The following is a 72089-nucleotide window of genomic DNA, read 5'->3' as shown; positions in this document are numbered from 1 at the left end:
CTCTAATTGAAATGTCATTAATTAGCTCATTTGTATCAAGTTGAGATTTTGAAACTTGATCATGAAATTCAACTCCTTGTTCTTCATCCCACTCATCATTTTCCATGAAATGAACATCTCTGCTTATTAAAATTTTCCTAGTGTTTGGTTGAAAAGTTCTATAAGCTTTAGAGTTTGAGCTATACCCGACAAAAATCCCAGCTTTTGCTTTTTTGTCTAACTTATCTCGTTTTATCTGTGGAATATAAACAAAACACAAGCAACCAAATACTTTGAGATTTTTCAGAGAGGGTTTAAAACCATACCAGGCTTCATATGGAGTTTTCTTTATGACAACTTTTGTGGGAAGCCTGTTAAGAAGGAAGACTACAGTGTGTGTAACTTCATCCCAATACTCTTTTGGCAAATGTTTCTCAAACATTAAACATCGAGCCATCTCCCTAATGGTGCGGTTCTTTCTTTCACTTATTCCATTTTGTTGTGGAGTATATGGTGCATATGAGTTGGTGTTCAATTCCCGCTTCTTCACAAAAAGAATTAAATTGATTTGAAGTGTACTCCTTGTCATTGTCTGGTCTCAATGCTTGAATTTTATAACCACTTTGTGTTTCAATCCATTGCTTGAATTTCCAAAATATACTCGCAACTTCTGACTTGTATTTAAGAAAATATATCCAACACATTCTGGAGTAGTCATCTATAAAAATCAAAAAATACCTACTGCCATTTAGAGATGGAGTGTTGTGAGATCCTGCCACATTTGTGTGTATCAATTGCGACTTTTCTGTAGCTCTCCAAGTTGACTATTTGAATGGAAGTCTTGATTGCTTTCCTTGTTGACAAGTTCTATAGTCTAGAATTTCATATTCAAGACAAGGGAGATCTTGAACCAATTTCGTTCTTTGCAAATTCACAATAGTTGGATGATTGAAGTGTCCAAGCCTCTTGTGCCAAACTTCAGTGTGGACATTTGTTGCAGAGAATGTTGTTTGCTCCTCCTTCATTGGATCAAGCACAAAGCTTTTTCCTTTCATTTGTATGTTGAATACCTCATTGTCATTTGTATCTTTGATCAAACACTTATCACTTTCAAAGATGAATTTGAAACCTTTCTGAATCAACTGGCCAACACTGAACAAATTTTGACTGATGTTAGGTACAAATAACACATCTTTGTTAAGTTTTGTACCTGAAACACTTTCAATTACTATTATCCCTTTTCCTTTGACTTCAATGTATTCTCCATTTCCAATCTTTACTTTGGAAATCACAGAAGTATCCAATTCCTTAAAAAGATCACGATCAAATGTCATATGATTAGTGCATCCAATGTTAATTAGTCACTTCTCACTTGAATTAGGAATGGCAAGGCAAGTGGCCACGAAAAGTTGCTCTTCTTCTTCATCAGCAACTTGAGCAACATTCTTTTGTAAGACATTCTTTTGTGTGACTATCTTTTGCTGATTGTTGCTTCTACAAATTCTTTGGTGATGTCCCATCTTCAAGCATTTTTCACATTGCTAGTCTGGTTTTCTCCAACACTTTGAAGATGGATGATTTTTTCTTCCACAATGTTTACAAGGATAGAAATCAGAGTTGTCCCTGTAACTTTCAATTTTTTTTTCTTTTCGCCCATAACTCGAGCTAGCCTTCGTAGCCAGTGCTCCTTCAATAGATCCTTCAGACATCATAAGCCTTCTTTGTTCTTGTGCCTGCAATGCATTCAACAATTCTGCCAAACTAATAATGGACAAATTTCTGGAGTTTTCGAGGGAAGTAATGGTAGCTTCAAACCTTTCATGAATAGTTACAAGAATTTTTTGTACTAATCTGGAATCAGGAAATTCAGAACCAAGTAATCTTACTTTGTTTACGATTTTGAGTAATTTTTCAAAGTACTCCTTCACTGTCTCAGATTCATCCATCTTCTAGAATTCAAACTCCTTAATTAGATTTAGAATTTTCATTCCTTTAATCCTTTCATCTCCTTCATACTCCTTTTTTAAGAAATTTCAGACTTCAAAAGCTAATTTTATCGTCATGATTCTGGGAAAGATTTCAGAAGAGACAACAGCAAATAATGAAGCTCGTGCCTTCGATTTTCTTGATTTTCTCTCCTTATGAGTTTTGATATGTGCCATTGTTGGGTTTATGGAGTTGGCTTCTAAACTACTCTCTAAAAGCTCTATCATCCTGTAAATCAACATAGGTGAAATCATTTCATCTAAACCTAGTCTAAGTTTGTTCTCCCTACTTCGATGTTGAGATTTAATGTAGTACCACTAGCGTAGAAAGGGCATTTAACATATGTTATTTTGGCCTTTTAACGTCAGCTCCAGAACCGACGTCTTTGTGGGTGACGTTAATCAAACGTCGGACTCCAACAGGTCCGACGTCTTTATAGACGTCGGTTACTGCATGACCACCGACGTCTAAGGGGCTCCATGGACGTCGGTTAATACAATGTTCAATGTCTGAAGGGCTCCATAGACGTCGGACATTTCATTGTGCGACGTCTATGGAACCCTTTAGAAATCGGACATTGCATTAACCGATGTCTACTGCAGCTCGTGTCTCTAGGTAGCGTAGTAGCACCTTCTTTCTTTGCTAGTTTCGTCAAAGAAAAGGTTGCGTCTTTTGGATCTCTAATGGCATTTCAACCGAAAATCGAATCTGGGTCCTTGCCTAGTTCCATTAAAACCGCCAATGAAAACGAACAGTGACAATAGAACGAGGCAAGGACCGAAGTTTGGTTTTGGGTTGAAATGCTATAAGACATCCAAAAGACGCAAGCTTTTCTTACGAGGAAACTGCACTGAAAACAACAAAAACTCATTTTAAATCGGTTCAAATGAAAGATAATCAAGGAAAGACTAATATAATCGGAATAAAAATACGTTTAAACGGTTCAAAAGAGACAAAAACGCACCTAAAAAAGCAATGTCGCGGAGAGAAAAGGCAAGAAGGAAGATGATAAAGTGGTGCTCGTAACAGCGGGTTTGATGTATGATTTAACAGCAAACTAGACGTCGACTCCCCAAGTGAACCGATGTCTATTCTGGCCTAGACGTCAAGGCCCTCACTAATATGACGTCCAAAAAAACTTTTCATCAGGCCATTTAGACGTCGGATGGCGTGATCGGACGTCTCTAAGGCTGGAAAAAATTACTTTTCACCTACCTGTCAGGCATATACACGTCTGTTAAAGGGGGCCCCGACGTCTATAATATTATAGACGTCGGGGCCCCGCCTACAGACGTCTATATGCCCACTTATTTACAGAAATGCCACCGGTCAATAATTTACGTTGGTTATTTTGTGGTTCGACGTCTACGGGGTGACGTTAAAGCCTAATTTTGTACTAGTGTACAACACTTCAAACTTATTACCATTTTTGGACTTTTCGTCCAAACTACTCTGTAACAGAATTCTCACTTTGTCTATGTACAAAGATGCTGGAATCGTTCCCTCCTTTAAATCTTTCCTAAGTTTCCTATTTTTCCTATTTCTGTAAACCAAATAAATACAGTACATCCCTTCAAGGGTAATAGGATGAATCCCGCCACCAGGATTGAGTGATACATCCTCCAAAGCCTCATAAATGCACAATCTCTGCTTTATCAGGAGAAGTACAATATTTATTAGTGTTGTAAATGATTCAAACTCTTGTATCAACTCCTCCAATGTGTTGCGCAAGAAATGGCTCCAAGTTTCACAGGCAAGGGCAGAGTTCAGCAGACTAGGAGCCAATTCCGTTCAATGTTCTCTGAAATGAAACTCCCCATTGAAAATGGAGCCCCTAAAGACACGATTGAAGAGTCTTTCTTCATTGGAAAAGAGTATCCTCGCGGCTATGTTCATAGCTTTTATCAGCCTCTCAATCTTCTCCGACTTGTTAATGTCCTCCCCATTGAGCTCTTGATCCTGCAACCCTAATGCCTAGAGACTCTCTTTCAGAAACTTCCCCCACCAATTACTGTACACGTGCAAGCATTCCTCCTCAAATCCATCTGACACCACCTTCTGTACACTTTCACGAAGCTTGATGATCATTTCTGACGACAATGAATCCATCACCATGTTGTCCTCGGTACCATAAATGTTTTCGGGAGGGCCACCACCAGAGCCACCCTCTTGAGGTGAAATTAATACAGAAGCACTACGCCTTGTTCCTCTTGAAGGCCAGACCATATCAATGACAGGATGAGGTTGTGAACTAGCCATAATGGTTCGGGTTGAATCCACTTGAGTAACACTATTACTGATTCCTTGTGGTTGTGAATGAGAACCAATTTCAACTACTACATGGTCTTGGTGTTGAAGTCCATGATACCCACTTCTTGGTTGAAGATCCAAATTGGAACGAAGAAGGATGAGGGAATAACTGAAAGCTCCCCCAACAGTGACTAGCCACAGTTTTATTTTCATGAGTTGTACCGTCAGAAGTCCACAAAAAAAATACAGGAGATCAACATCAAATCCTAATTGACTCAGCCTAGACAAGCCTAGAGACATGATAGCAAAAGCAACACAAGAAAGCAAACTATAGGCATCTGCTTTCTATTTCAGATCTTTATCATGGAAAAAGGAGTATACAGAAGTGATAAACAAAACAGAGAATGCTGTGTGAGCTTCCAAACAGCGAGAGTTGGAGTATTCCCATGTCTTTGCAAACAAGGTAGAAAGGGAGATTAAAAAACCGAAAACAATGTAAAGAAGTAACTTCCACCAGGTCCAATTTCCAAGTAAATGATTGAAAGAGGAGCTCAAAGCGTAACAGATAAGGCCAACGATAGATGAAGCAAAACACACAAATCTCCATACCTTTGGCTGATGTAGCCAACTCCAAATTTTGATGAGCATGAGCACTCTGTTTTTAAGCAAGGTTTGCTTTCAGTAAAAAAACCATGGTTGTTTTTTCTTTTGGATGGGGGGTTTAATCCCTTTATTTTATTATATTTTATTGTAGACATTTCAAAGGAAGTAAGTGGGAAAGCTCCATCAATCTTTTACGTGTTGACTTAAAACTGGGTAGTTCTTTTGCAATTAATGCTACTTGAAATAATCCCCTCATGCGATCAGAAAAACAATAAAATCCTGAAAATGTATCAAACACAAAGCCAATTAATTCGAGATATCAATAATCACCTCCGAGAAGAACTGTGAGACCCCATTAAAACACACCCAAAAATCTCAAGTAATGGAATCCATGTGTCAAGAAGGGAGTGAGCGTCTTAGTTAGTGGAAAATAGGTGGCTGCAGGAGAGTGGTTGTTCGTTTTGGGTGACGGCAGTATTTAAGACCAAATTTCAAATAACGTGTCACTTCTCTGCATGCCTTTCTTCTTCTCCAAACTACTGAAACTCTTTTCTCCTCCTTCTCTCTAAAATCTCCTCCTTCTCTCTAAGAAAACCTCACCATTTCTTCTTCCAATCACCTCTCAGGCACCGTCTGAACACTCCCGACGACAAGAGCTTTCGTTTAAACCAATCAGTTTATGATTCTGAGCCGGTGAGTTTCTTCCTCTCTAGTACGTTCGTTTTAGTCTTTTATGCAACCCTCTATTTCTGGTCGCCTGAGTAGATAACATAATGCTGAGTGTTTCTGGTTTCTGTCTGGTTCAGTATTCCTAAAACGTGGCCGCCAGACGTTAAGTCTTTGGTAGTAGGGACCTTTAATTCTGCATAGTTGAGCGTTCGGTTACGTGTCGAGGTAAGGGAAGCTTATATAATTTAATTTAGCTTGTTGTGTTGAATGTTTGTATGCTTGCATGATACGTTGTTTGATTATTTGATGAGTATGAAATATGATTGTACTGCTTGTTTGGATGTGTGGATGGACGTATGATATACGCTGTGAACTGAGTTGGGATAGAGTTTAGTCTTCGAATTGTAGTATTCTAAGCAAAGTTGATAGTATGGTCGAGCGTCATTAGCGAGCGTTCGGTTCTTCTTGGGAATGTATGGTCTTACTTGAATTATCATGCGTTAGGGATAATGTTTAAGAGTCTTTCTGTAGTATTATATAGGAATAGATAAACTGTGACCGAGAGTTGTATTCATCTTTCAGTTTTCATTGAGCGTCCGTTCATATTAAGTTCTTCTTCTAGAAAGGATTTCGTTAATGAAGAGTGTGTTATAATAGTAGATATGTATATATATGAGTGTTTAGCCTAAGTGTAGTTCTTCTTTAGACTTCCTAAACAATTTAGTTAATGTGTTATATACTCCTTAAGGTCGTAGACGTTATTGTTCTTTTTCATTCAGAATAAGTGGTGGCTCAATTGTATAGATTTATATTCATTCGTGTTATATGAGTTTATTAATGATTGGTCTTGAAGCAAGCGTTCAGTCTTAGGAACGCTCATTCCTGCTAAGTACTTGGTTTTGGACCAACGCTCGTTCAATAGTGTTTGGTTTCTACAGGGCTCGGTCTTAAATCAAGCGTTGGGTCTTGTTTTCTATAATATATATATTTTACCGTAAGAGTCTTCATTCAAACTCGATAGCATTCATTACTCATAGTTTCCCATCAGTATTAGTATCGTGCGTCAAACAGTGTTGGTCTTTAAAAGGTGTTTGGCCTAGAGTCTTAGTACTCGGCCTAGGCTTCGTGACGTCCGCTTTGAACTCTTAGTGGTCTGTTTATTTAAGTTAATAAGTAACGCTCAGTTATGTTAGTTTCTAAGAAGTGTTATTTCCAGTCGAATTTATAAGATGATGAGAGAGTGTGATCGTATTTCAGTCGAAGGTATTAATGATTGATTTTAATGGAGTTTGAAATGTGATGTGAATGAAATAGAGTGATTATGAATGAGTATTCCAGGGAGGAATATCTCAGGAAGTGGTTATTGATTGGTAAAGTATGAATGTGGGCAAAGCTTAGCGGGCGTTCATCCTGATATTCCATGATTACTCATTCTCATGTAGAGAGGAGTAAGTAATGTGTGGGAATGACAGGAGGTCCTAGTCCATAAGGTTAATTTGGACGGAACGGATCTACCTCGGGTGGCAGCTGTTGAGGGTATCCCAGTTACTACATTACCCGGGTGCACGAACATCGTAGCTACACAGGATTCATACAGTCCAGACAGTCAGAGTCCAGTGGTCGTTATTTGCATGCATTGATGTATGAATTATGATGTGGTTGTTGTTGGTTTAATTATGAATGTTGTATGTTGTTATTGAATAAGTTAAATTACATAAGCTTACCCTGTTGATCATTATTTTCTATTGCAATGATCATCCGTGTGGATGTGAGCAGAAGCAGAAGAGCTGCTGGAAGAAGTATTGGAAGACGCAACGGAAGTGAAGGCCGAACCGAGAACGTTCGGTCTGAGGTTGGCTCTATCTTTTGTAAAGACCCTGTGGTATTAGTGTATTTTGGTAAATGTTTGGTCTAGTAGTAGCTAGCGTACTTTTTAAATTCCCTGTTATTGTGTAAGGCCGTTCGGCCATAATCGTATCTCGTTCTGTGTAGAACTGATATGTAGTGTTATTAATATGTGATGATTCTCGTATATGATTTTATACTGTATTTTTGGGATGTTACAAGAACTCATTTTGTAATTGCGTTTAAATGTGTCAAATAATTTAGGCTGTGAAAATCTATAAAACATATAAATAAAAATCGAAGAATATAACATGGATGGGGATTTAAGCTATGCAAATCTAAAACAGAGAAATAAAATAATTATATAGTTTTAAGCTTAAATGTACTTGGTAGTCCACAATCTTATTCCACGATATCAAATTTCAGAAAGTCCACAATCTTATTCCACGAGCTTCTAGAGTAGGAGGTTTTGCTGGAATTTTGTTGTGATTTTACGTAGGCAATCATGACTAAAAATAGGAACCAATCTATGAAAGTCAGATTGTTCATGATGAAAACATATCCCAGAGAAGGTTTATGGTAATTTTTGGACTTTACTTCCAAAATTCTCTCTAACCAGGGTTGTTGCAGTTATCCTGGCCAAATTCACAGACGGTGAAAGCCTCTCCTTATCAAACATGGTGTATTCTTCTAATCCTTGCCTAGATCTATTATCCCTTTGTGTACAAACATAACGAATTTTGTGCATTAATTCACATATATTAGGATGAAGCTCACCACCCTCATAATATGTAAAATTTTCACACTCCAGAGTAGATGCCAAGTGATTGGCAATGCGAACCAAACAAATATTCAATTCTCTACAAACCACAGTGAAAGCAAAATGCCCAGGGGAAGAGACCCCTTTAAAGACGCGATCACAGAGTGTCCTTTCATTGGGAAGAAGTACACTATCAACTACATACAAAACCTTTGTTAACCAATTCTTGCATTTGCAACCCATAAGTCCATAAAAACTTTTTCAAAAACTCCCCTCGGCAAGTATAGTACGCTCTGCGACAATCCTTCTCAAACCCTTCGGTTAACATTGTTAGAAACATGGATAGATTGTTATGACTCAAAGTTTGAGTTTAAGTTTCACATTGGATAAAAATAAAAAAGTACCATATAAAAAATGAAGACACATCAACTCATTGTCATAATGTTTTTGATAGTAAGTGATGTCAATCTTTTATGTAATATTGTGCTCAAATTTTATTGGTATTGTATCTTTCCAATAAAGACCCGCCCTTGACAAACCTAACAAACATCCGTCATTCAGTTTCATCAAGGTCGTTGATGAGTGCAGCAAGCAATGCATCAACCACCAAGTTGTTGTCAGCATGGAGTTCCACCATTGGAATCTTGTTGGCCACATTAGCTTTAAAGTATTCCTACCAGTCAACATGACTTTTATTTTCCTAAAAAATAGCATAACATATTATTTTAATTTGTTAATTTTCAATAATCATCAATCAACACTCCTCCTTGACTTTGGAATCGCAAATTCCAAGCTTTTGTCTCAAGAACTCAAATCTAGATTTTGGAAGTGTCTTGGTTAGGATATCAGCCACTTGATTTTCTATTTTGCAGTGAACTAGTTTCACTTGTCCTTCTCTTTGAACTTCTCTTAAAAAGAAAAGTTTTATCTTAAAATGCTTTGTTTTACCATGAAAAACTGGATTATTGGCAATTGAAATTGCAGCTTGATTATCCACAAAAATCTTTGTGCTATCTTCTTCTTCTATGTGTAAATCAGTCATGATTTTCCTTATCCAGACAGTTTGATTTACACCACCAACGACATACTCTGCTTCTGCGGTTGATTGAGCTATAATTTCTTGCTTTTTGGAACACCATGAAAAAACTCCAGAACCAAGAGAGAAACAGTAACCAAAAATGCTTCTCATATCATCAACACATCCTGCCCAATCACTATCTGAATAACCATGAAAACTTAAGTTTTCCACTTTGTTAAACCATATACCATAATCAATTATGCCTTTAACATATATAAGAATACTTTTTGCTGCTTGAAAATGAATTTCACTAGCACAATGCATGTACCTTGAAAACAAAATCACTGAATGCATGATATTTGGTCGGGTGGCAGTTAAATACATTAAGCATCCTATTACGGATCTAAATAACTTTTCATCAACCTTTTCAACTTTATCTTCTCTACAAAACCTTTCTTTTTGGTTCATTGGAGTTGCAACTGACTTACATTCTTCCATGTTGAACTTCATAAGTACTTCCTTTGCATACTTTTCTTGGCACACAAATATTTCATTTTTCTTTTGTTGCACTTGCATACCAAGAAAAAATGTCATCTTTCCAAGGTCTGTCATTTCAAAGACATTTTCCATTTCTTCTTTAAACTTGTCAATCATCTCCTTACAATTTCCTGTAACAAATAAGTCATCAACATACAGAGATATCATAAGTATATCTTCTTTCACCTTTTTAATATATAAGGTATATTGATAGACTGTCGTTGAAGCTATCAAATTAATACTACTTTTCAAGGCAACTTCAGTATTGCCAAGTAGTATTCAAGAAAGTAGATAGGGTTAAAGTAACCCTGAGTCGTCTCCCAACGAATACGGAATTGCCTTTTAATATTTGAATCTTATGAATGCAATGCAATGTTCAAGAATAAAAATGATGTTTGGAGAAGGTTTAAAGAACAAATAAGAAACTTAAAAAACTATTATAATGAAATAGGCTAATTCCACTGCTTTTCCAAGATAGATTCATCATCGGTTATTCACAGATAATTGTTCAATTGATTATTATTTAAGTTTCAAATTAATTAAAGTACATTCTTAATTAATTTGAGGGTGATCATGCACTTAATCAAAGTAAATTCTCAATCAAATGCAAAACCTTTCTAGATTATTCACAATGAATTAAACCAAAGTACATTCTCAATCAAATCCTGTTGTGTTTAATCATGTCTATTCTTAAATCGCCTAACCAAATTAAAAACTAATCAATCAAAGTAAATTCTTAATTGATTATAGTTGAAATTATTACTACCAATCAAAGTACATTCTCAATTGATAGTAAAAATCATTTAATCATATGAAAGTTCCTAAATTAAATCAAAGTAGATTCTCAATTAAACCTAGAAACCCTAGAACTCATATAATCAATATGCATGTAGATTCAAACACATTATGATGCAAAAATATTTGCTTTTAATTTGATAGAGAGATGAAAGACATAGAGAGAGAACAACTTAAATCAATAATCAAAATAAACAATTGCATTAACTCAATCTAACCTCAGAATCCATAATGGAATTACAACAGAATAGCCCTAGATGCTTAGCTCTCCATGAATGGAGTTGAATACAAGATGAAATAAGAGAGAGAGAAGTGGTGAATGAATGAATGAAGTGAAGTCCCTTCTGCCTCCCCTGAGTCTCTTTATATAGGCTTGATTGGGCTTGGACTCTGAATATTCAGTTGACAGAATTTTTTATCTTATACCTTCCAAATAACTAAAAGATTTAGATAATTATAACATTATTTGGAAGATATTTTCTGTTGATATTCCCAAATTAAATTAATTCAACAACTAAATTTTATCTTTTAGCTTTTCTGACTTTCTAAAATTGCACAAATATCCTGAAATTTCCCTTATCTACACTTTAGCCCCAACTGAATTTTCCAAAACTGTATCAGAACCCCTGTTTGACCAACTATGACCAGACTTAAGCAGTGTTGACCAGCTTTGACTGAGGAAGGGTGCGCCCAATGAGGGACTAACATGTGTCAGCCCCTTTCCCACCCAAAATTAGGTTTTCAGATTGGGGGGAAGGGAGCTCCTATGCCGCCACCGTGCTGCTCGCGGTTTTGCTCTTCTCTCTTGCGGCTACACATGGTGATTTTCTGATTGCAGGTCTAAATGGAGGAAAGCAACGAGGATTGGTGATTCTTGCAGGTTGGTTGCGTGAGGAAAACGAATGAAATCACGCATCTGGTTCGCGAGAATGAAGATCGCAATTCGCATTGGGGCTGCTCTTCACCGTTTCTGCATTTCTGGTTTTTGGTTTTCTAAGTGCAGGTTGAACGGGGAAGATGAAGAAGCGGCAATGGGATGCGGCAAGGCGTGAAGAACTCGCGAAGAAGAAAGGTTGTGCGATGATGGAGAGACTCCCCAGTGGTGGCAGGCGTGATTGATGCGTTGTGATGGCTTTGCACAGGAGGAGGCTCACGGCACTCGGCGGACTGGATCTGGCGACTAAGATGGTTGCGCGTGGCGGTTCTCTTGATAGTGGTGTTTCGTGAATGGAGGAGGAGCTCGCGGGTTTGATGGCGGCACCCTTGGTGGTTGACGGTGGTTGCTGACGAAGGATAGCCACCGGTGCTAAGTGTGGCAACCTCGCGGCGGCTGGCGGCACGACAGTGACGGCGGCTACGGTTAGGTTAGATTAGAGTTTCTGTTTCTAAAGGTTGAAGAAGATAGTGATGTGGAAGAAGCTGACTGGTCTATTTGGTGTGCAATAGGATTAGTGACGTGGCATTATCTGGGTGGTTGGATCTATTAGTGGTAGACTGCACATGGAAGAATCTGGCAGAGTCTGATTTAAGAGGGGTAGGAATAGGAAAATTTAGGGGTTGCAGGACAAAAGGCTTAGTGTATGGGCTTGGTTGTTGGCCTGTTTCAGAAATAGGAGTGTATGTAGGGATTTTAGGAGGTGCAAGGGTAAAGACTGCCTGTTTGGCCCATCTGTACATTATTTATCAAATAAAATCTGATTTTGGGCCTTAATTTGCAATTTGGACCAATAAAGCTTTAATTCCAGCTGCACAAATAAACATTAGAACATCCAAGAATAATTTATGCGCTAAAACTCACTTTTTACGTCTCTTTAATTCCCAGACCCAATAATTCCAATTGTCACAGATCCACTTTAAATCAACCATTTAAGCACAAATGTCCGATCAAAAATTTGAATTTTAAAGCATAATTGTGGGCATAAATATGCACTCATCATATACTCACTTAGACTTTTCACAAAGCCTAAGCTCATTAAATGTGCATCAATTCTACTATACTAAGACCTTGGTGCTTGTTTTAAACCATATAATGCTTTTTTCAGTAGATAAACCTTATCTTCTTGTCCTTGAAGAGCAAAACCTTTTGGTTGTTCCACGAAAATTTCTTCCTCTAAATATCCATTCAAAAGGGTTGATTTTACATCCAATTGATGTATAAGCCAGCCTTTTTGCATAGCTAGTGCTAACAGCAACATTATTGTGTCTAGCCTGGAAACTAGGGCAAATGTTTCAGAGAAATCTACCCCAAACATTTAAGCATATCCCTTGACAGCAAGTCTTGCCTTGTACTTGTTCACAAAACCATCAGGATTGAACTTGGTTCTATAAAACCACTTTACTCCAATGGCCTTTTTATGACCAGGTCTATCCACCAACTCCCTCACGTGTGATTTTTTTCAATCATTTTGAGCTCCTCTTCCATAGCATTTATCCACCTCTTGTCAGTCGCAGCCTCTTCATACCCACTAGGTTCTATGACCGCAACATTACACCTTTGATAGATGTCACAAAGCAATCTTGTTCCTTTGACAGGTTCGTCATCCACGTCTTCATTCTCCTCCTGCAATCCAAGCTCATTGTTGTCTTTCCAACTCAAACAATCGAATTGTTCAAGGTATTTGTTTTCTTTCCAGCTCCAACAATCAAACTCCAAGAATTTCACATCCCTGCTAATAATGACTTTGTTGTTGTGTGGGAGATAGATCCTATAGGGCTTTGAAATCAAGCTATAGCCTACAAAAATTCCAGGTTCTACTTTCTTGTCCAATTTTTCTCTCTTAATATGAGGAATATAAGAGAAACACAAGTAACCAAATATCTTTAAATTAAACAACTCAGGTTTGTAACCGTACCATGCTTCAAAAGGCGTTCTTTGTTGTAAAGCTTTTGTTAGCAATCTATTGAGTAAAAATACTGTGGTATTTACAACCTTTGCCCAGAATTTTTTAGGCAACTCTTTGTCATGAAGTAAACACCTAGCCATCTCCATAATAGTCCGATTTTTCCTTTCTATAGTGTCATTTTGTTGAGGTGAATAAGGGGCTGTAAGTTGGTGTTCTACACCTGTATCTTCACAAAACTTGTTAAGTTTTTTGGAATTATATTCAGTTCCATTGTCGGATCTGATCATCTGCATTTTGCACTTGCTTTGATTTTCCACCAAAGTTTTAAACTTCCAAAAAATATCAGCAACTTCATATTTAAACTTCATAAAATGCCTTTGCCTTTGCTTTCCTGATTTTTTTCTCCTTGTAGTTTTTCATCTAGGATATACTAGGGTTTTCGGGCAGCGGAGCAATATCGTAATCCTCCTCCACTGCTTCCCGAAGATCCAAAGCCTCTAGGAAGTTCTGCATTTTTATGGCCCAAAGATCATAGCTATCTCCATCAGAGATAGGAGGAGCAACTTGAGAGAAACATGTTTCAACATCCATTTTCCAGGTCCCGTAAGATGTAGCTCTGATACCAATTTGTAGGTTATATTGAAAAAGTTTGAAATAGTCGAATAGAGGAATATAAAGCTACATAGATATCTTTTTTATTGAGGAATGTTATTGCTTTTATAAAGCAAATAACTGAACGTAAATGCACAAAAATATTGGCATCTATAACCACTAACAAACTAGTGCTCCTATTGCCTAGAAAATAGCAAATAAATCCTACCAGTCAACATGACTTTTATTTGCCTACATAATAGCATAACATATTATTTTAATTTGTTAATTTCCAATAGTCATCAATCAATAGGTATCCATCTACATGCTTGGAAATTGGGTCGATAAGGATCTCATTCTCCTTCTTAAGCACCTCTATACATTCCATGAATTGTGCCATGATACTTTTGTTATTGTCATTTTGAAACAAATAATTTTATTTATGAAAAGAAGGATAACAAAACACTATATTAAGTCCCGATACTATAATTTGTTCTTTATCAAAATCAACAAGAACAAGTAAATATAGACTATGGTAATATGGATGGTATCTGTGAGCGCTGTAATTCTCTAGAAGGAATATAGATTCAACCTGAATCATGAAAGAACCCATAATGGACAGAGAGAAAAGAAGGTCAGGAAGAAGATTCATACTACTCATGCCTTTCTCCTCAAACATAATCCTTCAAATACACATTCTTCTTGGGCTGATGTGTGCTTCTTTTAACCATTTTTTTGCTATTCAGATTCTATGCTACATTTCTCCTTGCTTATTACGTGCATTTGGTGTGAATTCTCCTTTGTGCCCTTTTATGCATGTTAATTACCCTCCTCATCAAAATCAACCTTGTCCTCAAGGTTGAATAGAGGACATGAATCTTTCACTTCCTCCACATCTTCCCAAGTAGCCTCTTGAGGCTTTGAAATGTCCCGCTGCACTAAGACCTGTGACACCTTTTGATCATTTCTTGTTATCACTTTACATCTTAATATTTTTCATGGTTGAACTGTGAGACCAAATTCTGATGTAGTTAGAGGTAGAGGAACATACTGTTGTGGCAGATTACCTTGGATCTTCTTGACTAAAGAAATGTGAAAAACAAAGTGTATTTTAGCTATCTTAGGTAGCTTTAATTTATAAGCCCCAGAACCAATCTTTTGAAGCACCTCAAACGGTCCAAAAAACTTGAGTCCAAGTTTTTTGTCTTTTCGTAATGCTACCAAGGTAAGATCACCCACCTCTAACTGGATATCGCTCCTCCTTTTATTTGCTTGTTGTTTCGTATAGTTTTGAGATTTCAATAAATTTGCCTTTAATTGTAATATGATTTTATCTCTTGTTGTCAAAGCTTCTTGCACCGAAATAATATCCTTATGATTATGCTCATATCTAACAAGTTTTATCCTTATGAGATTTAAAATTTTATTATCACCTAGTTATCATTACCATTACAAAAATTTCATACAAAAAAAAGAGAGGAAATGAGAAGTGGGGTTTGGATGCACGGTGTGTGGCACAACGGTAGTGGAAGAATAAAAGCATCACCGCTCCCTTTCACGTGTTGGAGAAGAAGAAGATGGAGCGAAAAAAGGAGACGACGACGACGGCATGGCTCAATAGAGATGACGGTGGCAGTGTGGCTCGACGGAGATGGTGGCGGCATGATGTTTCTTTTGCACTTTAATGACCATTATAATTAAAGAAATCAAATCAGACGGTATTACACAGTTATCACTCACCTTTATAAATAAAAAAGACATTAACATTACAAATAGCAAATTACAATAGATAAACTTGTACTAACAAATCAACCAAGTTTCATCAACATTGATATTACCACTAGTGCAAAAATAGCGTATAACGTCATGCGTTCAAGTAGGTTTTACACCCAACCTGCTACCACTGCCACTACTATGTGGAAAGCCCCAACCCGTGCAATTGTAGGACGAAAATGAAAGAGACATTCCTCAGTTGAACAGTGCTTCCACAACCTCTTCTTCCCCAAGACGAAGATGTAAACCACTTTGGATGTCACGGGATCCCTTTAAATGTTAGGGCTACCAACCATAAAAATATAACTTTTTCACGTGAAATTGTTGATTCTATAACACATCACCCATTCAATTTAATACATAATGTCACATCATCTAAAAAAAATATAGCTCAACATCTGTTAACGCCGTCTTTGAAAACTTAACGGACAGGACAAAATTGGCTCAATTTTTCAAATATTTGGACCCAATTAACAGTTGTAAATATAAGAACCCACTTGAGATTCTCCAACAAATATGAGGACGATCCAAAGGTTTAAACCTAAAAAAATCTAGAAGCTTCATGAAATGAGTAGTTTTTGATACAGGATAAATCTAGAAAAAAAAAAGAGGACAAAAGGCATATGTTTTTACTTTTAGATAAAGATTGTCTCTAAATGTTTTTCCATGTTTGAAGGGACTTACATTAGTAAAAAAATGCTTCATATATTGGTTCTATATTGGACAATGTCACTTTTGGGAAAGCTGAATTCTATATTTTTCCCTTGAAATGTGTAGTTCTTAGCTCATTTTTGCTTTTGCTAGCAGGAAATGTTGAATGTGCCTCTCGTCTATATTAATGTGTAAATGGTTATCAATTGTTTTTTTTTTTCCTGTTATCAAAGCTTGATAATTTTCTTTACCTTTTGTCTTTTGTGGGCCGAGGAAATAACTGAGAAACTATGTGGACCTGTGGCAGCAAGTCTTAGAGGCAAATTGAATAGTGTTTTTTTTAATATTTTGATAGAAAATGAATAATATCTGTGAACAAATATTTGTTTGTTGTCGGTTGAAATACCTTTATAATAATCTACTATTTTTTTTTTCATCCTAATTGACATTGACATAACTTGTTGCACGTTTTAATTATCTGTCTCACACTCTAGTACATTGTTATTGTTTGGTTTCAATCAAGCATGAGAAAAAAATACTGGCCAAAGTAAGACTACAAAAATAATAACCTAAATAATTTTTTTAATTAATTCATATTTTTATTTTCATAATTTTTTATGGTTTTAAATTTGTATGATTTGTTTCCTTTCTATTATAGTTCAATTTAATTTTAAATCTATTATATTCACTTAAGGTATTACTAAGAAATAGTTTATTTAATTAAAATATAAAATATAAAACATATCAATATATATAGAATTTAAATTTAGATAAAGTTATAATTAAAAATATATAAATATTAAAATAACAATGCTAGGTTTTGAAGAGTAATTATATATATTTTCCAATTTATTATAGAAAGTTCTTGCAAAAAATATTGGTGAAAAGATATTCTTACAAATTCAATTTAGGAAGAAAGATTAGTTGGGAATTTTTTTTGTAAGAAAATTATTTGCAAAATTAAATTTACAGGAAAAATTACTTGCTGGTTTTTAAATTGATTTTTTGGTAAGAAAAATTATGTGAAAATTTTTGGCAGGATTATTTGCTGCAGATATTTCCATAAAACATTTTGCAAAAAAATTTCTTAGGATTTTTAATTTCTACGATGACTAATTACTCATGAAGGAATTATCCATCAATAAAAATTTGTAGAAAAAATTACAAAAAACACCTTCTTGCAAATTTTTGTAAGAAAATTGAAGGACATATCCTTGGTGAAAAATTCTAATAATGGGTGAAAACTAAAAATCAACAATTATTTTAATTATAAAAACACTTATTGTTAATTTTTATTTGTTTTGAGCTTAGAAAAGAAAATTAAAACTTATTCTGGTAAGTTAGGCCGACTAACTTGTGAGACTAAATGCAAACAATTTTATTAACTTTTGGTTGAATATTTTTAGATCGGAAGTTTGAGGAATATGGAGGTAGTTTTCGAGATGTATCTCGTTTAGTTAAAAGCTTTATCGCCAAACGAGAATCATCTTAGCTCATCCAGCCAGTCTTCCTTTGTCCAACGGATAAAACTAGGTTGGACATGATTAATCTAACCGTACTTAACTATAAATTATATACTGTTTTTATTAAAAACTGTGTTATATTACTTTCTAGTTCAGTTTTTAAACTGAATTTCAGTTAACTAGTTAATTGTTTCAAATAAATGAACTTTACAAAGTGATCAAAACAAATTACGATTTCACGCAAACATAAGGAAAATACATTTTTATCATAATTCAAATAAATGAACTATTTGTTTACTTATTAAATAAAAGTTATTGAAAAGTGTTTTTGAATTATCCTAAATTAAATTTCTAAAATTACAATTTTAAGTGTTAGTTTAACAAAAAATACTTTAAGAATTTAAATTAATTTTTAAAACTTATTTTGAAATAATTTTAAGACAAAAAAGAAAAGACACATTTGATACTATTTACAAATTAGTATGAATTATTTTTTTCTCATAAAACATTTAACTTAGACATTTGTATTAATTTATATTTGTATATCATACTTTTCATAATTATATATCATATTAATTTATTATTATTTTTCATTTAAGTATTTACTTTTACTGAAAAGTATTATATTATTGCAATTTATAAATGGATAGATTTTGATTAAGGTTTTTCTGATCAATTTTTTTGATGTAACTTATGCAATTAAATTTTATTTAAGTTTTTAGTATTATAAAGCAAGCAATAATAGGTAGTTTTATTGTATGTCTGTGATGTCAAAAACTTCATATCTAGATTTTTATTGGCGGCATGGCCGAGTGGTAAGGCGGGGGACTGCAAATCCTTTTTCCCCAGTTCAAATCCGGGTGTCGCCTGATGGATAAGAAACTTGAAATGAAAGATTATATTACTTTTTTTTTAGAAAACTTTTTTTCTAACAGAAGCAAGAAAGGAGTCTTGAGAATTGCGTTTGATTCTAAATTCTAAGCATCAGTAGCTTTGTTTGTTCTAAAAAATGTTGTAAATATTTTCGTCTCGGATTCAAGGAAAGATTCTAGGAGTGAAAAGGACTCAATAATTTTAGAAATGAGAGTTCTTTGGTGAAATTGCAGTTTGCTTTAGTTGTTTTACAGTTTGAAGCAGTTAACTGGTTAACTGAAGCAGTTAACTGATGATATAAAAGTTCAGTTTTTTAAATTGAACTGCAAAACAATATAATTTAGTTTTTAATAAAAATAGTTTAGTTTTTTTAGTATAGATACAGTTTAGTACAGTTAAGCTAATTATGCCCAGTCCTAGACTTGTCTATAGTAAGAAAATTATTCACTCAACACATAGAGGTAGTTGGTTTTGATGCAAAAGTTACCTCTCTTCCACTTCCAGTAATAAGATTAATAATTGTTCAAAAGTGAGTCTTGGACGAATAGTTTTGGAAGAAAGAACTCATCCAAAGACAAAACAAGGGTATATCTTCAAGAACTTCGTTCATTCATTCGACTTTCTTGTATCATTTTTGGGCTCCTAATTAATGTGTATGAGTAACTCCCTCGTTTATTAGGATCGAAAGTAATGTAACTCAATTCTACGTGATTTTATCTATGTCATATAAAGTTTTCATGTGAGACTGTGCTCTTTTCTTATTCTTTATATGCATGATTGAAAATTGAGAATGTTAATTTTTACCTTTTATGACAAACTTTGTTTTGTGTTTGAGTTGTGTTGGTAAAATTTTGATTCCTATTTCATTAATTGTTGGATTAAGCTGAAATTTTGATAAATAATTATTGAAATATGGATCTTGGGATTGTGAGTTTGAGGTCCGTGATTAGAATAATACATCTCATTATTTTTATATAATGAAAATATTGTAATTGAATATTATGTTAATGTACTAGAAAATAAATGATGAACTATTAACATTTCAATTGAAATAAATAATATGTGATTGATAATATATGATGAATTTAGATTGAGGTAAAATAAATATGTATAACATGGTGTGATTGTTAAAGATTATTTGAAAAATGTGATCCATTGACGTTATCATGTGAAATGTATGAATGAAAAGGGAAAAATGAATTTCTAATATATGATGGTGATTATTTTTTTAATGTTAGCTTGACATTGTGATTAAATAGCATGGTTAACTTTTGTATTGCATGAATGTGCTTAAATTATAAAAAGAATTGTCATATTGTTTAACATTAGGGTATGGTGAAAGTCTTAATTGAAGTAATCTTAACTCTACTAAACTAATAAACTCATATAGAGAATGAAGTTTAGATGGTGAGAGTTGAAATTCCTATTGGAACCATTCTAGCGATGTTATAGTGTAACCTTGTTAGATAGATGTGTGTCAGATGGAGTCACAACAATTCTTTTTTCTCTAATCTTCTATATTTGTACCAAGTAGAGACACAACAGTTCTTTTGCTTTAAGCCACTATAGAGAAACTTCATGGTAAATGCAAAACTTCATACGTATTCGGTATGACCTACGTGAAACAGATGAGGATACATGTGAGAATGATCGGTAGCATGAGATTACTTAGAAGATTTGTAAGATGGAGCGTCGTAGCTTCATAAGTAAATGTGACTGCATTATTATATTCCTCCTAGTTAGAAGAAGTTTTAATCTTTGCAATTTAACTTTTACGTATAGGATTGTAAATAAAATATATAAGTTTTGTGTTGTTTATGCTTAATACCTAACTTAGAATATGCTAAATTAGTATTGTGGTTATGCTAATTTGGAGTATTACAATTTTGACTATTTTAAAGATTCAAATTTATTTATTCAAAATAATTCTTAAACAATAATACATATTTTGGTACAAATTAATTTCTTATTTTTAAATTATATATTAAATATAAATAGAAAATATACAATAATAAAAGCATAACAAAACTTCAATAGATATCAGTATTTTTTGTGAGCTATGCTCACTACATTATCTAATTATAGTTGTGGATCTAATTTTCCAATTTCTAAAACTGTTTATGTGCACTCGGGGAACACTAGTATTATGGAATGATGAAACTTGATACATGATCAAGCATGCTAACTATGATATGCTGAAATGTGGTGAAAGCATGCATGTTTTCTTTTTGAAAAATAAATTTTAAATTGACATTTAAAGGACTCGGAATACTCTTGCAATATTTTGGTTGTTTATTTTTCATTTGTCAGTGATTACAGTAACATAGTTTCTAAACTGCGATCAACTCCTTCTGAAACGACTTTCAATATATCAGCATGTATTTCAAGACCTTGAATTTGATAGACTATAGAAATTGATTAATATAAAACTACTAAATATCTGCCTCCCTTTCATGTGCACAACAAAAAAAATTGAAACGGTGTACGTAAGTATTTAAAAAACCAAAAACTCATTGCACAACATAAGACGAATGACAGTTGACATAAAGCAAAGTATCCACAGATAGGTTAAGCCTGTTTTCTAAATCTACCCAAACTTAGGTATTATTTCCTTCTTTTAAGGCATAGAATTGTGAAATATCCAAACTTGAATTTGAACCAAGCCAATCTAAACCATGGAAACAAAATAAGAAAGGAAACACATTTGTGATTGTATTGAAACATACAGTGGTATACAGGGCACATATCCTTTGGAACTTTGAGATAATAAAACTTTTGTTCTCTAAAGCTAAGCTCCCTTAACCATTCCTTCTCTTTCAGCAACAGATTCATCTACTCCCTTAAAAGAAACAATTTGCTGAGTCGATCTTGAACCTCAAACATTCCGTACTTAATGTATATATAAGCATGCTTCCCAACAAATTCCTCAAATGTACCAAGGAAACTTCCATATGCTGGCAACAGCATGTTTTCTATGGATTCTATTATTTGTTCCCTTAGCTCCTCATCACTGACAGACCATGCAGACTGAATGTTGCATGCCTCATCAAAGAGTTCGTTGAACCAATAAAGGTTGTCTTTCATCACCTCGGCTACAACACTAGTCTCTAGTTGATTGATGTCTACCTTCAAAAGGTCCACAATCTTATTCCATGAGCTTCTAAGATAGAACTCACGGTTTTCTTGGATCTTTGTTGTGTTTTTGTGGAGCCAGTCATCTCCAAAAAAAGGTCCCAGTCCATGTAGTTTTGTCTCTACTTCTATGAATCTCCGATTATTCATGATGAAAACATGACCCAAAGAAGGGTTTTTGAAATTTTTTGAGTTGGCTACCAAACAGCTCTCTAAAAGCTCTGTCATCCTGTCCAGGTAAACAGGTGAAAGCATTTCATCTTCTAAACCTTGTCCAAATTTACTCTCCCGATTTAGAGATTTAATGTAGTACATCAGTGTAAGCTTATTACCATATTTGGACTTACTCTCTAACAGAATTCTCACCCTAGCCATGTGCACAGATGATGGAATCTTTCCCTCTTTCAAATCTTGGTTAAGTTTACTAATTTCCCTATTTCTGTTGATAGAATAAATATAGTACATCACTGCGTGGGTAATAGGATGAATTCCGCCACCGGGAATGAGTGATAGATCTTCCAAAGCCTCATAAATGCACAATCTCCGCCTTATCAGGGGCACGACAATATTTCTACCTGATGTAAATGATAAAAAATCTTGTATCAACTCCTGCAATGTGTTGCGCATGAAATGGCTCCAAGTTGCCAAGGCAAGGGATGAGTTCAGCAGACCAGTAACCAATTCCGTGCAAAGTTCCCTGAAATGAAACTCCCCATTGCGAATGGAGCCGCTAAAGACACGAATGAAGAGTCTTTTTTCATTGGGAAAGAGTATCCTCGCAGTTATTTTCATAGCTTTTATCAACCTCTCAATCTTCTCCGACTTGTTAATGTCCTCCCTGTTGAGCTCTTGATCTTGCAACCCTAATTCCCGGAGACTCTCTTTCAAAAACTCCCTCCGCCAATTACTGTACACGTGCAAGCATTCCTTCACAAATCCGTCTGACACCATCTTTTGTACACTTTCACGAAGCTTGCCGATCATTCCTGACGACAATGAATCCACCACCATGTTGTCGTCGCCATGCAATTCTGGCACTGAAATCTGCTTCTTACTAAGAACACTGGCTTTAAGGTATTTGTTTACATGCATGGAAATTGCTCTTATAACTCTCCTATTCTCCTTCTTAAGAGCCTCTATACAACCCATGAAGCATTCCTCGGTACCATAAATGTTTTCGGGAGGGCCACCACCAGAACCACCCTCTTGAGGTGAAATTACTAGAGAAGCACTATGCCTTGTTCCTCTTGAAGGCCAGACCATATCAATGACAGGATGAGGTTGTGAACTAGCCATAATGGTTCGGGTTGAATCCACTTGAGTAACACTATTACTGATTCCTTGTGGTTGTGAATGAGAACCAATTTCAACTACTACATGATCTTGGTGTTGAAGTCCATGATACCCACTTCTTGGTTGAAGATCCAAATTGGAACGAAGAAGGATGAGGGAATAACTGAAAGCTCCCCCAACAGTGACTAGCCACAGTTTTATTTTCATGAGTTGTACCGTCAGAAGTCCACAGAAAAAATACAGGAGATCAACCTCAAATCCTAACTGACTCAGCCTAGACAAGCCTAGAGACATGATAGCAAAAGCAACACAAGAAAGCAGACTATAGGCATCTGCTTTCTGTTTCAGATCTTTATCAAGGAAAAAGGAGTATACAGAAGTGATAAGCAAAACAGAAAATGCTGTGTGAGCTTCCAAACAGCGAGAGTAGGAGTATTCCCATGTCTTTCCAAACAAGGTGGAAAGGGAAATTAAAAAACTGAAAATAATGTAAAGAAGTAACTTCCACCAGGTCCAATTTCCAAGTAAATGATTGAAAGAGGAGCTCAAAGCATAACAGATAAGGCCAACGATAGATGAAGCAAAACACACAAATCTCCATACCTTTGGCTGATGTAGCCACCTCCAAATTTTGATGAGCATGACCACTGTGCTGTTTCTCAAGCAAGGTTTGCTTTATTTTTTTTGGATGGGGGTTTAATCCCTTTATTTTATTTTTTTGTAGAAATTTCAAAGGATGTAAGTGGGAAAGCTCCATCAATCTTCTACGTGTTGACTTAAAACTGGATATTTCTTTTGCAATCAATGCTAATTGTAATAATCCCCTCATGCGATCAGAAAAACAATAAAATCCTGAAAATGCATCAAACACAAATCCACTTAATTCGATATATCAATACTCACCTGCCAGAAGAATTCATTTTATTACTGCGTTTAAACGTGTCAAATAATTTAGGATGTGCAAATCTAAAACATATAAATTGAAACCGACGAATATAACTTGGATGGGGATTTAAGCTGTGCAAATCTAAAACAGAGAAGTAGAATAATTATGTAGTTTTAAGCTTAAATGTACACTGGCAGTGTTGGCATGATTTGGAGCTACAATTGTCACTCGAGATAATCATGAAACATGATTTTTAATTATATATAGGTTCTTAACAATAACAACAAGAAATATAAGACTTAAAAATGCACTTTTATTAACACATTCTATACTCAGAGTTTAACAGTATTACGGATTGTTAAGAGAGTTACACTGAACAAACTTTAAACGCTGACGATTTCTCAATAGATTTTATGTCTCTGAAACCATCTTAATGTAACGAGTTTAAACTCAGGTGTTCAAAATGAGTACTTATATTCGAACAACAATATTCCAACGACACGAGAATAAAAATTTTGTATTCTAAATCATCTCTTGGGTGTCTTCCACTTGTGTTTCAGATACAGATTCTTATTCTTTGTCACAACAAACAGATTGCCGACTCGATCTTGGACGTCAAACATTCCATACTTAATATAATTATAACTGTGTTTGCCAAGAAAATTCTGCAACCTTCCAATGAAGTTTCCATATGCTGGCAACAACATGTTTTCTATGGATTTTATAATATGTTTTCTTAACTCTTCATCAAAAACAAACCAAGTAGACTGACATTACATATCTCATCAAAGTGTTCGTTGAACGAAGTTATCCTGTCTTTCAGTAACCCAACCGCAACACTAGTCTCTGATTCACTGATATCAAAATTCAGAAAGTCCACGATCTTATTCCACGAGCTTGTCAGATAGAGTTCGAGGTTTTGCTGGAATTTTGTTTTGATTTTCCGGAGCCAATCATGACTAAAAATAGGAACTAATCCATAGGATTCTGCTTCTAGTTCTATGAAACTCAGATTGTTGATGATGAAAACATAACCCAGAGAAGGGTTATGGTAATTTTTGGACTCCACTTCCAAAATTCTCTCTATCAGGGCTGTTGCTATTACCCTGGCCACATTCCCAGACGGTGAAAGCTTTCCCTCCTTATCAGACATGGTGTATTCTTCTAATACTTGCCTAGATTTATTATCCCTCTGTATGCAAACATAACGAATTTTGTACATCAATTCACAGATATTAGGATGAAGCTCACCACCCTCATAATATGTAAAATTTTCACACTCCAGAATAGTTGCCAAGTGATTGGCAATGCGAACCAAACAAATATTCAATTCTCTACAAACCACAGTGAAAGCATAATCCCCAGCGGAAGAGACTCCTTTAAAGACGCGATCACAGAGTGTCCTTTCATTGGGAAGGAGTACACTATCAACTACTAACAAAACCTTTGTTAACCAACTCTGAATCTTGTCCATCTTATCAATGTCCTCCATGCAAAGCTCTTGCATTTGCAACCAAAATGTACATAAACACTTTTTCAGAAACTCCCTTCGGCAAGTATAGTATGCTCTGCAACAATCCTCCTCAAACCCTTCAGCCACTATCAGCCACACGGCTTCGTGAAGGTCGTTGATGATTCCAGCAGGCAATTTATCAACCAACAAGTTGTTGTCAGCATGGAGTTCCACCGTTGGAATCTTGTTGACCACATTAGCTTTAAGGTATCCATCTACATGCTTGGAAATTGTGTCGATAAGGGTCTCATTTTCCTTCTTAAGCACCTCTATACATTCCATGAATCGTGCCATGATACTTTTGTTACTGTCATTTTTGCCTTGAGTGAATCCTGAATCCTCATCTCCTTCAGAGACAACAACGTCTTGCGGCATGAAGAGGGAATTACCAACAGTGGGAATAGAACCAACTTGTGAAAAATTGCGGCTTGTTCCTTGAGAGTGTGAACCAATTTCAATGACTACGTCATCATTGACATGGAGTCCAACATAACCAGTTCTGGCTGAAGCATCCAACGCCGAACGCAGAATGATGAGGGAATAACTGAAACTCCCTCCCACAATTACTAACCATAATTTTATTTGCATGAGTTGTACTGTCAGAAATCCACTGAAAAAATATAGAAGATCGACCTCAAATCCAAAGTGACTTAGTCTTGACAAGCCTAGTGACATGATAGCAAATGCAGCATACGAAACCAGACTATATGCATCTGGTTTCTCTGTGACTTTTTTATCGAAGAAAAAGGAGTACACAGAAGTTATCAGCAAAACCAAGAAGGCTGTGTGAGCCTCCAAACAGCGAGAGTTGGAGCACTCCCATGCCTTTGCAAACAAGGTGGAAAGGGAGATGAAGAAACTAAAACCAATATACAAAAAGATCTTCCACCACCTCCAAACGCCACATAAATAATTGAAAGAAGAGCTCAAAGCATAACAGACAAGTCCAACAATCGATGAAACAAAACACACAAATCTCCATACCTTTGGCTGCAGCAGCCTGCTATGAATTTCGATGAGCATTATCACTCAAACAAGGTTTGCTTTCAGGAACAAAGAAGATGTTGAATAAACCTATAACATTTCAATTATTGGTATTTTTTATGCAAGATGGTCACCATTTGGATTTGGATAAATGCTTTATTTTGTTATTTAAATTTCAGTGGAAGATAATGAGTTTCGTTGGGTTATGTTGGATAATATGTATTACCCACAATAAAATTTTCCATAGAAAATACTCGCAAATTTTATTATGAAATATTTTTTGTAAAAAGTATCCATGTCTTTTTTTTTAGAATTACTTTTGCATAAAATACTTGCAATTTGTTTTGTAAAAGGTTATTTGCAGAAAATAATATTAATACCTGCGGATTTTGGTGCCTTAATAATAAAATTATGTATTTGTTTATGTGAATAAAAATTTGCAAAAAAATACCTATTAAATTTTGTGTAAAATTAATTATAAAAAAGTTAATCTTAATACTTGCCAATTTCGCTGCCTACTATTATATTTTTTATTTGATGAATAAAATTTATAGTAAACTTTTGCTACATAATATTTTTGATTTAATGAGTAACATTTCACTCCTAGTCACACGACCTCCTTTCCTCTCTCTTTATACGTTCTTCAAATGTTGGAAAACTCAATAACTCACTCTCATTCACTCTCTCTTGCGCGTGCTTCGGCCATCTCGCTCTTATTCTCTTGCCCTCGCGCTCTAACTCCCGCTATCGCTCTCGCGATCTAGCTCCCGCCATCTCTCTCCCGCGATCTCTTGTGCTCCATCGCTCACTTTCGCTGTCTCGCTGTCGGTACTGTTCTTAACTAACATTTGGTTCTCAATTTGATATAGGTATAATTTTTTCGTTTTTGTTTTGATTTCATTTGGTTTAGGTTTTCACTTTTTCTTTGTTTTATTTGATTTTAGATCATGTGTTTCTTTGGTTTACTTAAGCAATTTGAATTGAAGCTTGAGTGTGAAATGCTAGTGTCAATGAGCTTACACTTTGGGATTTTGTTTTATACACTGAATAACATGATACTCGTTACATTTAATTGAGATTCTTTGCAGGCATAGTGGTTTTTATGTTAGGAGCGTGTTGAATAAAAATGTGAGGTTAGGAAAAGATTGATGTGTGAAGTATTAGATCGGTGCTCTTTTAGTAGTAGATGCTTCTTAGCGAATATCTATGCTTTTATGCAATCCTTTCTCTTTTGGTTTTATGGCATTTATCATGTGAGAGTGATCTTCTTTCAGTAGTTAGGGAAAACGAGAGCCAAGGAGAAACAGAAAAACGAAAATATTATATCAGAATAGTGTATTTACAGATACGAGAAAGGCTAAATATATAGATCAGAGAAAGAGCATGTTAGCCTAAGCATGCCCATGCATGTGACCATGCACACATAAAACGGTATCTTAATACGCCCCCTTAAACTCATTGGGTTTTTGAAGACTAAGCGAGTTTACATAAAAAATGAGAAAAGGCAAAGCCAGAAACTGGTTTAGTTAGCACATCAGCGATTTAAGGGTGTGCAAGAACGTGACGAACAAACTTCCAGTTTCTGAACTTTATCACACACATAATGTAAGTCCAGCTCGAAGTGTTTTGTCTGTGAGTGAAGAACAGGGTTGGCAGAGATGAGAACAACGCCTAAGTTGTCAAAAGAAGATGGTTGGTGTGGAGGACTTGAGATGAAGTTCGTGAAACAAAGCAGCAATGATATATAAGAGGATGCAGGGGCTATGCTCCAGTATTCTGCCTCAGTCGAGCTTCTGGAAACAACTTTTTGTTTCTTTGGAAGCCAAGAAACAAGGTTTGAACCTATGAAGATGCATTAACCTGTAGTGGATTTTCTGTCATCCGGGTCAGACCCCAATTGGCGTTAGTGAAAGCACATATGTTGCTGTTGGTGGAAGAAGTGATGTGAAGCCTGTGAGTGATGGTCCCAGCTAGGTAATAAAGTGTTGTAAAAGCTGACAAAAGTATAATAAAGATCACGAACAATATATTTTCTGAGGAGTGTAGATCACTGTCCTTAAGGACTTATCTGCGGTGTATTGCGCAAGCTCCCCAGGGTACAACAGGAACTTCTCAGAATTTCTGAGATCTCAGAACTAGTAAGGATCTCTTAGAGAGAATAAATAAACCCAAAATATTTTAAGGAATAAAAGACAAGAGAGAAAACAAAAGAATAATTAGAGAATGAGAGGAAGAGAAGAGTGTGAAAAGATGTGTCTTTGAAATGGATGAAAGTGCTCTATTTATAGAGTGAGAAACCAAAGAAGATTGGCCCAAGACCCAAAGCTAATGGGAAAATCCCATGCCTTACGGTTTCCACATTGCTCTATTTACTGAGTGAATCCCGAGTCTTGTGCATCAAATATATGAACGTTGCACAAAAAGAAACGTTGGCAGCCGAGATATTTGGAAGCACGAAAGCTGTAGAGAACGTGCATATTAAAACATGAGATATTTTGCAATATTGAAACTGCTTTTATAACAATCCCCCACATATTGCAAAATATATATACAAACAAAAGAGAAGAAATTAGTCTGGGTTTCATAAGATGTATTGCATCAGAGCTGGTATAGCAAGCTATATGAACCAGTCCTAGATTGAGAAACTTAACACATAGTGTAGTTGGTATAGCAAGCTATATGAACCAAAAACACTTCAGTGTGTTAGAGGTTTATTAATCACAGTACACCTCCACAATCCTTGTCGTTATCGCTGTGATGCGCTTACTAGGCCATGCGCGTGCCCGGTATTCATGAGTGCTCTAGAGATCATGCCAAGATCTCATGCAAACGGCCCCACTTAATCGAATGCATGCACTATGTATTCGAATAAGTTAGTTGATGTTTTGAAAATCTGTTAAATGCTGGTAACAACTAACATAACGGTCATATTTTTAAATATGTTGACCAAACATTAAATGATAGTCGATTGCATTAATTGTTCATTGTTAATCTCTTTGGCAAGTGCACCAAATCGTTCAAGTAATAAACCGTGGTAAGACTAGGTCTCGTTTTCCCAAGAGACTCGTAATACTAGAAAATTGTGCGATTAACAACTCATCTAGACTCAAGAACAACTCATCATTTAAGAATATGTGCAAAAGGATAAATTCACAAGTAATTACAAGGTTGGACTTTGGTATTGAAGGCACTTGGAAATGGAAAAGACTAGAAATTGTATGAAATGACATTGTTAAGGTTAGTTTTCACCAATGCACTCTTGTGTACAACCAATTTCATCTCCTCTCTATCAATTTACTAAAGTCAAACCACTAAAACACTCTAGCCCTAAATCCTTAGGTGAAAGAGCCTAGGTTTTCCTTATCAAACTCCAATCCCTTGGACAATCTAACAAGCAAACCCACATTAAGAACTAGGATCTAAGACAACATGTGAATCATATCTCATCCCTGGCTCAATGACCCACAAGGACTCTTGTTTCAGTTCAAGATTTCATATCCCATCCCTGGCTCAATGAAACCCCAAAATCAAGTCATGAACGTCCCCATTACATGCAAGCTTTAAGATCGAAAACAAGAATACTAGTAATAGATAGAAAAGGCATTTATAAATATGAAACAATCATTCATTACACAAGAGTTCATAGGCTACATCTAACCCTAACAAGATGAATCTGGTTCTCCATTTCCATGGAGAACCCTAAAGCTTACAAACATGGAAGATGGAAGAAGAAGGAGACCCAAAGGAAGAGGAGGAGATGTTCCCACAAGCTCCTCGCGCCCTCCATGAGCCCCAGACGTGAAATCACGCCTCCAAAGAACCAAAGACCATTTTTTTTTTGCCTCGTGAGTATATATACTGCCCGAATTCTCGCTTAAGCTAAATTATTCTCGCTTAAGCTAAATTATTCTCGCTTAAGCGAGAATAAACTTCTTGGAGAAGATAGTCATTCTCGCATAAGCTAAATTATTCTCGTTTAAGCGAAAATGACTTTTAAATCAATGACTTCCTGGATCACCGAGGCTCTTCAATGTAATGGAGGATCTTCCTAACATCGAAATAGATCAAAAAAACAAGGGATTAAAATATTATTTACGTAATGTAGCTCAAAATATAGATAAATACTAAAACTAAATAAAAGAAAGGATTTAAGCAAGTAATAAGCTAAAGAAGAGTTGATTTTGCTACTAAAATGATGCTTAGATAATGGTAAAAATTAGCATTATCATACATTCAATTGTTTGTTTGACTACTGCTAATTCTGTTATAACTGATTGTTATATTCGATTATGTTAGTAGCTCAATCGATTAAAATGCGTCTGATATATGTTATACTATAAATTGACGCAAATTTGAATTTTGTAAAAAGTCTTTTGTGATTCTAACAATTTCATATCATTTTAGAGAAAGTTGTGATCTTACAAAAAGAGAGGAAAAGCTCCAAGAAACAAGATTGACCGTGGTGATCAACAACTTGTGATTTCTTGAAGATCAAGACTGTTGTGTTTCAAAGACTGATCAAATCTGCACATTTGGGTGTTACTACGTGATCAGATTCTGCAATCTCTTGAAGATTGGTTTGAGTTTCCTGTTGTGACTACAGGAAGAAGAACATGTGTGTTCTTAACTTTAAGGGTGCCTCAAAGTAGTTAGACGGTAGGAGAGAGGATTCTTGTTGTTGGTCTTGTTGTGTATTGCCTATATTTTGATTTGAGCGTTAGAGAGGTGTTTTACATTTTTGACGTGAGGTCTTCTTTAGAAACCTTGTTGTAAAAACCTTTATCATTATAGTGCATTTGCTTCTCGTGGTTGGAAGGACACTAGATGTAGGCAGGTTGGCCGAACCAGTATAAAAACGCAATGTTTGAATTTCCTAATCCCGACTCTCTTTTATTCAATCGATTACTTTCTGTACTTATTTGATTAAGTTTCCACTACATTGAAAATCTTTTACCTCACAATTCAAGAAAATATAAAGGCATCATTCTTTTTGGGGAAAAGATTTTAAAAGTTTTTTGTTTTTTTACACTTCACCAGTTCCTCCCCCCCCCCCCCCCCCCCCCCTTCTCTCTTGGTGTGAGAAATCGGGAGACGTTAAATTGACATCAAATAATCAATTTTTTTTGTTTTTTTAATTGTGATATTTTATTACCACTCTACGAAACCTGAAAAGCAAACAAACAACAAATTTCAATTTTTGGTATTTTATAAAGTATGAACTATGAACCTGTAATGTAGCATCAACAATAAACAACAATAAAAAACAACAAACAAGTTCAATCAAACGACAACAACAAACATGTTTAACCAAACAACAACAACAAACAAACTTAACCTTCAACGACGTCTAATAATTGCATTTATTTACAAAAATGTCACCGGTCATTTTTAACGTTAGCTATTCATTGGTTGGACATTAAACGCATGATGTTATACGTTGTTTTTGCTCTAGTGTTATGTCTTATATCCAACTACCAACATTTTATTTCCAAATGTATGTCAAATTAAGTTGGCTTTGATGGAATGACTTAACTTTTCCATTTCTATTATTCATTAAATAACTACATCTATGGTTTTAAAATTTGACAAGTATTAGAGTGTGATTAGTGGGTGATGGCTTTAGGTATTGTGTTAAACCCCTAATATAAAATTGACTTGTTTGATTATTTTGTTAGTGGGGTGAAGAAACTAACTTCTTATTTTTCATGTTTATTTCATACTCTCTCATAAATCCTTACAAATAACCTTCACCTTTTCAAATTCACATTTAAATCTGGCTTTGTATATCTTAGTAAAAAAAATAATCCATCAATTCAATTTTATACCACGGGTTTAACGCAATACCTATAGCCATCACCCCACAAATCACACATCATTACTTGTCAAAGTTTAAAATCATAGATATAGTCATTTGATGAATAATAAAGAAAATATTGACAGTTGGATATGAAGTACCTCAAAACAAGAGGGTCACATCATAAAATAGTTTCAAATTTTGACAAATTTCATATTTCATTTGACAATCATATGTATTAGGCAAAACTTTATATTGACTCTCTCATAATGACAATCAATCAAATACATTTTTGTATTATATGGCTTCTTGAAATATGAAAAATGTAGAATTCCTTCTAGTTTTACAATCAATACCTAATTTTCTAGTAAATGGAATACTCAATTCAGCATGTGTCTTTATAAATTTCTCTATTACCTCATAAGTCGACTTTGTATCATCCATGAATCATCAATAAAATAAGTTATTATAATTAGGTAGCCTTTATTTTGATTACTAGAAATTCACATATTAGTTGTAGTTGTAACTCAACTCTAAATTATTAACAAAATTAATTTTATTCTCTATTTTTCTTCATTATAATCCTTCATAATATAATAGAGGTTGTACAACACAAAGATCTTTAAAATCTATGTAATCAACTATTGACACTAGATACTCATTTAGGATTATCCTCTTAGAGAGATAATGTCTAGTTATTTGTTGATTAAACACTTAATTGCTAACTACAATTTCACTATCTACTTTCTGAGTTTTTTAAAATGTTTGTTTGATGTCTTAGTGTTTTTTTTTTAAGCTTGCAAGTTGTGAAATAGTTTTACAAATGTAACATACCTTGGTTTGTTGACTAAGAGACTTTTATCACAATAATTACATATAATTTTTTATTTTCCATCTGTTTTTTTTTTTTTTGTCTTAAAGTGATTTCAAACATCTAAAATGAATTTTGAATGAACTATTGAAGTTGAACTTTTTGTTTCAGTTGAATATATAGAAACATCATTTTGACTTCTATGATTCAATTCTCCCATTGGTTCTGGTTGTCCATCCTGAGTAGGCATTCTATATATTAAATCACACAAAATTAAGAAGGCATTCTATATTAAATCCTGAGTAGGCATTCTATATATTCATTCAATTTTCATATGCTTCAATAACTACATATTTAGATATTAGTAAAAAAATACTTATAAATATGAATGACAAAATATTATGAAAAAGGTATTCATAATATTGGGAAAAAAATTATTATAATTGAGCATAATAGTCAAATGGTTATTATTATAATTGAGCATCTATATAGAAAGGTGAAGAAGTTGCAGCAATTTGAGCAACGTATTTCAGATGTAAGATTTGACACTCTCTACCTCAAAATATAAAATATTTAGCTATATAGGTTTATATTTTAGGTTTTAGTTTTAATTACTGTATGCTCCGCAACTCAATTTGCAAAACCTAAAATGTATTATATGTACAACTTCTAAGGTAAGGGTGCTCACAAAATTAAATTAAAGTAGACACTAATTTTCTATCTCACCTAAAACTAAATAAACCAAAGACAACATAGCAAGAGAAGATAAATTGTAAAACAAGTCGTAAAAATGGAAAAGGATTTAAGTGAAAATAGCAGTACAAAATGGTAGTAGTAGAAGTAAGTTAAAGGTAAATGAAAAAACAAAAATAAAATAATATTTTTTGTAAACAAAAAAGAAAGAAAAATTTATGGTTAGAACTAAAAGAGTAGCACCTGGAAAATGATAGCATAAATGGTGTGTGACTTGCCGGCAAACTATTTACAGTAACAATATGGTACGGTGGGAAAGAAAATCTGGATGAAGAGAAAATCAAAAGGAATAAAAATATAGAAAACCTAAGTGAGCAAAATATAACCTAATCAATATTGAAAATAAAATTGTAATTTTAAATGGAATCGAGTATAAATATAGATAATAATAATGATAATATACCTGCTTCCTGGTATCACCGAATCCATGTGGTCACATGCATGGATATATTTGTTATCTCATAGTGGACATTTTTTATCATATAGATCATGGACATTATATTGGATAAGGTACCTTCTTATTTATTTAGACATCTTGGATCTTAAAAAATAATACTCCAGTTTCCAGTTTGGTATCTTAAAAAAACTTGGAACTAAATAAGTTTTTGGTACCTATAAAATAATACTCCAAACAAACTTCAAATTGATATTTTCAAAAAGTTTCTAGTTTGGTATCTTAAAAAATTCAATATTTTTAATACCTAACGTTTAATAAATAAATCGATTTGAATCAATCAATTAGAATAGTATTTTTAAATTAACGTGGACATATGATATTAAGTGTATCATCATATGTCAACATATCATTAGAAGAATTACATACTAATGATGTCAATTTAAGAATTATTTGGACCAAAATAATATTATAAAATAGTGTCAAAAATGCATAAAAAATTATGATATTTCAATTTTGAAGTTATCAAAATCTTGTTGAATTCTATAATTTACTGATACTTGAACACCTAAATTTGAAATGCTAAAACTGATACGCCTAGTAACTCGGATATTTGGAACATCTTTTTGGTTTATACGGCAAATATTTTAGATAATCCTCAACACTAAATTGCTCTTCTAAACATCCCAAAAAAATGGCCTAACTGGCAAAGCAACACACATAGAAAACAAATGAAGTTCCGTGTGTGCAGGAAGCATATGTTAACAGAAGCACTGGGAAAAAATTATGCAAGCAATGGAGAACAAAACGAAAAAAAATTGCAAGTAATGTACAACAGCAAGTATGCTTTTAATGATGTATAAGAAATGTTGTTTGAGGTACAAGTGTGAGAAAAAGCCTAAGAAACCCCAGAAAGCGCTTCCGTTAATTTATTGTCAAGACTACAGACATATTTCCGGAGAGTGGCACATCAATGAATAAATAAAGATTTTAATTTACAGCCACAGATCAAGTGCTTTCATCCACATATCCACGGGTATCTTCAACAACGTTTGTCCACACATTTGCTATTTTCTCATTATACCCCACCTGTTAATTCACAATGAGGATTAATTGGGAGCAAAGATTAATTAAAGATAGAACCAACAAATAACATAGGCTAACTCAAATTACAATTTTTAATTCTCAATTCATAAGAACATTTCTGAAACCACTCAAACTGTTCTTAAAAGCATAGGGAAGTAGACCACTAGAATCTTGTCTATAGCTTCTCAAGCATGCTGTCACAGTTTTAACATCTCACAGAGATGACATAAGACACAAGTTTTCTCCAACCAAATGTCAACTATTTTGTCCTTAAAAAATTATTGTTCATTACTTTGCTTTCTAATTCCCTATCTGAATATATACTACTTCTATTATAATTTTCTTTTTCTTTTATTAAATGTTATACTACGGCAGATTTTCTTGATAGATATGAAGTCATCGCACTACTTTTTCTTCATCCCATTAAACTTCTAGTCAAAATAAGATAATCCGTTCGCTCCTTTTAATATTTGATCTTGCTTCCCTCCCGTTGTAACCATAGCATCCCCTAAACTAATTCATTAGTTCTTTTAAACGTGTTCAGAAACTTGCATCATTTATCAATTATCTAATTTGTTACTCCACCAACATTTCATGGGGCATATATGTCAACCAAAAACAACCATAACACCAATTTATGTAGGAAGAAACACTCGGCAAAATAGGAAGTGTCTTAAATAGACGTATAGTGCGTAAATCGTGAAAGGAAAATACAGTTCCTACTTATGGAGGAATTTAAGAAAACACATGTCATACCTGATTAACTACAAAACCTTTCAACATGTTTAAGAAGTCAACCTGCCTCTCTTTATCAATCCTTTCAAGTTCACTCCTATTGTTTTCCTGCATTGGCATAATAATCATCCATTACCCAGATACGCAGACAAAGAACTGAATAAATTCATCACGTAGAAATAAAAATAAAAATAAAATAAAACATAAAAAGTGTTAAAATGAAATTAGAAAACCAGTACAACCCAACATTTAAAGCAATGTTTTAACTTCGATATGGTATATCCAAACAGCAATTATAAACAAGATACTTTCAGCAGGACCAAACTAGATAGCATACTATATAACCTAACGAAACGTTAGATGATGAGGAACAAGTAAAATAAATGCGAGAGAAAAGATCATCCTCTTAATGAAAGCAACGTTACAGGCAGATCCCTATATAAGCAGCGCAAACATAAGCATTTGCAAGTAGCATACACAACATAAAAGCCATGTACAAAACCCATAGTTAAAGTTTTTCGTATTCAACAGGGTACTAATTGTGATTCCTAATCACAGGATTTTAAACATTTTTGTACTCACATAAGCAGTGAATACATAAAAGTCACATGATTAGTATTAAGAATTTCATGTAAATGGTAAGACAAAAGGGAAAAGAAAGGCAGCCAAATAAACACAACACATGATTGATAAGTGTTATACGTTACAGCACCCAAATAAAAATTATTATTTATACTAATTATGTCATGTAGCAACACTATTAGTAGAAGTCCAAACTCTCTCTCACAGTAGCATTAATAATAACCTACCACTCTGAATATCTTAACACTCTGCATCATGATTTAACTTGTAATAAAAGCCATCTTAACACATATAGTACTCCCTTAAACTACAAATTTTGGGCAAGTCCTGGACAAATAGCCTATTCACACGTCCCAAGCAAATCTTCTTTTTCACCAAAGTGAACTGCTCTCAACTTCAACATAATCCCCAAACTCAAGTAAACTATCATACCACCATCTCCAACTAAATCTCAAAAACACAAAATGAGATGTTTTACCAATGTCCATAATCATCACACTGTATCTTTGACAAACTAAATAAGATAAAAACTACTTCAAAGCCTCAAACATCCTTTTAATTCAATGCCAATTGTTAAGACAAGATCATCTAAGAAAACCTTGTTTTGAAGTTTAAAAGAAGGTCTACACGAAATAACGTCAAATTGTTTTAATTGTCTAAGATAAAGAGTGTTAAACGCTATAACCTAAATATCCTAAAATGCTATAAAGGATTCTAACCGAGCGTCTAACAAAAGTTTAAACCCTATATATTAAAATTATCTTAAACGATGTAAGTTACTCAAACAAACAATGCCTAAATGATAGTACACATATTATACCTAAACGCTTAGGATTGTCTAACACTTCAAATCATGTACGTTCCAGTACTTCTTTGTTTGTTGTGTTGTGCTCTTTTTTTCTGTGCAGATCACTACCTTTATTCAAAAGTTTGCTCAGAATCAAAATAACTTTAAGAGATAGGAAGATATTCAAGGAATGTTTCCTTCATGCTTTCTTCCTGTCCTTTCCGTACACACATCACAGTTGCTCTGCTAAGATGCAACTTAGCTTCTGACTCGGTACTATAAAGGCTATACCTCTAGAAGAAAGTCAAAGCTCTAAGTAATAGATCTTTTTCGACGAAGTCTATATAAAGAAGATTGCATGAAGAGAAGACAAGAAGAATCATTGTTATTGAATATGCTCATGTTGTCTCTCTCTTTAAGCTCTGTCTCTTATAGACTAGTTCTTTGAAAAAGAAAGTGTTTTACAAGTTTTTAGAATCTTATTGTATTGATTTCAAATCCTCTATGAGAGAGTTACATATTATGCTCTTGTAATTTGCAAAACACTTTGTTGTTTTTATTCAGAAGTGGAGTAAAAAACTTGTAAGGTTAACTCAATGGAGTTAGACCATCTTGTCAGTTAGACTAGTTGATACCAGGAGTGGTTATACTTATTCTAACAAGTGGGTTAGTTGTACACCAGAAGTGGTTAAACTCGTTGTAATCCTTTGTGACTAATGGAACCCCTTAAAGGTATTTAAGGAAGAACTAGACATAGCTCAGTTTGGAGCGAATCAGTATAAAAACAAATGTGCCTTATTGCTTTCGTTTTTCAAAGGTTTCCTAAACGTTGTTTTATAGTGTTTAACTACGGTTAAAGACCATCTAACTCCTGAAAAGGAAATTAAACACTATTTTGCAAAAAGATTTAAAACTCTATTCAAACCCCCTCCCTTTCTAGAATTTTCCTGTGTTACACCAAAGAGGCTATGCAAACATGAACAGAAAGCAAATAAGATGAATAAAAAGACACAAAAATAACTAAAATGCCAAAAAAAGGAAGAATGGCAATTCAGTAACCAAAAAAAATAGAAGCAAAATTTTATTTGGAAGAATGTGAGACCATGGAAACAAAAAATTGAAGAGATGAAACAAAGCATTGAATAAAAACTTATAAGATTTTGGACATTCACCTATCACAATACACCAAATTCACAAAGACATCAGAAGCACGGGAAGAAGTATGAAAAGTCCAACAGAATAAGCACTAATATAGATAGAAGAAAGGCAAATTCGTTGATGATAATTTAGAGAAAACTGCAAACATAGGACAAGTATCATTTGAAGATACTCAAATCACCTCCAGTCAAGACAAAATGCAAAACTAGGATGGACATTGTTTGAAATAGAAACAAAGGAAAAACAGAGTTCACCAGAAAATTCTTCAAAGATCATAGATAGATGTATAACAGCACCATGCACATCTACCATAAATTCTTTGGAACTGGACAACAGCCTATGGTAGTGAGCCAAAAATCCACCGTATACATATATGGCAGATGGCATAGAAGCTAAGGGCAGAAGCCATGGCAGACAATACAGACACACATATAGAAACTGAAAAACTGACAAATATATTAAAAACAACATAAAACTATAAAAATTCATAACATGCATCACAGTCTGAACCTGATTATTGTCATTACATAACAATAGGGCAATACTAAACACACAATGACACACTACAATACGGCAATGACACTACAAAACTAACCTTCATCCTCCCTCCTAACCCAACATAATAATTCTCCTCGTTATCCTGCTTCCTCTCCTTCTGACATTTCAAAATTAATAGTTGGCAATCCTTCTTCTAATTCTTTCTCCTCACCACTATCTTCTCCATATTCTTCAACTATAACCCCAATTTCATCCCTAAGGTTGTATCTTTAATGAAGTGCTTGATTATGGCATACAAAATCATGCAATCTTTTAAACTGAAGCCCCTTCCATTCGAAAAAAAAAATCATTGAATGTAAAAAACAGCATGGTTATAGAGAAAAAAACTCTAGTGGAGACATGTAAAAAAAACAGAGCACAGCTACGAATAAAGTTTGAAAAGAAAAGAGGGGGGAGTAGAAATGACAGGAAGAAGAATGAATAAAAAAGAAACAAGAAAAAGTAGGAAGAAAAAGTGAAATAAAAAAGCCAATTTAATGTGCAACGGAAAAGTTGCCGGAGTAGTTGGTTTGCCAGCACAATTAACAAAATAGATGTGGGAAAGGAAAAGGTTTCTCTAGGGTTCTCTTAAGTGTGGGGAGAAAAAAAAATTAATTTGTCGCTGGAAAAGTTGTCAGAGTGTATGTTGCCAGAGTTCAGGTCACCAGAGTAGTTAGGTTCCCCAGCACAATTAACAAAATAGATATGGAGAGGAAAAGGTTTCACTAGGGTTCTCTCAAGCTTTGACAGTAGTTTGAGGGTTGAACAGATAGGATTTAGGGTTATTAGACCTTCTGGTCTGAAAATGGGAAAACCAAAGCCCAAATGTCATTTGAAAAAAAAGATGTTTTTCAGCAATGGGCACCACATACCACTAGCAGAAGTGATGGGCAGCTTACAGCAGATCGCTGCCAAAACCAAATCGCCATACTATTATGGCACTGCACTGTAACAGTTTTTTAACAACACTCAGAATTTATGAGAACAGATGCTAACTTACAAACTGAGGAGGCTGTACAACCAAGTGTGACGAGCTATATACAATAGAAAAGAGACTCTTCTCAAGGAGGATTTATCTCACTAACAGTTATGCCAACTTTCAATACTACCAGTAGAAAACCAAAACCACAAGCAATAAAACTAATAACCTAATGACCATAACATCTTGACGCTTAGAAAATGTTTCGTTGTGGATTGAATTTAATATAAGAGGAGCTCAATCTACAAATAAAAAGATCCGAGCCTCTATTCCCCAGCAATTAAGAAATAATAGTAAAGAATAGCAGATGGCCAAATACAAAATCATTTATGATAAAGAGAAAAACAAATTGATGAAAATCAATATTAAAAATTCAACTTTGATGGACACAGAACTACTAGTTGAACAAAACACAAATCTGATGGATCATATATGTCTGAAGAATATACCATTTTGGAACATAAACTACCATCAAAGCATATAGCTATTTGAAGACAAATGATACCTTGATGCGCTCATATTCTCTGGTTGCAACATTCTTGGCATCTTCAGTCACTCTTATAGTTTCTTGTAGCTCCTCCAACTTACGAACCCTTGATTTGTCAGCCCCAAAAATTTTAGATGAGGCTGCTTCTAGTTTTTCGGCTCTTGACTGCAAAGCAGACAACTCAGATAGGAGAGTCTGCACCGTCAATAGTGCACTTGAACGCTCTGAGAATGCACTATGAACAGCCAACATTAATCCAAGGTACTCATGAAGTGTATCCTGCTATGCATAAATTACAAAATCATCAAAATATTTAGTGGGTTGCCCTTCATTTAGGAAGAGTGATACAAATTCTTACAGAAAATAGACAACTCGATGGAAAACGTATTTTTGAAGGATTAAAATAACTGTGCAATATACCAAATGCTTCACAGTCTGAGCATTTAATTCTCGAAATAGTCTGCTAGCCTTGACAGCAGCTGTAGCTAAACCTTTCATGTCAGCAGCCCGTACCCTCTGTGTGTTCAAGATAGCCTCTTCATTTTCAAATTTTGTTAATTTAATTAATGCCAGCCCTAATTCACCCATTGTCTCTCCCATATCTTGCTGTGCCTTGACAAGTGACTCAGCCTGCATCAAAATTGGAACGTGATTGGAAAATTCACAGTAACCAATAACCACACAGAAGGTTCGAAAAACTGTCTGACATTGACCTCAACATGAAGGATTTTGGGCTCACCATACAAAAACCTTTAGTCATAAACTCAGTGAAAGGATGTAACACAAGTTAAACATATAAACACACAGCCTAATGACCTGAAATTAAAACCAATTTATTTAAAGAAAACATAAAACCCAAATAACACCTGTTGAGATGCACCATTAATCTGCAGCTCAAGCTCGGTAATTTTTTCCTTTTTTTCAAGAAACTCCTTATCCTCTTCCACAACCGAAGGCCTTGAACCTCCCCAATCATTGGCTACGGACTGTCTCAACTCCTTGAATAGCCTCATCAAATCCCTGCCTCCTCTCGCAGGCTGCACAACCTCATGCGGCGCAATGACGCTCTCCCCCAACAACTGCTTTGGAAGCTTCGCTGCGCCATCGAGCACCCTCGACGCTACATCGGTCGTCGACGGCAGTGGAAGCCTCCCCTGTACCTGCAAAAACACCCTCAACTCGTCGCTCTTCCTGATCACCGGATGCGCCGCCAACCGCCGCAGGTACTTCTCCAGCGCCACCCTTCGCTGTTCCACGAACTCCTGCTTCTGCATCACCTGGCTCTCCACTACGCTCTTATCCGGCCGCGGCGGAATGAAAAACCCGCGGTACGCCTCCGCCAACCGATCCGAAAGGGTGACAACGTCACGGAACCTTCGCCGGACACCGAATTCGGCGCCTGAGGCGCCGAATTCGGGAATGTTCGTCGTCGTGGTGATCAAATAAGTCACGTAACTGTTGCTTCCCGGAACAATCGAATTAGAGGTTTCCTGCTCCTTGATTGGGTTCGAAACGGTTATATTCAAATACTCAGAGCTCGAAGACGGAGATCGAGAGACGGAGAGAGAGAGTGACGGCGACGGAGTGTCGACGCCATTTGTTTCGCCATCAAAGGACGTGAAAACTGCTTCGGCGTAAGAAGGAGGGTCGATGTAAGAGGAAGGGTCGGGGGAGTTAGGGTTTGGAAAGTACTGCGGCGGGGAGAGGAGGGGATCGGAGTCTGCCGGGGTGGAGACAATAGGTGGCGAGAGCGGGTGGTGGTTCGATTCCGAGAAAGTGGTGAAGGCGCTGCGGTAAGCAGAGGAGAAGGTGGATTTTCCGGCGTCGTGGTCGCGGTCGTGTAGTGCGAGGTTTTCCATTTGGTCTGGCGGCGCCGATAGAGGGTGGTCATCGACGGTGTGGTTCTCGGAGCCCATCATTGTGGTTATGAGAATCGCAGCGGAGCTTGCAGTGAATCGACGAAGCAAGTCCGATGAGGAAGGCGTGAAGAGCTTAGATTAGAGAGAGGTTGAATTTGAGATTGGCATTAGGGATTCGATAGTGTCAGAGAGAGTGTGTGGGAGTGTGAGGTGCTGGCTAATGTGCGCTGGGAGGTGATGATTTGGAATGGTGAGGTTGAAGAAGACCATGCAGGGACCATAAGAGTGACAAAACTGAGATTGAGAGCACAACTGTACCTGAAAATTGAAATCGATGGCAGGTATATTTTACGTCCCACACCGAACTCCGTAAAAACCCACCAACAAATTATATTATCGTTACTGTTTAAAATAGTTTTTCAATTAGGAAATATTAAATTAATAATAGATTAGTAAATTATAACTGAAGTTGTTATTATTTGAGCGAAAAATTTTTAGTTTGATATTTTATTATTTTTCAAGTATTTGTATGTTAACACGTCATTTCATTAACATACTTTCCATTTACAGTTAAATTTAAAACAGCAAAACAGAATTATTAGTTTTATTTAATATTGACAATTTTATATGTTTTTTTCTTAACAAGGGTATCGACGTGAAGACAACCAATGTATGTATGACACGTAAGTCAAGTAACTGGAAAGAGGTTGTCATAGCAGAAAAATCCAAAGAGGAAGAGTGAGTTCTAAAGATAAATTAATCTGATGTCAGAACCTATGACACAATGCAATCCGATGATGAACTTCTCGTGTTTGTTTATATTTTTGTTGTATAATGATAAAATTTATTTATTGAAATTAAATAAAAATTATAATTTAAATTGTTATGATTTTGTTTGTTATTTGAAGCATACAATATATAACAGATTTATACTTTACATTGTCAATATTTTTCAATTAAGTTTGAATCATTCATCATGAATCATGATTGAGTAATCTAAAAGTTGTTTTTAAAAAAACTAAAATTTTGAAATAAATTTCAATTTTTTTTTTTGTGGTTGAAAAGTTGTTACACTTTGCTCTTTATTTTGGGTGGGGAAAAGTCTAGTTGTGTTGCTAATTTTATGATAGAATCGGTAGTTGAAAACAACAATCTATTAAACAAAGATGAGGCTACAGAAAATTTTATAAACTTATTCTGAAGTAGATCCAAATTATTTAAAAGAAAATACCTATTAATTATATGTTCAAGACATAACTTCGCAGTGAAATGTTTGTTTTAAATTTACTTTGATCCTATAGTTATCAGAGTTTGTAATTTTGTTTTCTTAAGTAATTTTAACTGTATTAAGTCAATTTAATTTGATAAGTGTGAAAAATAGTTGTTTTTATACTTATAACTGAGCTCAATCTTGTAATTATTCATGTTGTTCCTCATTGAAAAGTTGTAATAGGTAGTAGATTGTTATGTAAAATATTGTACAGGAAATGGTGTATTATTTAGACTCTGTCAGCCAATTTTTGGCCAAAATTAGCATTGCCAGAAGAAGAAAAAGCGCACCAATACATGTGCCCTGAGCGAATTAATGAAATTAAGTGGCTTTAAAAGACGTGACAGACAGAAAGAAAGAAACATTTTCTTCTAACAGAAGTTCCGGACAAAAGAAAGAAACGAAAAAGTTCCCGACAAAAGAAAGAAACGAAAACATTTCAGAAACTTACGGAGACTACTTCAAGGCATCAAGACATCATTGTTGCAAGGGATTGTTTTTTCTCTTTCGTTGGAATTGGATGTAATGAACTCAGTGTGATTTAATTTTCCTGTTCAATATATCGTTGTTCGTTCATATGCTCTTTCTTGAATTTATTATCATTGTATGAAAATATAATGTTATTTGAATGTCTTTGATTACTGGAAAGTAATTTGAACATGAACGTAGATAGAACACTTAAGTGATTGGGATCTATGATAGACTCAATAACTTGGTCATTCTTAACATTGGACTTAATGCAAATTGTTTGTTAAATTGACTAAGGAATTATCATTTTAATATATTAATTTAGAAGTAGTTGCTAACGGATTAGGACTAGTATGCCTTGATGTGAATGTTTGAATGAAGTAATGAAATATTGTACAGAGGTTTATATTCATATGATTCATCAAACTCAATTCAAACGAAGTTTCTTTTAAATATAAATTCCTTGCACACCAACAACTGTTTGATAAAATACCAAAAATAGTTTGTTGTGTTGTTTTGTGCATTTTGACATCTAATTGAGTTATAAAAGGAAGAATTGTCATGTGTTGCACAAGTCCCTTGGGAGACGATACTTTTACTTATTCACTGTATTACTTGGAACGATTTGGTATACTTACCAAAAAGTTAACAAGTTTTTGTGCGAATTTCGTGTAACTGTTGCCTCTCAACTGTGATGAGGTTCTTTTTTATAGGTTTTGATCCTAATACCATATCTTTACATTAATTATTTGAATATTTTACTTGATGGCAATGTAACATTGATTAATAATTAATGTAGAATATATGTCTCTACATCAATTATAAACTGTAACCATTTTTAAATATGTCACATTCTAAAATTAAGACAATATGTTTTGTTTTTCTTTTATACAACACTTAAATTAATTGTTGGTATCTAAATTAATAAGAAAATTAACAACACTTAAACTCTTTAATTTGGAAAAAAAAATCATTGAAGATTGTTTAGATCTCAAAACTGAAAATATAGATTGTGAGAATTTAAATAAAGACAAATTACAAATAATAGTATGGAACATAGATTATCGAAATAAAGATTAAGATATAAAAAATTAAACTCTGATTTTAGAGTATGAATTTAGTGAGTTAATTCTTTTAAAAATCTTATAGGAAACTGTGTATTTAGTCATTTTATCTAAGTATTTTTAAAAAAGAAAAATAAGTTTTAACTTTTAATTTAATTTTATAAAATTGATTTACAAAATGAAGTTTATTTATACAATATAAATTAGTTTTATATCTAACTTTTACAAAATGAAATTTTAACTTTTAATTTAATTGTGTGGTTACAAAGATTTCTGACCTGAGCTGAGCTTGCTTGATATAGGCATTCCACAAGAAAGATTCCTGCACACACACAGTGAGAATGCAGTATGGTATTTAAAGCGCTTTTGACCATGAACAACCATTAATATCTGGTTAGTATTAGGTAGGTTGTTGTCTTTATTCAGAGATCAGAAGGAGTTAATATATTGGTTCCATCAGGTGTGCGAAGCGAGTGTTCAAAGTTGTTGGCTGTGCGAAGCAAGTGTTCAAAGTTGTTGGCCTTTTTTGCATTGACGACAAAGAGGAACTCGTCAGGTTAGTGATGCAGTCTCTTGTTCGTCCAATTTTGTTGTTGTTTTTGACTTGTAGGGTTGTAGATCAGGACGAATAACGAGCTTCTGTAGGTTGATGGCATGAAGAAGAAAGGGGTTGAAGATGAATGTGCGGGTTTGAAGCAAAAGAAGATGATGAACAGTGCATTGACCGAGGCGTATTCGATTCCCATAGAGTGGTATTTGGTTCCACTCCTGCGAAGGATTCACAAAGACGTTGTATTCGGTTCGCATGGAGTGATATTCGGTTCCAGGCTTGAGATTAATTTCACGAAGGAGATGTATTCGGTTACCATGGAGTGGTATTCGGTTCCCACTATGTAGAACCACTTCACTGTATTCAGTGATATGATCCATCTTGATCATGGCTTCACCAAAATCATGAAAAAATGCAGCATTATTGTCGTCGTAGATTCTGACCAAAGGGTCTTGAGAGCCACCATCAAAGAGCACTTGATCTGAGATGAGAAGGCCACGGCCAGCCACCAACTCAGAGAAGTATTTGCTGTCGAAACGAATTGGAGTGAGAGAGTCCAGAAGGGACAAGTTGGTGTCCCAATCGGAGGAAGGGCAAATGCTTCTTGTTGACGCAGCAAAGTTGATGTCGATGTTGGTTCTGTTGTAGATGCGAGCTTTGAAAAGTTGGCACTATGGTTGGCCTATGTTGTGGCTATCGGAGAGCATGGTAAGGTCACGCGCACACAAGCCTTTGGCGACGAAGGCGCTGGTGAGTGTAGGAAGGTCGAAGAACGGAGAAGGGAGTTGGGTGTTGGGTGCGCTTTCGCTTGTTGTTGTTGCATCTCTTCGACCTAGAGCTACTGTCCATGAAGGTCTATGTTACTATGATTTTCTTTTTTTCCTTTATTTAAACATCATTCTAACTCAAAACTTTAACCTAATAAATCTATCAATTTTCTTAATGTTTAGTTTTTCCATATTTATTTAATGTGAAACCTTTTTCATATTTATTTAATGTAAAATTTAAACTTATGATTATATTTTTATTTATCTTTTTTGTTAATTGTGAGTCTCTTGAAATGTATATATTTATTTTATTTTTTTCATGTTTATGAACTCTATCTATCAAGAAGACTTATCAAAATTATATAATGTCCATTCGTTTGTAATTTATTTATCATAACGAAATATGTATACGTGAACTTAGAAAATTTTTGATACAAAGATTAAAGTTATGAGTCGATCTTAAAAACAAATTTCTAATTTTAGTACTATAGGTGAGTTTTTCAAGAAAAGATTACCAAGAAAACACAATCTTAATAAGATAGGAACTCAATCCAAATAAAAAATATACAGTATTTTTTATTTAAAAATTTAATACAATGGTTTATGGTTTTATTTCTTTGTAGTGTTCAATTTTTTATTTTTATTCAATATATCTTATACTCACTTATGTTTTTCACTTCTTCCTTGAGTCACATCATTTTATCTAATAAGCTTTTCTTTAAGAAATAATTGTTTGTCTTTTATGTGATATTAGATAGATAAAATGAAACAGCAGGGGGGAAATGAGGTTGAATTGTTGAGGAAAAGTGGTGAATGAAAGGCAAAAATGGAGGACAGAGGAGAAGACAAAGGTTTGGTGGTACTTATGTTTCTGAGGTTTTTAAAAGGGAAGATAATGAGTGGTTCTTCTCGAGAATGAGACAAGGCTGACACCACCATGACCCGTGATGGTGGAGGATACAGCTCCATCCCATGCTCCTTCAAGCAGTCGACGAAGGTGGAGAAAGACACAAAGCAACAGAATGCGAAGAGGAGTCAATCATGTTCAGTGCATGCATTGGAGTCCATGGAGGTGGATGAAAGATGAGCACCCCTGACCGTTTATTTATGATGCAAGTGTTCAGTGGTTGGAGGTATCGTGAGTGTGGTCGAGCTACGTGCGTGAACCTAGTGGAGATTGCGAAGCTAGTGGAGTGTGCTGTGTACGCTACGCAAGGTGGTTGAGGTTCATCAACATCATTCTACAGTTGGTATTGTATGGCTTTGTGTTCTTGTTTTGTTTGTTCATAATGGAAAGAGTTGATATGAGTTTGGCAGTGTAAGAAACCCTTGTTAACAAGTTTTGATATAGTTCCATTGTTAGGAAAGAGGTGGCTGGCTAGTTGCTTGTGAAGGTGGGGGATTGTGGTGCATCATTGAAAGGGCGGCCAAGTGGTACATTTTAATGTAACATTGAAAATTTTTTGAAGCTTTGTGTGCATTGTTGAAGCATTTTATTATATAATAATTTCTATGTTTTTATTTTCACAGGTTTGGTATGGTTTAGGGTGATAGTTATTTTTGTAAATTCCCATTTCAAATTAGCATCTACACAAGGAGAAAGTGTTTATCTAATTGGAGAATCTGTGAGTGGCATTACATTGAGTGGAAAATTTTTGCTTAATCCAGCTTCAAATCTTTATACGTCTTCAACGTCTTCAAGAGGTAAGTGTTAAACATTCTTTGTTTTTAATAAATATATGAATGTATGAATGAGTGGTAGTTATTTGTATCTTTATGAGATTGAATACATGAATGCAATGTATTATGTTGATTTAATATATTAATATATGATATATGAATATGTGAATGAACTATGTTTACTAAATATATGTATGTAGTTCATAATAAGTTTATGTTATGTTTAATGTATTATAGTTTATTTAATTGTATGTTTTGTTCAATGTATTATCTTGTATTTAAGTGTATGATATGTTGAATGTATTATACTTTTTTTAATTATATCTTATGTTTAATGTATTATAGTATATTTAATTATAGTGTGTGTATATTTGTTTAAGTAAATAGAGATGGAAGAACAATTAGATCTCTCCTATTTGGATGGTCAAGATACGGACGATGATGTGGTTGGTGTAGAGTTCAATATAGTAGCAATGCTACATCGACAATTACAAATAACCACTCATTGTCCGCACTAACAATGTTATGCATTGTTGGACATGCGTTGAATATATTGAATTTGTGCTCGAGTGATCCAATTAATGTTAGCAATTTCATACCGGACAAAGACCGTCGCAGGGAGTAGTTAATGTCCTAACTTGTGCATACTAACCGGTGTCGTGACATTATTCGAATGGGTCCAGATGTATTCATTAATCTTTGTGAGAGACTAAGAACATCTGGGTATGTTAAGGACGCCATTCGCTCGACAGTAGAGGAACAAGTAGCTCAATTCCTTCATATAGTTGGTCATAATGTTAAGAATCGTAGTGTATCATTTTTCTTCCATCCATATGGAGCAATTGTTAGCAAACACTTTCACAATGTGTTGGATGGTATTATTAGTCTAGAATATGAATTTTTAGTTCAACCATCTGGAAATGAGGTCCATCCATATGTCATAAGCAACAGTCGTTTTTACCCGTACTTTAAGGTAATGATTTGAACATTTATTAAGATGATGTTTTATAAAAACATAATGATGTTTTTCAATTTTTGCATAATGATGTGTATAATATTATAGACGTCGGGGCCCTCCACAATGGACGTCTAAAGTCAAACTTATTTACGAAAATTTCACCGGTCAATTATTTACGTTAGTGTTTTCGTGGACTGACGTCTATTGGATGACGTGAAAGGCAAATTTTGCACTAGTGTGAATACAAAAAAGTTAAATCAAATAGACAAATAAGTTGTCTATAATCACTTAATACATCGAAATAATAAGTTTTCAAATTTAAAAAAGAAATAAAATAATAGAAGTTATAATACAGTGATGACCTTTTATGTTTGTTATTTTAATTTTTTTTATGTTTGTTTTAAGTTTGGTGTTCATGTTCATGTAGACCTAAATTTATGTCAAATGAAAAATACTAAACATAAATTTACATCCTACTACATAATATATGACATAAAATTGACAATTTACTTTGGACTATATTAGGTACATGTAACACTCATTCTAGGAGTATCGCATTGATTTTATTTTTTTCAAAACATAAATTCATCTAATAAATTATTGTCTAATACCATCATACATTAAACTTAATCATAGCAGTTTATCCCAAAATCCAAACTTGAATATTGTTTAAAATTACATTACAAAAGTAATATTATTCAAATACATCTCTAAAATTCCAAATAAATTTTCAAAACATCTCCTTGCGCTAAACATCTCTAGTCTCTCATGAAATCTCATATATTCCTGTACAACACATATATTGTACGATCATCGCACAACACAAACAAGTAGGTGTGAGTTGACCATAAATAAAAATCACAAGTCACATTCATATTCACAACTCAATATCCAATTCAAGTTATTTTCAATAGTACTAAGTGTCAATAAAGCTTCATTATCTTATTCATAATCTACTCGGATTATATTTGTATTGGTCAACCTAACCCCTTTGTCACTCCATTTTCAAATGCAAAACATTCATAATTTCCATACTTACCGAGCAAAACCATGATTATCGAATCAATCTACATGCAGTTTCGGACACGACTCAATTCCCGTCCTTCACACGCAACTATTGGACCTATCTTAATGTTTTTCCTTCACACGCATCTAATGAATATTAGTCCTTCATACGCAGCTAATGGATACTAGTCTTTCACACGTAGCTAATGGATATTAGTCCTTCACATGCAGTTATTGGACTCATCTCAATTCTTGTCATTCACACACAGCTAATGAATGGACATTAATCCTTCACACGTAGCTATTGAACCCGTTTCAATTATTGTCCTTCATACGCAACTAATGGACAATATCTAGTAATATTCCTTCTCCTTAATAACTTATGAATAATAACTTTGGTAAGGCTTACCCACCGCGTATTGTACTCAACACAAACCAAAATCCTATGGGTGAGGCATCCTTTTATTCGTTAAAAGACAAAGAAAATAATACTCGGATCCTCACAACCTTTCATCGGTAAAAGAATTTTCATTTATATTATTATACCAATATAAGATACTATCTCGGTGTTACAAGGTTCAACTAAATAACATTGTCATTTGCATCAAACTAACTCTATAGTATGTCAAGTAAATTATTTACTTATCGCTAAAGAGTTTAACATAAATTGTCCTCACTTATTTATAAAATTACCATTATATTTTTTTTATGTAGATTATTTTAGTATTAGACATAAATGATTATTTTTATATTTGTAAATAGATCAACCTTATGAAGCTTCTTTCTCCAACCAACAAAATACCTCAAATTGATGATCTCAATGAAGCACCATACCATATGTTATGAATCTACTATCAAAATTTAATTCTAATCTAATTAGAAATCATAATTTTACTAATATGCTACGTAGGTTTTTTTTTTCAAACTACGAAAATTAACATTATTTATTGACCTCACTACTTAGATTAAGGGGGAGAAAAAAATTAACTGCACTAATATAAATATTTTATACATATAATTCAAAACTCAACTCAAAAAAGGATATTCAACACAATGTGATGTTATTGACATGTTATTTATTTTTATTGTTATTGGTTGATCCGATTTTAAGGTAAGTCCAATTTGAAAAACAAAAAAGTTGAGTAACTTAATGAAAAGAACTTAACATTTTTATCACTCCTATCTAATATTTAAATTTATTTTATGAATATTATATTATTTATTCAATTTTAAAATAACCAATCAAATTAAATAAATAATGAGAATAATAATAAGAAAATTCATATTTTTTATTTTTAAATTATATAATGGTATGTTAATACTTTGTTGTTATTGTTAAAATATTCTATAAATTTTATAAATTTACATTTTTATTGAACACGGTAACTGTTCTTAAATGTTAATCAATTTTTGTAATTATCAAACAATATTTAACTTTAGATGTTTTAACAAACCATTTACATGTTTTAAGCTCTTACTTTTATCTTTATTTTATACATAGCTTTTAGATGAAAAGTTTGCGACAAATATACACTTATAACACAAACACAGTTTAGAGGTTTTGGGTTAAATTTAGTGGTTTTGGTTGGTTAAACAAAATATATAATATGGTATCATAAGTTCTCTACATGTGTTTAATTCTTACATATAACAAAAAGTTAGAATTAGTCGTTATTGTGGGTATACCATAATCAAATGATTATGTATATTGGGTTATTTAATTTATGACTTTTAAATATATCATTAGAACTATCCAAGTAATTACACTTTCTTTCACATTATTTCTTAAGAAAATTATTATTAGATTTTTTTTTATGACGATACTTTATTCTTATTTTTCTAATCTCAAATCCGGTCATTAGAATTAACTCATTATATTAAGTATTATTTATTTTGAAAGATAAAACTCTTATTACGATTTTATATTTAGAAAATATCTTGAAAAGTTAATATTTATATATATATATATATATATATATATATATATATATATATATATATATATATATATATATATATATATATATATATATATATATATACCTCTAAACTGTTATTAATCTTAGCTTGTAATCTTTGTGAAACTGAGACAACGAAATATATCATAACATTTATTAATAAAAAAATTTCATTTCGTTTGATAGAAAATTTGACAAGACAATTTACCAATCATTCAAATATATTAAATTTGAATTTCTCTAATCAAACTGATATTTTTTATTCAATCTTGATTTTTTTTGGTCTTTTGAAAATATTTTTTCAATTATAACATTGGCAAAAATATTAGGATTGATGTCACCTAATATTATTTTCAGTTAATGTTGGTCATAATTATTTAGACTTTTATAATATAGTGTTATTTTTACGATATTATTGTTAGAGTATTTTTTTACTGACTTTAAAAATTTATCATGAAAAGAAAAATATCAGTTTAATGTTGACCAAGTTTTCGATATTGAAAAAAGTAATTCTAATAAATTATTGACAAATAATTACATTACCATCAAGATAAAAAAATCTTTACAATACAAAAATAAGCAAAATAAATAGTAATAAAAAATGTAATTCATTTTGTTCAAAAATTAATCTATCAGAAATTGGCCTGGAAAGCGAGAAATAATAATAAATTACAATAAAGATAAACCTTAAAAATGTAAATAAAAATTATCTCATCAACATTAATAAAAAAATATTAGTTGACATCCAAAAATAGTATTCACAACAATATTTTAATGTTTATCAAACTAAAGAAACTCCAACCAAAACAAGTCAAGGAAAAAATTAAAAAAAATTGAAAATACAAAATATTTCAATTTCTTACCTTTTACATAAATATAAGTTTTATAATTTTAAATAATTTAATTAATCTTGTTGAATTATATTACTTATATTTATTTTGAATTTTTTTTCCAAACATAATACTTTATCATAAAATATTTAATTTTTTTATAAACATAACTACATTTTTTCAAACGTAATATTAATGTCTACAAATTTCAATATTCTGTAACTCTATAACTTAATTGGAATTGTAGAACTACAAAAATAGAATTATAAAAATGGTCTAATCTGATTACTTACTCCACCAAATTTAAAACAAAATATATAAATAGCTAATTTAATGCTAATTAAATATCTTGACATACTTTTAGAAGTGCATTAAAATCCTATTGGATAAATTTTCAACATGAACTTAAGAAAACATTCTTTCACAAGCTGTTTGTGGTAGTTAAAGTACGCATTTAAAGAAATTAAATAGGAGAATTTCTATAAACTAGTTAAGTATAAATTAGTTATAACTTATTATGTTTATATAAGAAGAATTTAATTTATTTTATCATTTATAATTTTCTTCTATTAGTACTTTACTGAGAATGTTGTCTGCACAAAGTAAACAATTACCTTTAAATATAATAAATTATATGGTAAAACAATTTGGTTATTAATAGTAATAGCAAAGAATAAATTAGGATAAATACTCGTCCATGATGTTTTCTTTCAGCTTTTGGGAGTTTATTAGTAAAAATTCAACAATCTTATTTAATATATATACCTCCCAGCTACAAGAGCATTTTTGTTGCATTCCTAACTTCGTTTTTCAGGTTATACTAACTATAAACACAATTTAAGAAAATGTCAAAACGTTTAAACCTAACTAATTATCAAATTATAAGAGATACCATCCATTAATTATACTTACTTTCTTAGTTAACGGATAAATTTATAGTAATTGACAATGTATTATATGACGGTTTGGTCTGCAGTTGACTAGGCGATCAATCTTCGTTCAGAAATAGTTCTAGAACTTTGGACAATCATTGATAAAATTCATTGATCGATTGATAAATCTCTTAATATTGATTAAACACAAATTAAATATGTTTACAGATAAAATATGTTTATCAATTCTTAAATTGTGATTAGGCCGATGTTAATTAAAAACTCTTGGAATGCATTTATTGCACCGTCAAAAATTAATTCTAATTATTGAATAGTCATATACTAACTTAAGCTTTGTTTTGTAGATAACTCTCACAAAATATAAATGAGTAAAGAAGTAGACTTGGATTACAAGACAACTTGAATGAGGTTGTTTACAGTTTGATTGAAATTTAGTGTGCAACTTCGACCCCACTAAGAAATCAAACAATATACAAATGTTTACTTTTCAATGATTCACTTCCTCTGTTATTACTTTCTTATGAGAATACAATTATACTTGATAACTAATTAAAATTCTAAGTGTAACATTAATGATTTGCTTAATTAAGTGTTTACTATTTAATTAAAAGTTATAAGTTTAGTTAAGATAACTTTTTAGTAGATAACAAACAAAATAAATATTATATTGCATTGTAACCACTAGTACCCAACTTCTATACTAAATTGATATATAAATTAAAAAATATATATAAAAGAGCAACACTTCAAAAAATTAGATTTACCGATGACACACTTTTGTTGGAAACAGCAAAAATTCGTGTAATTATGATTTTTGAATGAATTATCAACTTTAAAAATTCGTCAATAAAATTATTATCATTAATATTTAATGATGAATATTGATTATCAATAATTATTAACAAAAATTAACCGACAATAATTACTAAAGAATATATTTTTGTAAATTGAGTGAACATTACCAACTAATAATTAAATTGTGAGCTATAACCTATTTACTAACTTAGGTTTTAAAGTCTTGCTAAGTAAAAGAATCTACATTTTACATTTCAATGTGGTTAGAACGAAAAGAAAAGTATTTGTGAAAATGATTTGATAATTAAGAATTGAATTCCATCGTCTTAGGAGGATAATATAAGTGTCAAAATGAATAATAATGAAAACCTAAAAGCTAGTAAATTATTACAAAGGTCGTGATTTGAATAATTTTTAACATTAAGTTTTTAAATTTTTAGAACTTGCATTTTTTGTTCATTAAAATTTATTTATTGAGAGAGATAATAAAAAAATAGAAAGAGAAGGAATGAAAAATGAAGAATATGAATGAATCTTGAAATAACTCTCGTGTACAACTTTTTCACATGAAAATGAAGGCAAACGTCTCTATATTATTAGATGTATCCATTCATTCAACAAAAGAAAACGATCGTAAAAGACTTGTATATGTTTTACAAATTAAAAAAAATGTATTATAATTATAATATCTTAAATAACATATCAATTAGCTTTTCAAAAGAAATTATGCACCATGTTCACTTTAGCTTTAGCTGATTTTACTATTCACGAGAGAACGAGAGCGCAAATTCGCAGGACGCGTTATGTTCGTTTGGACTGATTTAGGAGGAATGATTTGAGTGAATTTGTGCGTTATGCACTTTTTTAGTCATCCGCAAAGAGACAAAGATTTGAGATGATTTTCTTTGAAATCTCATCTTTGCCCTCATAGTTTGAGGAAATACCACGTTTATATTTAGGTATTTGAATCCAAAGATTTTATAATTGATTCCAATTTATGTTTTCACGTCCAAATCCATTCAAATAAACAATAAAAAATTTACTCTCAAATCTCCTGAAATCCATTCAATTACTCTTCCTCAAATCATCTCCTTCAAACTCCGTCAAGTGAACAAGGCCTTAATTAAGTTTTAATTTTCTCATTAATTTAAATATTTTTAATTAAATTTTTATTATTTTCTTTGTCTTTTGGATATTAAATTTTTTATATTTTTCAATTGAATATTTGTAGTTTAATTTTTTTGTTAGTGGATGATATCATTATTATCTTGTATGGTCATATTCCTCTTTTATTTTCACGTGTGTAAAAAATGAGGTTTTTATGACATGCATTATTGTATTATTAAACACAAAACATCACCTTTTGAACACTTTTTTAAAAGTTGAGAAAACAAGATGACAGATAAAATAACTATGACATGACTTGATTATGGATGAGATAACACTCAAATCACTCAATGGACGAGATAACACTCAAATCACTCAATTAATAAAAAAATTAAACTGTAAATATATAATTGAAAAATATAAATAAATTTGAGTATTCAATATAAAAAAAAAGACTCAATAAAATACAAAAAAATATGAAAAACTTAAAATTTAATTAAATTTTAAAAAATAATTCTTTTACTGTTTATTTGATTCATCCAAAATTATTTTATAATTTAAAATAAAATTGTTAGTTTATTAGTATTAGATAGATATTGAGGAGAAAATGAAGTGTTTACTTTTATATATAGTGAAATTAGTCAATTATGGTTAAGTCATAAACTAGTCTAACGAAGTGTAAGTGTAATAAGTAAGCATCCAATAGAAAATGTTACCTCATGAGTCTACCTATTTGTTTACATGTTTAAATGAGTTCAAGGTCTGGATTTTTGTCAATGATTATGGTTTGCTTGCGTTAATCTCGATTTCTATGCGTTGATTGCTTACCTTAATTTTGCTATCCTCACATAAATAACACACACTTCTCTACCAACACCTGCAAAACTCTAAGTCAACTATCTCTCGTAACATAAACTTCAAGCAAATAAAAAATAAATCATTCCGAGATCTCAAATTATACTTAATAATTATTCATTAGCATTCTATTTAGAAAAATATTTGTCTAATTACTATAATTATAGAATCTTGTGATCGGTCATTATCTCTTATATTCAACAGGAACATGAATATTAATTGCAAGAAGCTTATCGATTGAGCTTTTGAAATTCAGGGGTTGACATTAGTCTTGTGTTGCTGCAATTCAACAAAAACAAAGCTAATACATGGTTTTATTAACACGTGGTACTCCGAAAATGGTTATGGTTACAACTTAACAAATTAACAATTGATGGAATCGTTCCAAAGTCAGGTGGCAGCCTACCTAATACATGAAAATAGGGTGGCCAATCAATGCACTAACGACATTGCAGGTACCCTTTGCTAATGAAATATCCAAAGTAAACGTATCAAACCTGCTTCGTTTAATATAGTACTGTTACACAGCTTGTGTAAAAGTGGTGTTCTTATTATATAAATTTATACTATGATTGATGATTATGCAGTTTATACAATTAATGTTCCCTTAGTTACTTTCATTCAGTCCATTTGACACTTCTGTTCAGGTTATATAATGAATAGTGAGTGAACATGTTAAATCCTTTTTTTCTTTGGACTAACAAATGCCACTATCATATTGCTCAGAAAGCTAATGAAAAAACACTGTTTCAGCTAATAACTTTGGTAGTCAACTAAACACTGAACAACTACTCTTTGCACTACCGAACCAAACCAAAATTCAACCCGACCTTAACTGCTCAGTATTTTTTATTTTCTTTTCTGTCATGTAAGGTACTCATATGTTCAAGTGTGAGAACATCACAAATAAACTTAGGAAAATGCATGGTTGTGTGGACCATGTTTACGTTTGGATTGTTCAACAGACTATCTGATTTCACAGACCTTTTCCTTTTGGGTACGAATTTAACCTGCTTTATTAACAGTGCATGAAAAGGACCAATTTACCAATTGGAATTTCTCAAGCATCACTGATTTTAGAGTGCATTCCTTTCTTTGAAAACATGATCCTGCTAATATAATCTCTACATTACAGTTTAGCATAGTTTTAGTTACATTCATGATTGTGGTCTCATTCCTAACTTCTCAGACAAGGAAAATATTTTAGCTTTTACTTCTTTCTGATTAAATTTCATTCCTTTCATTGTTCTCAGACAAGTTTAGTTTGAGCTGGGTAATGATTAGCAGTTATCTTGACAAGGTGATATGTTATTTCAGATGTATTATAGTACACAATGTGCCATGCAGTATATTATAAGTGATATATCTAAACCACAGAATCTAGCATTTGTTCCACAGTTGATTGCGCTAGTGGGTGCACCAAATCCTCTGTGGTTAGACTAACAATCCTAAATTATTTAGTACACTGTTAACTCATTAAATAAAGGCCAAAACAGTTCTCTTTCAAAGTTACCATAAAGGTTTAATCATTCTATAAATAGCTGCACCTTAGACCAAATGTCACATAACTCAAGTAACTACATTTAACAAATTCTTTGGCACCAATGAAGACTATCCACCTCCCTGCCAAGCAATGTTACTCTTGGTTCTTACTTTGCCTACTCTCTGTCATTGCTTCCCTTGCTTCAGCTGCAGAGAATCACTACCATCAGTTTGTTGTAAGTGTTTTCTATTCAATGTAATGATCACACAGTATTTGCTCAGTTTTCATTTATGTCATGCACCATTTCTTAGTTGTACTGACTTCAATGTTTGATTGAAATAGATTCAAACTGCGCCAGTGAAGAGGCTGTGCAGAACCCACAATGTACTCACTGTGAACGGGCAGTTTCCTGGCCCAACTGTGGAAGCAAGAGATGGAGATTCTATTGCAATCAAAGTAGTAAATGCTGGACCATATAACATCTCCATCCATTGGTAAATAGCATCATCATTCATCCCCACATAAGACATTTTTTTGTTTTACCCTTCTGTCATAACAATTTATCTTTTGGAAGTAACCTCTTAATCCATTATGCTAATGATACAATCATGAAAATTGAAATGCTTCATGCTGACAATCTTATGTATGCTTTGCATCAGGCATGGGTTAAGGATGTTGAGAAATCCATGGGCAGATGGTCCTAGTTATGTGACTCAGTGTCCCATTCAACCAGGGGGGAGTTACACATACCGTTTTACAATCCAAAATCAAGAGGGGACACTATGGTGGCATGCTCACACTGGTTTCCTAAGAGCCACCGTCTATGGAGCTTTCATCATATATCCAAAATTGGGTTCTCCTTATCCATTCTCCATGCCTAAGAAAGAATTTCCCCTCCTTCTTGGTACTTATATTTAAAACCATCATTTATTCTTTTCAGTTCTGTTCTATAATTTACCTCTGAACCATAATAAAACGTTTCTTCCACTGCAAAAGATGCTGAAACGTTTATTTCTCTGAAACAATGGCAATTGTATCATGATAATGCACAGGGGAATGGTTTGACAGGGATCCGATGGCTCTCTTAAGGCAGGCACAATTCACAGGAGCACCTCCAAATGTATCTGTTGCATACACAATTAATGGTCAACCAGGAGATCTCTACAGATGTTCAAGTCAAGGTTTGGAATTATTACAGAGCCATGGCTTCCATGCAGATTTCTATTCTCTTATGATTTTTACACATGGCTAAAATATAGAACAAATATGCAATGCAGAAACTGTACGTGTACCAGTAGATGCCGGTGAGACAATTCTCTTGAGAATCATCAACAGTGCACTCAATCAAGAACTGTTCTTCGCAATTGCCAACCACAGGATGACTGTGGTTGCTACTGATGCTGCTTACACCAAGCCTTTCACCACCAATGTCCTGATGATAGGTCCTGGCCAGACAATCAATGTCCTTGTCACTGCCGATCAAACACCTGGAAGATACTACATGGCTGCACGTGCATATCAAACAGCCATGAATGCTGCATTTGACAACACCACCACCACTGCAATCCTCGAATACAAATCTGCTAGCTGCGGCAAAGGAAACGGACAGGTTCCAAGACCAATACTGCCAGTTTTACCAGCTTTCAATGACACAGCCACTGCAACTGCATACACAGCAGGGATCAGAGGCCTTTCCAAGATCAATGTCTTTACAAGAGTTGATGTTAGCCTATATTTCGTTGTTGGGTTGGGGTTAATCAACTGCACAAATCCTAATAGTCCAAGGTGCCAAGGACCAAATGGAACTCGCTTCACAGCAAGCATAAACAACAATTCCTTTGTTCTTCCAACCACCACATCCCTTATGCAAGCCTACTATCAAGGAATTCCTGGTGTTTTCACCACAGACTTTCCTCCAGTTCCTCCTCTGCAATTCAACTACACCGGCAATGTACCGCGGGGCCTATGGACCCCTGCAAAAGGAACTAAGCTCTTCAAGGTGAAGTATGGTTCACATCTGCAAATTGTTCTGCAGGACACAAGCATAGTAACAACAGAGGACCATCCTATGCATGTTCATGGATTCCACTTCTTTGTAGTTGGTTCAGGCTTTGGCAACTTCAACCCAGCAACAGATCCTGCAAGGTTTAACCTCGTAGACCCACCAGTGAAGAACACCATTGGAACACCACCAGGAGGATGGGTGGCCATTCGTTTTGTGGCTGATAATCCAGGTAATTAACAACAACATATCTACTCCTATAAACGTTCTCAATCTTTCAGCACTATGGACAAACTTACACACATATCTATACAAACCTTCATTATCAGACATCTAATGTGAACTGCAGACTAACAAGTTATTCGTTTTTTTCCTTGTTACAAATCAGGAATTTGGTTCTTGCATTGTCACATAGACTCACATCTGAATTGGGGTCTGGCAACTGCACTTTTGGTAGAAAATGGAGTTGGTCCATCGCAGTCAGTGATTCCTCCACCAGCAGACCTTCCTCAGTGTTAGATCAAGAAAACATCATTAGTGACGATTTTTATGTTCCTCAATTAATGCATTGTTGTTTCTCCATGTCTCTTTAGACAGTATTTGTTCTGTGGTGTTTCAAGGCCCAGAATTGGACCATGCTGAATTGAGCAGCTATGTTTGTGTTTTTCTTCATTGGGTGCAAGTGCTTCCACTTTTAGAACAAAAAATAGCTTAACATGTTATCTCTTGTCATTACTATTATATCAAAACCTGCACTTTTTCTTTTACAACATTTCATTCATTCATAGCACAACATTTCCACATTTGGCATCAAGTTCCCTTGTAAAATGCGTATTAATTATACCCTCCTCCAAATGCTTTCAATAACTATACAAATTTCACAATTTTTTAAGGAGTATAAAAATAAAGATGAATTTTTATTTTAAAAGTGTAATATCTAAACGCACATAGTTGTTATCTTTACTTATACGTTCTTTTAAATATATCTATGAAATTCTTAATCTGACATATGATTTTATTCTATTGTTCAAATTGTCAATTTAAATTACTTTACGTATTATTCAGAAAATATATAAATTTCCAGAATTAATCACGAGCTATTTATATGATGGGTATTATTATATCATAAATCTTTTATATCCAAATATTGTTATTAAAGTTTTAATTATTATTAAAAAGTTGTATTATTCTTCTGAAATGAATAGATTTTAGAAGATGTTTTTGAAAGTTAAAGATCATAATTTATCTTTTAGAAAATAACTAAGTAAAAGGAAGTATTATGAATGTAGTTATTAACTAAGAGTAGAGTCATAATTTTATAAGCTGCCATAGACACACATAGATAATAAAATTGAATGAGTATAACATACAACAATAATTGTAAAAAACTCCGAATGAATAAGGGGCTTTTACTTCACCCTCACAATTTCTTCGTGCACCACTACATTTTTTAAAATAACCATACTTTTGATTATATATTTTAGAAACTTTCGGGAAAAAATTTTCGGGAATTTTCGATATAACATTTGGAAATACAATTTCTGAAATAGAACGTTTTAGAAGAGATGAAATGTATTTCAGAGTTTTTTTTTTCTGAAATGAAATTTTTGGAAAATACTTTTTGGAACAGATATAATGTATTTCAGAATTTGTTTTCCAGAACATCCTTAAGAAATGAATTTCGAAAAAAAAAAGCTTATATGAACACATAAAATACATTCTTGAAAGAGCTTTCTAATTTATTTATTTTTCACATTTTCTCTCTTCTTCTCTTGCAGCGTTTTCTCATTCTTCTTCTTCCTTTGCAGCAAGATGATAATGGCGACGATGATGATTGTGGTGGAGACAGTGGCAATGGTAGTGTGGTGCAATAGTAAAGAGTGATGGAGTCTTTTAATCTTATTTTAAGGATGTAATTAGTAATTGTGGGGGTGTTGGAAGCAATAATTGAGCGAAAGATGTAGATGGGATAATAGTAATATAATCAAACACTAATGTCTTTGTTGGACAAATTCTAACATTCCAAAAATATATAGCATAAACCATATAAAGCAGTTATCATATAATAATATTGTAGGACAATTAAAGATGTTATAATAAGATTACAGTTATCCTAAAATAATCATAAAATTTAAAGTTTTTACCGAAGTTCTACAAAATTCCAAAACTCTAAACTTAACTGATCGGTATTTTAGTATTTACAAAATTTGACCGAACGGTTCAAGCCAAAACTAAAAACAGTAATATGACCGAACAATCATATTTTAAACTACAGGATTCTCGCTCTCTAACTCTTGCTCCAGCGTACACTCCACATCCTCTGCTCACACCCAAAAGGTGATCATCACAAGAGAGAAAACCGAACGAGAACATGGACAAAACAGGAAATAAAGGTAAGCTAATGTAATTTAGTTATGCAAACATACATATAATTCGTACAAGTACAATCAATGCAGAACCATTCAATACTCCAACATACCAACACAAATACATATATGCATATACAAATGAACATTATACTTCATGCATAAACCGTACACCTGACTTGACCATCCGGATTGTATGAATATGTAGCTTGAGGCCGTTCATGCACTCGGGTGATGTAGTAACTGGAAAACCATCAGCTGCCACCCGAGGTTAGTCTGTTATAACTCACCCAAGAACCTATGGGCTAGGACCTCCTGTCATTCTCACACAATGCCTTACCCGTCTCTACTTTAGAATTGGTAATCAACAGAATATCAGGATGAACTCCGTGAACTTCACTATCCATATTCATACTATAACACCACTTTTATACACTTTTCACTTGAGACCTTTGCCACTTCAATACACTTGTTACTGAGACATTCCTCCTTGGAATTCTCTTCCACATTACTTGAAACATATACCTTGTTTGAAATATCAATACAATTTCTCATACTCAGTAGATCAATACAACTATCTCAACCCATCAAAGTCAAACAGTGATAATAGCATTTAAAGACCAAATATTCATTCATAGCAGAAAATTGAACGTCAACAACACAAACTCCTAGTACAACCGAATGGAAAGATCAACAAATCTTATGAACAAGACCGGACGGAAGAATACTCCCCATATGTGAACATGACCGAACGGTCATGTAAAGAGTAAAACTCAAGCATGAGCCAAACGTCTTTGAAGTTGAACGCCAGACCAATCGAATTCTAAAGCTAAAACCGAACACTTGATATTTAAAACAGACATTATTGTCTTAGACCGAACGCCATTGTCTTAGGCCGAACACTATTGGCTCAAACCAAACACTATTGAAATAAGATACAAGAATAATACTGAGTACTACGAAGAGACCGAGTGCTAGAAAAAGACCAACCAGTTCTGATATCGAGTGTTGGTAACTCTAAATGATATGCAAAACATAGCCCTCAACCTATTGACTAACATTACCACCACCTGTATTTCTATATGTTCATGTCACAAAAGCTATCATTACAAAAAAGACACAACAACAAATAAAACCAGAGTAAGCTAATAACTTATCATTTCATATATAATTATCACATAAAGAATAATTATAATCAATCAAACAAATCACAATTTCACAAGGATATATGGCTAGAATTGATTATTTGAATTTATACATTTGCTCGAACTCTATAAGTTTTGTTTTGTTATGTAAAATGAAATTGTTAAGATATATGTAAATATATTTCGTTATTGTATCTTAAGTAAGCATATATTTAGTTTATAATTAGTTTCATAAATATATTCCTTATATTATTTGTTACTTAATTAGTTTCCTAAAATTATTGTATTTATTTCAAGTTAGTACATGAGATTAATTGAAGAAAATATTCTTTTATAAGTAAAAATCAACATAGACCGAATAACGTTAGGTAGACGGGGCACCAACTCTCACGTCTTATTTTTAATAAGAGCATCATATTCATCGTTCATCGTCATTTTCCAATTGAGATTACGAAAAGCTGCAACTGAGTTACGAGGTAAAGGAGACCGAGTAACTGAAGTGACTAAGCTATATTCATCATCATATTTCTTGTTGGGCTTAAAAATGTCCATTTGGCTTATTGTGACCATACGGGATGGTTGAATGGGATTGGTCCGGTGGTGTGGAGATAGGAAAGAGGATAGACTAAGGGAAGGAGAGGTGGTAGCAGTGTCTGGGCTCACGTGATCTAGGCCAATAGGGGGTGGGTTTGTGTTTCAGTAGTGATAATGTTACTTTTTCAGTAGTGGTACCTGGTAGTCTGTCTCATGATAAAGTGAGTTACTTATCCATAACTCCAAGACCAATTATAAGAACTTTTTTTCCCTCTTCACCACCTAAACTCCTTCCTCTACATGATTTAATGAATTTAGTAGAGTCTAAGGATTGCTTCCAAAGAGTGTCCTTACTCAATGCATAACACTAATAACAATAAAAGATGTGTGTACCTCTCCTTAAAGAACGCAATATCATATAAACATGAATTTCACCCACTTCTCATAATTCCATTTCATTTCCTTCACCTTATACTTATAACCACATCTGAATTTCACTATAATGCAACTTATTATCAATAATTATCCCAAATTAACACCAACATTTCAATTTTTCTCATAAAACCATCATGTAGAACCTATTACCCAACGTTAGACAGGGCATTGGAGCTCTCTAGAACTGAAATTCTAGAATGGCATCAAGTGATGCTCGATGGCGCCCAGGGATGGCTTCTAATGGAGCCACTATCAAAGGAATCATTCAGCGGCCATAACGTGGCAGCCAGCAGTAGGTATCTGGTGCGTAGTGTCATCTTAGAAAAAGGGAGAACTTTGATATTTGGCTTGTGCAATTGGCTTAACCCAATTTTTTTCCATTTCTTTTCTTATACAGTCTAGTTCATTCAAAAGATTTTCTAAAGATCAAATTGCTCAGACCAAATACCTATTTCTCACCCACATAGTCTACATTTAAATTCAAACTTACCATTTCACAAATACATATTTGACTCTAGCAAAAAGAGTAGGAAGAAAACTTACTCAACTTGTGATCTTGATTTGGTAGAGTCGAAAAGTTCTATGCAGCATTATACTCTTATCAAAGAACAGACAACTCTAGGTATAAAGAGAGAATAAAGAGATTTTGAAGAAACTGTTTCTAAAAAGATAACCAGTTATACATTTAGTCTATTTATACTTTATCCTCTTTATCAATAAAGCTTAACTCTATTATCTTTTTATTTTAGCTTTTATACTCACACTTTATATTGTTTTAGTATTTCACAGTAATTTATTTTATTAAAATATTCATTAGTCACTTCCTCTCAACATATTCTCCTCCTTCTCTCAACAATTCTCTTCCTTCTTTCTACAAAGTTTCACTTTGTTCTTCTTCCGATCATCAATCAGGCAACGTCTGAGTCTTACTGGTGTCAAGGGCTTCACTTTGCACCGATCAAGTTTGGTTTTGAGCTGGTAAGTTTATCCTCTTCTTAGAACGTCTTTTTCTGGTACATGCAAGCCAAGTTTCTGGTTGCATGAGTTTGTTATGTCCTTCTAGTAAATTCTGATCATATTTCTAGTCTTTTGTTTGTTTTAGTTTCATCAATCAGTAAACCTTAGGTTTCTAAGACTTTTGGTGGTGAGCAAGTTTCTGCACTGAAAGTTCTCTGTCCAGTTAAGAGGTAAGGGAAACTAGTAATTTAATTATGTTTTTCTGTGGTTGTGGTTGGAATCTCTGTTTGAATGTGTGCATGTACGAATAACTGTATGTTTGATGGAATTGTATGCAATATTATGTGTTTGGACGAAACCTGTGAGGTGGTTGAGAGGTTCTGTAAGTTTTGTAGAAAATCGAGCGATTGGTATAGAACGATCGATTTGGTCTTGTAATAGGGTTTAAACGGTATTCGGTTTCGTAGTGATAATTTGGTTAAGTGTCGCTCGGTTTAATATTGACAGTCTCAGGGTGGGTATTATCGTTTGTTATTAGTCGTAATAGGTTTAGAGTTCGTTATTAATAGTATTATGTGTTAGTGCTCGTTTTTGGTAGTACTCGGTCTTAACTGAGTTCTACTTTTGTGGATCCTTAGTTAATGACCGATCGGTCTTGGGTTGATATTCAAGAGAATATAACAGTCGGTCTACACATAACATTTGATTGTAAACAGCGTTCGGTTTATCATAAACTTTAATTGTTATTGACCGCTCAGTCATGTATTGTCTTGGTAGTGTTCGGTCAATTATGTAAATAGTTTTATAGTGTGATATAATACTTTCCTCATATTTTGAAGAATTCTAGTACTTTTAATGTATTTTGAAAAAGTTAAATATTGTGATAGAACTATATTACATATTTTTCATACAAAGTTTCACATCAACTAAAGATAATATTAATTTATAAGTCGATTTTGTAGGATTAAGTTAAACTTAAAATCTATTTCTTATAGTGATATCAGAATCAAGTTATATCCTAAATATATTTGTTAAACATATTGTTCCAACCGCAAAATAAATTATTTTCTTTAGCTGTTACAATATTATTATATATTTAAATTTTGTAAATAATATGATAAAAGATAATATTTTAAATAATATTTTATTTTAATTCTTAATTAAAAACTGAACTGGTGGACAAATTTAATCCAAGGCAATGTATTCACAAGATATTTTGAAATCCAAAGAATAACTTTCAAATTCAATCCTTTATAATAAAGATATAGAGTCTCCTTTTCATTATTGATCTATTTTTCAGATAAAGCCTAATCTTTAAGTGAATATACCCAAGAACATAATTGGACCCACATCTTTCTTGAGAGACTCATGCGTAGAAACCACTTTTGTTAACAACTTTTATTTGTTTTTAATTTAATTCTTGAAATTATAAAAAGTTGTCAATAAAATTATCATGTATCTCTTGATTCTACTTTAAAAAAAAGTTTATTTTAATATTTTTTAGCAGAATAGTGTTTTCCTGATCCATAATATCACTGAATATTGTATAACTAAAAGAAACGAAAACAGTTGCTAATTTTTATTTTATAGAGACTAAAACAAGGATTTACTTAATATTTTGCTGGAATGATTGTTCGATTTTTGTCTGGATTTCTGAAAGTGCGACCAGTTCGTTTCGGAGAATTTCTAATTTTAATAATAACATTGTCATATGATATATAATTTCATATAAAGAATATTAAGTAAATCCTTGTTTTAGTCTCTATAAAATATAATATTATATCAATTTAAAATATATAAACATTTAAATTTTATTTCAAAAATCGATCTTATTTTATAGAGTTAAAATAAATTTAAAATTCATTTTTTAACTATTTAACAAAATAAAGATATATTTAGTTGAATGAGTGGAAATACAATGTATTCAATTTAGTTAAAAATAAATAGAGTCTTGACTAGTTTTATTGAAAAAAAAACTTATATTTTATAAAAAGAGGTCATATTCTCATTAAATTTATGTCTTTAAGTAAGTAATTTAGTTAAATATTTGTTTAATATTAAGGGAGTTTATGCTATTTTGACGTAGATATCATTAAAAGTAATTTCTATAATCTGCATCTACATAATAAAACATATTAAAGTAATTAAAAAATTCCTACATTTATTTTTTATTTTCGTTACTTGTGAATTTTGTCTGTTCAATATAAAAAATGTTCAACTGCAATTTTCAACGTCAAAATCTTGTCCATTAACAATGAAACATTGCAGGGATGGCTCTGTATAAAGCAAAATCCTAAAAAAGTTCTTGAAATAAATGTTTAAAATACACTTAACGTAACTGTGCATTTAAAAGAAATTACATAAAAGATAGTTGTGAAATAAAAAAATAAATAAAAACACTTTGGATTTTATCCCAATAAAAAAGATACAATAAACTATTTCTGATGTACTGGTTTCAGAATGATTACTCTTTTCTTTTTCTTTAATCAAATCAAGAACACACGTGAGTTCCATTTTACTGAAAGAGAATCTGACCAACAGTGTTTATGCTTTCATCACATTTTCAGATAATCAATACCACAAATTATGTAACACTAACCTTTCTTTTGCACTCCCTTTTTATTATTTAAATTTCAACACCAAATTACAATTATTCATTATCTCAAATTTTAATATGTTTTTATTTTTATTTTTAAAAATAAATAATGTAATTTTTTTAATCAATGACAAATCTTAATGGTAACATGAAGAGATCTTGATCCTTAATTTTTTTTTAGATTTACATAAATTAATATATTTTATATATTTAGAATTTAAAACAATTTATATATATTTATATAAATTTGTTTTATCCTAACATATATGTTGAAGATATATAACTACTTTTAATTCATCAGTATCAAAATTATTTTTGTGTTAAATTGATATTTGAATTTGAACATTAAATTATATAAATAGTTTAAATGTCAACTTAAAATGTCAATTAATATATTAAAAAAATTTACATTCTTTTACTTTTTTATTTATTTATATAAATTAAGGTATAATTTAAAATATTTTTAAAAAATTTAATGTATTTTTTAATATATTTATATAAAAAATTGGGTATGTGTTGAAGATCTACCACTGTTTTAGTCTAATTGTCTCAATTTTTTCTTTTACGTGTTAAAATTTTTCGTTCTAAATCTTAAATCCTAATCTTAAATCTATCAAATTATATAAATAGTTAAAACATCGACTTAAACTTTCTTTTAACACATTAAAATAATTTCACAAAATTAAATTAAAAAAAGAAGACAAATTCTAATTTTGTTTAGAAATTTAAAAATTAAAAGGATATTTAAACGAAAAGAAAGTATCTTTTGAAAGTTTATTTGGAAGAACATAAACTAAAAAAATGAAGAGAAGAAAATATTTTCGAAATGATCATCATTCTTGCCAATATAATCATTTTGGTCTGCCACTCGCCACCACTCCCACTGACACCGCATTTGGCAAATTAATCCCTGCTGCTTCTTCTTACAAGATATCAATATCATTCCATTGCCCTTTCAGACCTTCTTTTTAAAATATAATGATATTTTAACATTTTCTTTATTATATTAACATCATTCGTATTATTTTGTGATTGGTTTAAAATTACTCTATAATTAATATAATAATTATGAATACTGATCTGAACCAATAATAAAATGATACGTGTTAAAATATTATAAAAAAATATTGTGAAAAGTATGGTTATCCTTTTTCAAAATCAATTCCTCTAACCAAAAACAACATCATTCAAACATAATTATACAACATGTTCCTTCATTTTATATATTTTCTGCTTCATCACTTCCACTAAGCTTCACTTCAAGGTAGAATGGCATAAACTTTTCCACTAACAACATTTAAGAGAGAAAAAGATTCTCAAAGATTGATTGTACAGTGGGCAATCCTGCTTAGCCCCATTACCAAGTAGTGCATTGAAGATATATATGAATATATGTGTGTGAATCTATTTATACTTATACTACATATGCTATAATAACAATAAGCTTCAAGATCTAATGCTGGAAACTTTGTTGCTTTGTCCCCGTACAACGGGACACCTCTTGTACCCTAAAGTTGATTCAAACTTCTAAATCTTTAAAACAACTCCTGATTTTGCATCCCAACCACACATTATCGTTAACCTGATAATATCATTGAATATTATGAATGGGAAATAGATAATTGAGTAAAGGGTCTAGGAAAAGGAAATCGGTGCTGTTAGAAAACGAAAGGAATGGTGGAAAATGGAATTAAAGACAGCATAATTTTGATGGTCAAATTGCACACCATCTATATATAGTTTTCTGCAATGATTCAAATTGTTAATTGGTGAAAGATGATCACAAATGTATCATTGTGTGTTCTCTATCTGATAATCAAAAACTAACTAGTTCAAGCTTATAGGGGTTGTCATAATTCTTTTTCTATACGTGTACATGATACAAAATTAAGCATTGCAACACATTTTAAGGCAAGGATATGAATGATCTTGATCATGGAATCAGAAAGAGCAAAATGGTAAAAAGTGTCTGTTTCTTCTTCTTTTACACCAACTTTGCTTTTCATGGGAATTTAATGGTGGAGATTATGAAGATATGTGAATTATATTACAGCAATGAAGAAAGCCACAAGATAAGTTACACGCCAATAACATCCACAGAAACTATCACACCATTTAGAAGACAAAGCCTGCAAAAGTTGAAGTCTTTGACTGTGGAAACCCTAGCTAACTCATTAGCTTCTATTATAAACTCAAAATGTTTAGTTTCTGGTTCAAACACTGTGATTGAAAGACTAGGGCTTTGCTTTTGGCCAGACCAGTCCACAGAAGAAGAAAGATTGATACCCTCTTTTCACCATACATACCATTTTCATTCTTATGAAAGCCAAACATAAGACCTCAATTTCTCTTAGAAAACCAATATTGACAACAATACATAACTGTTCAATAGTTAGGTCAAGGTTTTAGGTGCAGTAACAGCTTTCAATTTTTTCAAAGTACCCTTCACCAACTTTATGTAGGTCATTGTAGCCAACAGAGGCTAGCTAGAAAATTACACAATGAGTGAAGTGATGGGGTTGAAAGAATAGGCTGTGTGTATAAATAATTGAGAATTGATAGAAACTTCACTAATTAATGTGTGTTACATTCACAAGAGTAACAAAACTAGTTGTTTGATTATTTCTTAATTGATTATATGGTGTGTTTGAAAATCCTCTAGAAAGGAAATATTGCACTACTTTTCAACCAGAAGCATGCGACTGCTAGATTGGATGCATTATTATTGAAACTCAAATCCAAACAAGATTTTAGTTTTTTTAACCAAACTATATAAAATATTATACGTTCTGTAGAAGTTACACTCTAATTGACGGCAAAATTCACTTTTTATAAATTAATTAATTAATAATTGATGTTGAAATTTCTCACCTATTGATTTGGAAATTCATATATTATAATGTAAAATGCTTTAATTATTAATAAAGTGAGAAATAATATAATAGATAAATGGATAAATCAGACAGTTCAAGGCGTTGATGTATATTCCTACTTGTATTTTACCATATATTATAAATATTTTCAAGCACTATTTTGACAATCTGTATTTCCTAAATATTTACAAAATGTAGCTTAATTTTTTTTATCAAATAAATAAGATGTATATTGACAAATATACATACAGTAGTGTTTTAGACCGTGAATTGTATAACATAAATATTTGTTTTTTATATAATTAAAATTCATAATACATGAATCTTTTAAATATAAGAATATATTTAGGATATTTTAATTACTAAATTTTTCTTTAAAAAAAACTATTGAACTTTAATTCAGAGAAAGTAAAAGAGGTTGAGAAAAATCAAGAATATAAATAAAGTAAAACAAAGGCAATTTAAGATGATTGAGTTAAAAATTATGAGTATTAATTTAGAAAAATATATTTTGCCTGACTCATGGCAATAGAGTTTGAAATTAATATACATATTTAAAAAATAAAAACAATAGGGAGACCAGAACCTCACTCTACAAAACTGTATTTAACTTATAAACTGTAAAATAGTCTTATTTTTCCTGTGAAATAAAAAAGAAAATTTTGTTGAATGAAAACCATAGAACTATTTATATACTGATCCAGAACGCTGAAACACCAAATTCTTAGCCACCACACCATGAACAAGAATCTCTGAGATGTTATGAAAATTTATTCATCATATTCTCTTCCGTGACTGAGCCTGTAGATGATCGAAATGGATCAGCAATAACTACTTTCAAAAGATCAAAAATCACAAAACTTAATAATATAGTTCAAACAACAGAAGAAGAAAACATGTTTAACTAGACACAGATCATGCGAAAACCATTGTCAACATGCTTACAACAAGTAGTGACCATATATACATGTCTAACTTGCAGACTGAACTTAGGTTGAACAAGATTCCATCGTCATATGAAATTTCTGCTTCAGAATAAACTGATATATGAAAAAGAAAGAAGGGAAGGGAAAACACATTCAGTGTGGTGTT

The 72089-nt window shown here is 32.9% G+C and overlaps 3 protein-coding genes, 1 long non-coding RNA gene, 1 other non-coding gene and 3 pseudogenes across 6 annotated transcripts; 3 read left to right on the top strand and 5 right to left on the bottom strand.

Moving 5' to 3' along the window:
- Positions 1 to 3330: 3330 nt before the first annotated feature.
- On the bottom strand, positions 3331 to 4860 carry LOC124845923 (exocyst complex component EXO70B1-like; annotated as a pseudogene).
- Positions 4861 to 18561: 13701 nt separating this feature from the next.
- On the top strand, positions 18562 to 18632 carry TRNAC-GCA (transfer RNA cysteine (anticodon GCA)). The gene has a single exon. It is a non-coding gene; the product is annotated as a tRNA-Cys (tRNA).
- Positions 18633 to 21305: 2673 nt separating this feature from the next.
- LOC124845926 (exocyst complex component EXO70B1-like) lies at positions 21306 to 26570 on the bottom strand. The gene is made up of 2 exons (XM_088092063.1): positions 26445 to 26570; positions 21306 to 23913 (listed from the first exon to the last, which is right to left on the bottom strand). Exon 2 carries the CDS (start codon positions 23701 to 23703, stop codon positions 21469 to 21471), a length of 2235 nt encoding a protein of 744 aa, XP_087948189.1. The 5' UTR covers positions 23704 to 23913; positions 26445 to 26570; the 3' UTR covers positions 21306 to 21468.
- Positions 24241 to 26483, bottom strand: LOC124845921 (exocyst complex component EXO70B1-like; annotated as a pseudogene).
- A 480-nt stretch (positions 26571 to 27050) lies between the features above and the next one.
- Positions 27051 to 31313, top strand: LOC148204446 (uncharacterized). The gene is made up of 2 exons (XR_015779948.1): positions 27051 to 27313; positions 30849 to 31313. It is a non-coding gene; the product is annotated as an uncharacterized LOC148204446 (long non-coding RNA).
- Positions 31314 to 35021: 3708 nt separating this feature from the next.
- LOC124845922 (sorting nexin 2B-like) lies at positions 35022 to 42764 on the bottom strand. Of its 2 annotated transcripts, none has more exons than XM_047323116.2 (5): positions 41414 to 42764; positions 40968 to 41177; positions 40566 to 40829; positions 36039 to 36125; positions 35022 to 35285 (listed from the first exon to the last, which is right to left on the bottom strand). In XM_047323116.2, exons 1-5 carry the CDS (start codon positions 42464 to 42466, stop codon positions 35205 to 35207), a joined length of 1695 nt encoding a protein of 564 aa, XP_047179072.1. In that variant the 5' UTR covers positions 42467 to 42764; the 3' UTR covers positions 35022 to 35204. The 2 variants fall into 2 exon arrangements, with proteins under 2 accessions (XP_047179072.1, XP_047179073.1); XM_047323117.2 differs by having other exon boundaries at positions 40566 to 40826; positions 41414 to 42762.
- Positions 42765 to 45760: 2996 nt separating this feature from the next.
- Positions 45761 to 48946, bottom strand: LOC124845925 (peroxidase 2-like; annotated as a pseudogene).
- Positions 48947 to 58163: 9217 nt separating this feature from the next.
- LOC124845927 (laccase-3-like) lies at positions 58164 to 60763 on the top strand. Its single transcript, XM_047323120.2, has 6 exons — positions 58164 to 58324; positions 58432 to 58583; positions 58749 to 58993; positions 59142 to 59270; positions 59367 to 60323; positions 60480 to 60763. Exons 1-6 carry the CDS (start codon positions 58211 to 58213, stop codon positions 60608 to 60610), a joined length of 1728 nt encoding a protein of 575 aa, XP_047179076.1. The 5' UTR covers positions 58164 to 58210; the 3' UTR covers positions 60611 to 60763.
- Positions 60764 to 72089: the final 11326 nt, after the last annotated feature.

Source organism: Vigna umbellata, chromosome 1 (assembly GCF_029865625.1).
Source record: "Vigna umbellata cultivar VRB3 chromosome 1, Vumbellata_1.0, whole genome shotgun sequence".
NCBI classification, from domain to species: Eukaryota; Viridiplantae; Streptophyta; class Magnoliopsida; order Fabales; family Fabaceae; genus Vigna; species Vigna umbellata.
Note: the sequence above shows the minus strand (reverse complement) of the source record. Positions and strands in the feature narration are given on the sequence as shown.

Coding starts and splice junctions, on each gene's coding strand:
- LOC124845926 (XM_088092063.1), bottom strand. CDS start 23,703: ATGCTCATCAAAATTTGGAGGTGGCTACATCAGCCAAAGGTATGGAGA.
- LOC124845922 (XM_047323116.2), bottom strand. CDS start 42,466: ATGATGGGCTCCGAGAACCACACCGTCGATGACCACCCTCTATCGGCG. Junction 41,178..41,413: donor TTAATGGTGCATCTCAACAG/GTGTTATTTGGG, acceptor ATTTTGATGCAG/GCTGAGTCACTTGTCAAGGC. Junction 36,126..40,565: donor GAGAATATGAGCGCATCAAG/GTATCATTTGTC, acceptor ATGCCAATGCAG/GAAAACAATAGGAGTGAACT.
- LOC124845927 (XM_047323120.2), top strand. CDS start 58,211: ATGAAGACTATCCACCTCCCTGCCAAGCAATGTTACTCTTGGTTCTTA. Junction 58,994..59,141: donor AGAATTTCCCCTCCTTCTTG/GTACTTATATTT, acceptor GATAATGCACAG/GGGAATGGTTTGACAGGGAT. Junction 59,271..59,366: donor CTACAGATGTTCAAGTCAAG/GTTTGGAATTAT, acceptor TATGCAATGCAG/AAACTGTACGTGTACCAGTA.